A 72,089-nucleotide genomic window follows, 5' to 3' on the forward strand; every position below is an offset into this window, starting at 1 on the left:
GTGTACGAAGCAGAGCCACGTGTGTACGAGGTGTACGGAGCAGAGCCGCATGTATATGAGGTGGACGGAAAGGAGCCATGTGTGCGAAGTGTACGGAGCAGAGCCTCATGTGTACGAGGTGTGCGGAGAGGAGCCCTGTGTGTACAAAGTGTCCGGAGAGGAGCCGCGTGTGTACGAGGTGTACGGAGCGGATCCGCGCGTGTACGAGGTGTATGGAGTAAGCCGCACGTGTACGAGGTGTACAGAGCGGAGCCACGCGTGTACGAGGTGTAAGGACCGGAGCCGCGTGTGTACAAAGTGTACAGAGCAGATCTGTGTGTGTTCAAGGTGTACGGAGCGGAGCCGCACGTGTACGAGGTGTGCGGACCAGAGCCGTGCGTGTACGAGGTGTGCGGAGATGTACATGTATTTTTGCATGGGGGGGCCCATTTGAAAGTTCGCACCGGGGCCCATAGCTTTGCAGTTACGCCACTGCAAGTGATATTGTATTGGGCTAGTCACATCCGTCTTTCTTTGCAGGCACATCCTACTCCGGTCCATTTTGTGCTCAGATCTATTTCAAGTTAATGGATTCAGGGGAAAACACGCAGAACACACGAATAATGGAATAAATCCATGTGCTGTCCGATTTTAACTGACCCGTGGAAACCTCCATCTGATTTTCTCTTTCAGTATGAAAAAATGGATGATGCAAGAATGGTAAAAACAGAAGCAAACACCTGAAAATGAAATAGTAATTGAAAAACGTTTTTTTTGCAGAAGCAAAATGAATACTAATGTGTGAATAAGGTCTTATTCAAGTTTATTTATTTTTCAGTTAAATTTGCTGTATGTACTAAAATATTACGGAGATTGGTGTTGTTCCCTCCATTGCTTCAATCCATGTCTGTTCTAGTACTTACATCTGCCAATAATGGGATGAATCTCCATAAATTCAGATATGTAAACTGTAGCTTATTGCACAACACTTACCTTTACTATTTTATGTCATGCTGGCCACATCTCATATTGGTGTATGTAACATCATTAAAATATAGAATTGTATTTTAATTAATTTGAATATAGAAATCTTATGGAGAGTATAATTTTACCAATGCTAACTTCTCTACCAATTAATACTTCGTTATATATTGCCTTAGTCTGATAACACAAATTGAGATCATGCTGAGCCTGAAAACAGTAGTGTTAATATCCTTCTCATTTCAGTACAACGCTATGTGCATTTGTATGACATTTCATCCTGCCTTACCAATGCTGCCACCTACAGGCCAAATATTGGATATGTACACACATTTTAATGGAATTTATGCAAAAGACAAAGGACCATTGTCAATTTAATAAATATGTGATATATGACTCACAAGGTTTATGTATGGAAAATGCTAAATGCAATGCTGAGAATACAAATACATTTCTTGCTGCATTATCCTGGAGTGATTTTATACTTCATTCCATGATAATTAGGTTTAAAATCTCAATCGCTGTTTTGACAAGGCCAGGGCTTTTATAAACAGGAGCAGATTACTCACTATTGCAACCTTGCTGTAATTTTTCATAACACATAGTTTTAACAGGGTAATTTAAGTTTTTACATAAACAACAGGTAGAAATGATAGGAAGGTCACTAACATCCATGTGTCGGCTCAGTAAGTATCCAGTGTTCCCCTAATTTTTGCCAGAGCTGTATATATATATATATATATATATATACTGCTCAAAAAAATTAAGAGACCACTGCAACATTTTCAGTTTGTCTGATTGTTCTCCTTATAGCTATATTTTTTAACTACTGAGAACATGTCTTTGAATTTCCAAGCACTAAATTTTGTATTTATTTTCAAAAAATGAGAAATGGTCAAAATAACAAAAAATGCAGTGCTTGTTTGGCGCCCCCAGGAGTATGGTTGCCATGGTGGCATTACCTTCCTCCTAGGGAGTGTGATGTCATGCTTGGAAGCAACAAAGGGTTTCTCTATCAGTTAAATACAACACATAGCACAGTTCCCACTCCAGGTCAGCAGAGGGAGCTTTGAACCAAACAGGGGGAGGAGCTACTCTCTGAGGCCGGGAAGGGGAAGTTAAGTCAGTTCTGTGAGAAGGGCAAAGTGTGTGGATGTGGAAAAGAGGAGCTGGAGGATTGAGGGGAATTCAGGCCCACTTCTGGCTTCAAGCGCATGGTTTGGAGTCCGGTATCCGAAGTTGTATGGATGCTGATGGTCCTGCAGCAGGAACCGGAGGAACAGAAGGCTGTAAATGCTCTGTTCCCAACTAAGACTCAGAGGCACAGCAGTAACATGTGTTAGCCAGAAGAGATAGAAGGCTACGGCTGCCTGCCACATGAGGGGCGTTCTAAAGAGAGCAAGCAAGGGGGACTTCAGTGTAACTCAGTACTGCAAGTACCTCAAATAAGCGCTAGGAAGGAGACTACACAACCCATCTGCATAGAGAGATTTCTAAGTTGCTTCCAGGCTAACCAACTCCTGTTCCATCTGTGATCTGGATCCTGGACTGCACTGACAAAGCACAGTAAAGGTAAAGGAAACTGCACCCTGTTGTGTCATTGCCTTCTTCCTGCATCCCCTTCAGCACTGCTACATCTCTGTGCCTAACATTGCACCCTCTCCCTCAACACCTATTACTACTGCCCTGGGACTACAGCTCCACCTGTGGGGAGCTCCAAAATCATTGCTGCACCACACCATCGGTCCTAGAGAAGCTACCCTGCAGCGCTGGTCAAAGTGACCAGAAACCTCAGGTGGCGTGACAAATCATCTCAATAACTTTATCCCCATCACTCTACCCCTTTTACATTGACTGCCTGAGGCCATGGACCGGGTCCACTGCCACTGTGACATCTCCCATTGAAATCAACGGGCCTGGCACTGAGTACCCTACTGCCTCCGGGGCGGGTCAACTTTAGCGTCACGAACAGGATTTACGAAGCCCGGTGCCACCGGGTCCTGTGTGCCAGAGACTGTGTTGTGTGCTGTGGACTTATTGTGCATTTGCCGTCCATTACCCCGCCACTTGGCGCTCGCGGGAAGCCGAAGGGGCATGCCGTCGTGGGTGGAGCCTGCCAGAGAGCGCGAAAAGTGAGGTGCTGCATGGGAAGAGACCAGCGGGCGGGAAGTGAGGAGCGGAGGCCTGCAGTCCCTGCATCCCTCAGATCATCCAGCCTGTGGAGCGACGACCGGTAAGCCAGTGAGACACAGAGCCTGGCCAACGTTAACTAGGGGGGAAGAGAATGTCTGAGGCAAGAGAAGATGCAGCAGTGAACGCCACCGCACCCCCCACAGTGCCACAAGATGCAGGGGCAAGAGCAGCTGCGGCTCCAATGGCACCGCAAGAACCAGTGCCCACTGCAGCAGTCACCATAATGCCACTGTCCATGCCCTATATACCGGGAGCGGCCTGGTTACCGAGTTCTTAGGGGAGTCACATACCCTGAGTGAATTCAAAGAGAGACTGTGCAGTTTGTTTGAAATATATCCTCTGTCTGAAAGCCAAAAAGTGAACATCCTTATTGGGCAGTGTGATAAAACACTCCGGGATCGCCTTTGCTGGGGTCAAAGGCCTCGTGTGTTCAGCATGAAACTCTGGCGCACAGCCGGGTTCCGGGTATAACTGACACTGGGTCAGGTTTATTAAAGGTGAAAGCAATGCATAAAGAAAAAAAGCATAAAACAAATCCTCGCCTGTCCGGCACTAGCTAAACAAAGTACAACCTAACTACCAACTGGCGGGCTTCTCCCGTCCAGCCAAACCACTGTTGCAGTGGGCGCTGCTTTCACTCACGTGTGTCTCTCACACAGACAGGCTCTCTGTGTTCCCAGGCTGAGACACTCACACAACCACCTGGCATCCTTTTATATCTGCCTCCCATTATTCATTAGTAACCAGGTGAGCTACTGACCAGACTAGGCCACATAGGAAAAGTATCTGGGCGAGATATACCTGCCCTCATCCACTATTCCCACATGATTCTCACATATCCCCCCCCTCTGCTCAGACCACTCCGGTCGAGCAATGACACCCGTCAAACAGTGCACTCGGGACAGGGCATCTGCATTCCCCATCTGTACCCCGGGGCGGTGCTCCACCGTAAAAGTGTAGGCCTGCAGGGCAAGGAACCACCGGGTCACTCGGCTATTCCGTTCCTTGTGCAAGTGCATCCACTTGAGAGGGGCATGGTCAGTTATCAGCCTGAATTTTCGGCCCACCAGATAATATTTGAGGGCCTCTAGAGCCCACTTAATGGCTAGGCACTCTTTTTCCACGACTGCATACTTTTGCTCATGTTTATTTAGCTTCCTGCTGAGATAGAGGACTGGGTATTCCACTCCGTCCCTCACTTGTGACAGTACGGCCCCGATACCGGTATCAGAGGCATCCATTTGTACCACAAACTCGCTGCAGAAGTCCGGAGTTACCAGTATGGGTTGAGAGCAAAGTGCCCGTTTTAGGTTATGGAAGGCTTCTTCAGCCGCTAAACTCCATTTAATCATGACGGAGTCTTTCCCTTTTGTAAGATCCGTCAGGGGGTATTGATGGCTGCAAAATTAGGTATGAACCGGCGATAATAGCTGGCGATCCCCAGGAAGGCTTGCACCTGCTTCTTGTTCACAGGTTGCGGCCAGTCCTGAACCGCCTGAATCTTATACCCCAAATACCGGGCTTCTTCTAGCCCGATATGACATTTCTTGGGGTTCGCGGTTAGACCTGCCTCCCACAGGTCGTCAATCACAGCTTGTACTTTCTGGAGATGAGTCTCCCAGTCCAAGCTGTAAATGACAGGGGAACCAGGGGAAGAGTCTTGAGGAGATCATTTGCATATTCCCAGTGCCTTCTGGGATAAGTGAAGAGTCTCCGCGAGCTCAACGATCACTGGGTTTTGGCCGTTGCAGCTGAAAAGAGGAAATCGGAAAACCAGGGGAAGAGTCTTGAGGAGATCATTTGCATATTCCCAGTGCCTTCTGGGATAAGTGAAGAGTCTCCGCGAGCTCAACGATCACTGGGTTTTGGCCGTTGCAGCTGAAAAGAGGAAATCGGAAAACCAGGGGAAGAGTCTTGAGGAGATCATTTGCATATTCCCAGTGCCTTCTGGGATAAGTGAAGAGTCTCCGCGAGCTCAACGATCACTGGGTTTTGGCCGTTGCAGCTGAAAAGATGAAATCGGAAAACCAGGGGAAGAGTCTTGAGGAGATCATTTGCATATTCCCAGTGCCTTCTGGGATAAGTGAAGAGTCTCCGCGAGCTCAACGATCACTGGGTTTTGGCCGTTGCAGCTGAAAAGAGGAAATCGGAAAACCAGGGGTAGAGTCTTGAGGAGATCATTTGCATATTCCCAGTGCCTTCTGGGATAAGTGAAGAGTCTCCGCGAGCTCAACGATCACTGGGTTTTGGCCATTGCAGCTGAAAAGAGGAAATCGGAAAAATTTTGGCTCATCTTTCATCGTTTTTAAGAAATCTCAAGATGGAAGAGGCCAGGAGCCATTTGGTGAGCTGCATTTCTTGCTACATGTTCACAGATTTACCAGTGGAAAAGCCAAACTTCACATGCCACAAATGCAAGCTTGTGACCCTGTTGGAGGAAAAGTTGCAAAATCTCGAAGAGAGGTTAGCTACATTGAAGATCATTAAGGAAGGTGAAGAGTTCTTGGACAGAGCAGAATTATCTCTTCATGTTACAGAAAGAGAAGAAATTCGAAGTGCACCTGAAGAAACAGAGGAATGGAGACATGTGACCCAGAGAAGCAGGAGGATCAGGAGGCAGTCAGCACCCATACTGCTCAGAAACCAGTACCAGGCTCTCACGCAGGAAAACGATGAAGAAATACATCAGGATAAGACTTTGCCAACAAACAGCAACCTTGTACGCCTTCAGAGTCCTCCTGGATGGAGAAAGAAAAATGTTGTGAAGAAGAAACGGAGAGTGGTGGTCATGGGGGATTCCCTGTTGAGAGGAACAGAGGCCGCTATCTGCAGACCGGATATAACTTCAAGATAAATGTGCGGTCTTCCAGGTGCAAAAATTAAAGATGTGTCTGACAGGATATCAGGACTCTTCAGACCTACAGATGACTACCCATTCCTGCTACTACATGTGGGGACAAATGACACCGCAAGAAACGACCTGGAAACCATCTGCAGAGACTGTGAAGACTTAGGCAAGAAAGTGAAAGAACTGGGAGCGCAGGTGGTCTTCTCTTCCATCCTCCCAGTGGATGGCCATGGAACAAGGAGGTGGAATAAGATTCTGCAGGTGAACAACTGGCTACGTCGATGGTGCCGTCAGCAACGATTTGGATTTCTGGATCACGGAGTGAACTACTTATACGATGGACTACTTGCTAGAGATGGGGTGCACCTTACGAAGACTGGAAAGCAGGTATTTGGAAGTCGCCTTGCTACACTTGTAAGGAGAGCTTTAAACTAGAACAACATGGGAAGGGAAGCAAAAGACCAGAAAAAGCCATACACCTGACAAATGCTATTGAGAACTCTGCTATTAGAAGTGGAAAGGAAGAACAAAGATGAAAGAATCTAATTAATAAAAATATTGGAGAAAGAGAAACCAATCACAAACTAAAATGTTTCTATACTAATGCACAAAGCATGGGCAACAAACAAGGAGAATTGGAACTACTAACACAGGAAAAGAAATATGATGTCATTGGAATCACGGAAACTTGGTGGGACAATACACATGATTGGAATACAAGACTAGAAGGATACAACTTATTTGCAAGAAACAGACTTGATAAACGAGGAGGGGGTGTCGCATTGTATGTTAGAAATGCGTATATCTGCACAGAGATTGAAGCTTTAGTGACTGGGAGTTCTGTGGAAACTGTTTGGGTAAGAATACAAGGACAGAACAATGGAAAGTACACCATTGTAGGCATTTACTACAGGCCGCCTGTGCAAGCTGAAGATATGGATGAACTCTTTATGCATCAAATGGCCAAGTTCTCCAAAAAATATGACATAGTTGTCATGGGAGATTTCAACTATCCAGACATTTGTTGGGAATCTCTCTCAGGCAAAACTAACAGGTCAAGGAAATTCTTATCTTCTCTTGCTGACAACTTTATCTTCCAAAAGGTAAAGGAGAAAACAAGGGGAACTGCTACCTTGGATCTAATCCTTATAAACAGGGAGGAAATGGTTGAGGAGGTAAAAGTGGCTGGGACCCTAGGAGGTAGCGACCATGCTATTTTAGAATTTTGGATAACTAGAGGCGGAAGACCTGTGAAGACTCAGACGTCAAGGTTAGATTTCAGAAAGGCAGATTTTAAGGGATTCATAAAGAGAACTGGAGGGATCCAATGGCTGGATATCCTTAAAGACAAAAATGTCCAGGAAGGATGGGAAATCTTGAAAAATGAAATTCTCAAAGCACAGTTGTTAACAATTCTGAAAAGAGGGAAGAATAGGAAGCATTTAAGGAAACCAGGATGGATGAACACAGAACTTAAGCACATGCTAAAAAGGAAGAAAAAAATGTTTATAAAATGGAAAGAGGGAGGCATATCTAAAGAAGAATATAATGCTGTCTGCAGAACCTGCAGGGCACAAATCAGATTATCTAAAGCTGAAAATGAATTGAGGCTTGCAAGAGATGTCAAAAGCAATAATAAAGGATTTTGGGGATATGTCTAAAGTAAAAGAAAAGTCAAAGATGCTATAGGATTTTTACAGGATGAAAATGATGAAATGGTAAGACAGGATATTGAGAAGGCTGAACTTTTAAATTCCTATTTTGCATCTGTTTTCTCTCAGAAAGGAAATGTAACATCAACTGTTATTCACTGTCCTATTAAGGGAATAGAAGAATCCAGGATATCTATAAACAGAAAGATAGTGAGGAAACACTTAGCTAACCTAAATTAATTCAAGTCTCCAGGTCCAGATGAATTACACCCCAGAGTACTGAAGGAGATAGCAGAAGAAATTTTTGAAACCCTCTCCATAATCTTTGAAAATTCTTGGAGAACAGGAGAAGTGCCAGAAGACTGGAGAAGAGCAAATGTTGTTCCTATCTTCAAAAAGGGGAAGAAGGTGGACCCAGGCAACTATAGGCCGGTGAGTCTGACTTCTATACCAGGAAAGATCTTTGAACAAATTATTAAACAACATGTATGTCAATACCTGGATATGAATGAAGTGATTAAACAGAGTCAGCATGGGTTTGTAACTAATAAGTCATGTCAGACTAATTTAATTTCCTTCTATGACGGTATTACTGATTGGGTGGATCAAGGAAATGCTGTAGATATAGTATATCTTGACTTCAGCAAAGCATTTGACAAAGTCTCTCATACAATCCTTATTGAAAAAATGACTAAGTATGGAATGGACAAGGCAACTGTTAGGTGGATTCATAACTGGCTTAGTGATCGGACCCAAAGAGTGGTCGTAAATGGCTGCACATCCAGTTGGAAGAATGTCTCAAGTGGGGTACCACAGGGCTCTGTCCTGGGCCCTGTATTGTTCAACATCTTTATCAACGATTTAGATGAAGGAATTGAGGGTAAACTGATTAAATTTGCTGATGACACAAAGCTAGGAGGGATAGCTAATACTAGAGAAGAGAGAGAGAGGATTCAAAAAGATTTAAATAAACGGGAGAAGTGGGCAGCAACTAACAGAATGGTTTTTAACAGGGAGAAATGCAAAGTACTACATCTGGGCAATAAAAATGAAAAAAGCATCTATAGAATGGGAGGAATAGGGCTAAGTGACAGCACATGTGAAAAAGACTTGGGTATACTAATAGATCACAGACTGAATATGAGTCAACAGTGTGATGCAGCAGCAAAAAAGGCAAATGTAATTCTAGGATGTATTAACAGAAGCATACAGTCTAGATCACGTGAAGTAATTATTTCCCTCTATTCCTCTTTGGTCAGACCTCATCTGGAATATTGTGTCCAGTTTTGGGCACCACATTTTAAAAAAGACATCAACAAACTGGAGCAAGTTCAGAAAAGAGCGACCAGAATGGTGACCGGTCTGCAAACCCTGTCTTATGAGGAAAGGTTGCAGGATTTGGGAATGTTTAGTTTGCAAAAGAGAAGACTGAGAGGAGACTTAATAGCTGTCTACAAATATCTAAAGGGCTGTCACATTGTAGAAGGATCAACTTTATTCTCATTTGCACAAGGAAAGACTAGAAGCAATGGGATGAAGCTGAATGGGAGGAGACACAGATTAGATATTAGAAAAAACTTTTTGACAGTTAGAGTGATCAATGAGTGGAACAGGCTGCCACGAGAAGTGGTGAGTTCTCCTTCAATGGAAGTCTTCAAACAGTGGCTGGACAGACATCTGACTGGGATGATTTAGCGAATCCTGCTTTGAGCAGGGGGTTGGACCAGATGGCCCAGGAGGTCCCTTCCAACTCTACGATTCTATGATTCTATGACAATGTCATCCAAATAGGCCGAAGCGTACTGCCTATGAGGCCTCAGGACTCGATCCATCAGTCTCTGGAAGGTCGCCGGTGCCCCGTGCAGTCCAAACGGCATGTACACATACTGAAATAAACCTTCCGGCGTAGCAAATGCCGTCTTTTCTCTGGCAGCCTCCGCCAGAGGGATCTGCCAATACCCCTTTGTTAGATCTAGGGTCGTAATATACAGGGCTTTTCCTAACCGATCTATTAACTCGTCGACCCGGGGCATAGGGTAGGCATCAAATTTTGAGACCGCATTCAGTTTCCTGAAGTCATTGCAGAACCGGATGGTGCCGTCCGGTTTAGGAATTAACACAATCGGGCTGGACCAAGCACTGTGCGATTCCTCAATGACACCTAACTCTAACATTGCCTTCACTTCTCGGGAAACGGCTGCACGGCGCGCTTCCGGAATTCTGTAGGGTTTCACGTGAACTGTGACACCAGGTTCCGTTACGATATCATGTTTCATTAGTGTAGTCTGCCCGGGTTTTTCTGTGAAAAACTTTTGGTTGTGAAGTAGAAACTGCCTGACCTCAGTGTTTTGCCGCTCCTAGAGAGTCTCTGCAACCCGTACCTCCGGTATGGTATGCAAGCAGACGGGACCGGCCAGCTCCGCTGACAAGGCAGACCGATCTTTCCAGGGTTTTATCAGATTTACATGATAAACCTGTTCAGGTTTCCATTTACCTGCCTGGTATACTTTGTAATTTACTTCACCAAATCTTTCCTTAATCTCAAAGGGGCCCTGCCACTTTGCTAGGAGCTTACTGTCCACCGTGGGGACCAGGATCAACACCCTATCTCCGGGTGCAAACGTACGGATCTTGGCGCCCCTATCGTAGATTCTTTTTTGGGCTCCTTGAGCCTGCATCATGTGTTCTTTGACGATAGGCATAACAGCTGCAATACAGTCCTGCATTTGGGATACGTGATCTATCACCGTTTTAAACGGAGTGACCTGAGCCTCCCAGGATTCTTTGGCAATGTCTAACAGTCCGCGAGGACGTCGGGCGTACAATAACTCGAAAGGCGAGAACCCCATGGAAGACTGGGTCACTTCCCTGATGGCAAAAAGCAAATACGGAAGTAAATAGTCCCAGTTCTTCCCATCCTTGTCTATCACCTTTCTCAGCATCTGCTTCAGAGTTTTATTGAACCGTTCGACCAACCCGTCTGTTTGAGGGTGATACACGGATGTGCGTAACGGTTCGATTTGTAACAACCGGCAGAGCTCCTTCATTACCCTGGACATAAAGGGGGTCCCCTGGTCGGTGAGTATCTGTTTTGGTATACCAACCCGACTAAACACATGCACTAGTTCCTTGGCAATCGTCTTGGTAGCCGTGTTACGCAAAGGGATGGCCTCCGGTTAACGAGTGGCATAATCCAAGATGACTAGGATATGTTGATGTCCACGTGCAGACCGTGGAAGGGGCCCAACTAAATCCATCCCAATCCTCTCAAACGGGACTTCAATAATAGGTAGGGGTACCAAAGGGCTACAGAACCGGGGCTTAGGTGCAGAGGCTTGGCAGTCAGGACAAGACTCACAATATACACGAATATCGTGATGCATGCCTGGCCAAACAAAACAGTGTAATATCCTTTCGGTGGTTTTCTGGACTCCCAGGTGTCCTCCCATCACATGTCCGTGGGCCAGGTCAAGCACTTGCCGCCGGTAGAGTTTTGGCACGACTAACAGTTGCACCATGTCTTCCCCCTTTTTCTCTATCTGATATAGCAAATCATTCTCCAGGACCATGTAAGGATATTCCAGCCTAGAGCCATGTTCTACAGGTACCCCATTTATCACTTTTACATTTGTCCTAGCCTGAGAAAGGGTAGGATCCTTTATTTGCTCGCTTTGGAAGTCATCTTTCTGGACTTCCAAATCCGGCAAACGGGGAGGTGGACGGCTGTCGGCCTCCTCCTCTTCCCTGGTCTCCTCCGTATCACCTGCCAAGACTGAAAACGGGAACTGCAGGTCATTTCCAGCAGACTCTTCCCCCTAGTCTTCCTGGGGGACCTCTTCCGGGGTTTCGGGACGCACAGGCGCCCTGGGAGAAGAATCATGTACACTATTACCCGGGGGCACCAACTGATTCTCCCACGATTGCCAGAAGTGGGGAAAATCCCGGCCCAAGATAACATCGTACAATAACGCAGGGACGAGTCCCACTTTATGTTGCACAGACCCATAGGAAGTAGTAATGCATATGACTGTGGTGAGGTACGAACAGGTGTCTCCATGCACACACGTTACAGAAAATTTGTCTGATGGTCCAGTCGGGGCTGACACCAGACTGGCCTTCACCAGAGTCACCACACTTCCCGAGTCTAACAATGCCACCACATTTTTGCCATCAACAGTTAAATCACACAAGTGTTTTTCCACATCCTTTTGACCGGCATTCACACTCACTACCCGTGCAACCATAGACATGCGGTTTTTAGAGTCTGTGATGTCGCACTGCATGGGTTCAGTAGTGACCGGACAGTTCGCAGCAACGTGTCCCATCTCTTGGCAGCGAAAACACCTAACGGGCCCCTTGCTTAGACCATAGTTCGTTACTCTCGGCCTCGCAGTGCGGGCAGCCCCGTTTTCCTCCCCCACTGTCTTAGGGATTTTTCCTTCTCCCCTACTTCCTGGAACAGTCTTACCGGTTCCACGTGGAGATGATGAAGAACGAGGTGGGGTTGTGTCATCTCGGAGTCCTTCCGCCATGGAGTAACGTTCAACCAAATCCACCAGTTGATCTGCCGTCGTAGGATTTCCATGGCTTACCCACTTCCTCAGGGCTGGCGGTAGAGCTCTCAGGTACTTGTCCATGACGACTCTCTGGATTAACTCTGGCGCTGTCAACACCTCGGGTTGTAGCCACTTCTTTGTCACGTGGATCAGGTCGAACATCTGTGACCGTGGAGGTTTATCCAGCTGATAAGTCCATTGATGCACTCTCTGTGCACGGACAGCGGTCGTCACTCCCAGCCGGGCCAAGATCTCGGCTTTCAGTTTGTCAAAGTCCTGTGCGGCTTCAGGTTCTAAGTCATAATAAGCCTTTTGGGCCTCACCGGAAAGAAATGGGGCAATCAGGCCGGCCCATCGTGCCTTCCGCCAATTTTCTCGCACCGCCGTCCGTTCAAACGTGGTCATGTATGCATCTTCGGTCATCATCTTCTGCCAGTACCGACTCACGTGAATCACTCTCGACTCGGCTTCCAGGTTAACCTCAGGTAAGCTTGCCAGGCGCTGCGCCACCTGCTGGAGAAGCGAACGATTGGTAGCTGTCATGTCCACCAACTCCTTCAGCTGGGCCATCATCACCCTATTAGCTTCTTGCTGGACGGCGGTGGACTGTACCAGCGCTTTCACCACGTCCTCCATGCTCATGCTTCCAACGTGATGCCCGCGTTCTCCACCACAATGTGATAAAACACTCCGGGATCGCCTTTACTGGGATCAAAGGCCACGTGCGTTCAGCATGAAACTCAGGCGCACAGTCGGGGTCCGGGTATAACTGACACTGGGTCAGGTTTATTAAAGGTGAAAGCAATGCATAAAGAAAAAAAAACATAAAACAAATCCTCGCCTGTCCGGCACTAACTAAACAATGTACAACCTAACTACCAACTGGCTGGCTTCTCCCGTCCAGCCAAACCACAGTTGCAGTGGGCACTGCTTTCACTCACGTGTGTCTCTCACACAGACAGGCTCTCTGTGTTCCCAGGCTGAGACACTCACAGAACCACCTGGCATCCTTTTATATCCGCCTCCCATTATTCATTAGTAACCAGGTGAGCTACTGACCAGACTAGGCCACATAGGAAAGGTATCTGGGCGAGATATACCTGCCCTCATCTACTATTCCCACATGATTCTCACAGCAGCTAACTGGTGCAGCACAAAGAGAAGTAAAGTCCTGGCAGGACACTGATAAAGAGACTGTTAAAAAGATTCTGGCTAAGCTAAAAAGCACCTTTGACACCCGCCTGCAGCTGAAATAAAAATGAGATTCTTTGGGTTTAAGCAAAGAGTACAGGACAGTATAAGGGACTATGCTCTTAACCTGCAGGAGGCGCTGCGAGCCATAAAGCAGATTGACCCAGACAGTGTGAAAGATGGAGACAGACTGTTAAAGGAGCAATTTATTGAGGGACTCCTATCCAGTACCCACAGAGCACAGCTGCGCATCATAGCCCTACAGAACCCTGATCTAGACTTTGCAGACTTTAAAGACAGGGCTATCCGGGTGCTGCATGAACCAAATGTCAGCCGTCCAGCGCCCCCTAGGCATCCAGCGATCACATACCACCAAGAAGCAGCATCTTTCCCCCCAAGCCCTGTGGGGGCTGATGCACAGATTCTGGACAATGATCCATCAACAGAATTTCGTCTTCAGGTCCAAGAGCTGACTAAAAATATGGCTGCACTTGCCAAAACTGTGCAGTCCATGCAGGTGTCCTCAAAGTAGAAGATCCAGCTCGCCTCCAGTCCAGAGGATGTCCCGTGGCTGCGGAAGAAGAGGATCCACCACTCCGAGGGAGAGACAACGATCGCTATGACCAGGATGGACGTCCTATCTGTCGTCACTGCCGCAAGGCAGGCCGCACTGCAAGATTCTGTTATTTAAACGAGCAATCCCTGGGGCAGAGGGCCAACCCCCAGGAGTAGGAGCACAAGGCCCATAGAACTGGCGAGCCAAGTATGTTGGAGGGTGACCGGTCCTCCCAGTGGTGATTGACGGCATCCCCATGAATGCTTTGCTGGACACTGACTCTCAGGTGACAACTATGCCATATAACCTTTACAAGCGGTATTGGGCTGACTCTGAACTTACTCGCGACCCAAGTGATGAGCTGACAGTAGTTGCCAGCAATGGTCAGTCTTTGCCGCAAGTAGGATGTAAAGAGATTACCATTAAAGTGGGGCGAGTAGAGTTAAAATCTCAAGGTCTGATAGTTGTAGACATTGATCAACGAGAATGTAACCCAATGATGACCTTAGGTACTAATGTGATTGAAAATTGTCTTGCCGAGGTTATTGTTTTGTTGCAACAGGTAGCCGAGACTGCTGGTTCCAGTGAACAACAAGTCCTGCAGAAGGAGATCAAGGCCCTGATGCAAAGACAGCAGGTAGAACTGTCTGGCGGAGAAATTGGCCGCATCAGAGTGAGTGATTCTTTCCCCATTGCAATACCCCCCAGATGTGAAATGTTAATTTGGTGTCGGGCAGCCATAGGCCTCAGAGGAAAAGATTACCAAGCATTGGTAGAGCCAGTGTACTCTGATAGCCGGCCCACTGTCCTGACAGCCAGAGGGGTTGTTGATGTCCGCAAAGGGAGAGTACCTGTACGCCTCTTGAATTATGGGAAGGAGGAGGTCACAATACCTCGGTATGCCACAGTTGTTAAGCTGTTTACTGTCAGCAACAATGCCATACAGGCAGCAGAGCCTTTGGTCTCATCCGACCAGGTGGAGGACAATGGCTCTGTACAGCAGCTGGAGGAGTGATGTCAGCAGCTGCATGTGGGAACTGACTCCACCCCTTCATTCCAAAAGAATGGGGTTTACCGAGTGGCTCAGGAGTATGAGCGGGTATTCAGCAAACACCCTCTAGACTTTGGGAAGGCAAAAGGGGTTCAACACCATATCCCCACTTGAGATCATCCACCCATTAAAGAAAGGTACTGGCCTATACCCCCAACACAATATCAATGTGCCAAAAGTTTGCTGCGGGAAATGAAGGAAGCTGGGGTGATCAGAGACAGTTGTAGCCCCTGGGCAGCCCCAATAGTCTTTGTGAAAAAGAAAGATGGTACCATGAGAATGTATGTTGATTACAGAAAAATTAACAGCATTACACATAAGGATGCCTACCCATTACCCAGAATAGAACAGTCATTAGCTGCACTTAAAACTGCTAACTATTTTTCCATCTTAGATCTCACTAGTGGGTATTGGCAGGTTCCTGTGGCAGAGGCAGACAAGGAGAAAACAGCGTTTACCTCACCAATGGGTCTCTGTGAGTTCAACTACATGCCGTTCGGGCTCTGCACCACCCCAGGGACATTTCAACGGCTAATGGAGTGCTGTCTTGGACACAAGAACTTCGAGACAGTTCTGTTGTACCTTGATGATGTCATTGTTTTCTCCAAGACTTATGAAGACCATCTGGAGCACCTGGCTGAGGTGTTTGAAGCCCTGTCCTACTTTGGCCTGAAAGTGAAGCCATCCAAATGCCACCTCCTGAAGCCAAAGGTGCAGTACCTCGGTCATGTAGTGAGTGCAGAAGGTGTGGCACCAGATCCTGACAAAGTCACTGTCATCCGGGACTGGCAGAAACCCAGCAACCTCCATGAGGTACGTCAATTCCTCGGGTTGGTAGGCTACTACCGAAGGTTCATCAAAGGCTTCATTGAGATAGCCATGCCTATGCAAAATCTTCTGGTGGGCCAGCCCAAGAAAGCCAGGAAGAGACAGTGTATATTGTGAGACAGTGACCGGCATTGTTGTGAATGGCCAGTATGTGTCACAGAGGAGGAGGTCCTCTGCGCTGTAAGCCTGAAATGTTGCTCTGGGACCTGTAGTTCCTTGAGCTCTGTTTAGCTTATATGGGGCTGAGCTTACAGGGTTGGCCGGAGAGCTGGGCGGGACTGGCCAACCACACACCTCCCATCAAGGGGAATGTCTCATGCGATATAATGAGACTGTGGTATGGTCATATGGTTTGTGTTGTAAGGTCTCAAGGCTAACTGTGTTGGGGCCAGGACTGACGAGGACTCAGCGTGTGGAACGGAGCTCCAAGAAGGTAACTTTAGACGAGGGGGTTGTAACAAGGGCAGATAAGTATCTGTTATTGGAACAGGCTGGTGGACATAATATGTTCAGTGGATGGACTGTACATTGTGAGGTTTATGAAGTGTAAATAAACTGAACGGACTAACTTTGTGAGAAACATGGTGCTAGACTGCGGGCAATGGTCTAGAACAGGGGTCCCCAACTCCAGTCCTCAAGGCTCACCAACAGATCATGTTTCCAGGATTTCCTTAGTATTGATCAGGTGATAATTGCTTCACCTGTGCAATACAAAGGAAATCCTGAAAACATGATCTGTTGGTGGGCCTTGAGGACTGGAGTTGGGGAACCCTGGTCTAGAAAGCACATGTCATGGTTATGACATGGTTAATGTCCTGTTCTCACAGGGTTAACTTTTGCCGGCCTCTCTTTGGATCTGGGAGGGGTATTTATACTCACTCCAGACTAGCATTCTCTGTCAGCTATACTGTTATTCTGGCTGTGTGTCTGACCGACCCCCCTGGTGTGCGTGTACTGTATTGCTTGTTTGATTTGCGTGTATGACCCGGCCTGTTCCCTCACTCTGAACTCCATCTCACGTTTTAGGTACTATTGTCTTCTCTGGTTCTGACCACCTGGCTTAGCTATTGTTACTCCGCTACCGTTTGCCCCTATTGTACTGTCTATCGCCCATTCTGGTTTTCTGATCTATTGCTACGTCCTGACTATCTGCTCTGTCTAACCCTTTGGTACTGTCCTGCTATCTCATGCCTTGACCCCGGCTTGATCTGGTTTCGCCCCTGTCTAATTCCCCTTGGTAACTTGTCCCGTAGTTACCTTTCTAGGAGTTTCCCTGCAGCTCCTAGCTCTGTGGAGCTTAGGCCACGCCCCCAGCAGTCACATGCTTCAGGTCCTGAAAGTTTGAAGCACGCATTGTCACCGCTGCTGCCCTGCTCCACAGATATCTTTGAGCATGTTTTTTTGCACTCAGGACATGCGCACTGGCTCAGTGTGCGAGTGTAGTGCGGTTTTCCTGACAGCACATGTGGAGGTGATTGCTGTGGATTGATAGGTCCAGGAAAAAAATTTTCAAGACAGCTTGCTGTGGCTCGGCATATGAAAGATTAAAAGCATCAGGTGGTAATTCGGGGTTACGAAGATGTGCTATGGATCGGTGGTCTACAAAGTCTGCAGAGCGGAGTCATCCGGAGGTCCGCAGAGCCGTTTGGAGGTCCGCAGAGCCATCGGGAGGTCTGCAGAACCATCGGAAGGTCCGCAGAGCTGTCTGCAGCCATGCAGAGCTTGGCAGAGTGGTACGGAGCTAAGCAGAGAGGTGCAGAACCTTGCGGAGCCGTGCAAAGCCTGACAGAGCGGTGCAGAGCTTTGCTGTACAGAGCTGTGCAGAGCCTTGCAGAGCTGGACAGAGCCTGACAGAGCGGTGTGGAGCTTCGTGGAGTGGCTGCAGGAGCGGCAGAAGCAGCATGTGTTCGGCAACCGGAGGTGCCAGGAAAGCCAGTGGCTGCAGCAGGAGCAGTGGCAGTGCCAGCATAAGTTGGTGAGGTGCCGTAAAAGGGCATCAGTGGTCCATGTTGTACAAACTCTTAAAGGGCCAGTTCAAGCCCAGAGAGATAACGGTGTACTGTGCGAACTGGGGCCTGAGAGGGCTGTAGGGAGTCAATGGGGTGTTACTAAAAGGGCTGGAGTCTCAAAAGGGGGTAGTGACCCAAACAGGGATGTGGACCAAAAAGGGTGAAGTCCCTAAAGGGGATAACGGCCCAAAAGGGGTGGAGTCCCGGAAAGTTGTAGTTACCCAAAAGAGGATGAAGCATCCCAAAGTCAAAGGGGTGGCACAGACAGACTGTTGCCAGGGACAGTGGTGTTATGTGTGTCCAGTCTGCCATATGAACTACCCTCCCAGCAAAAGGCTAAGTGGGTGTGCCCTGCAGATAAACGCAGAGGATGTATTCTGTCTAGTCAATTCTGGAAGCTTGGTGACCCTAGTGAGGGCTGTGCCCGATAAATATGTAATAACCAAAAGGAAGATGAGGTCACCTGCATCCATGGGGGCACTAAGGACTATTCCTTGAGATGGTCAGGGACATTGCAAGCCATGAGGTCTCCATAGTCCCTAACAGCCTGTCCGATGATAGTAAGCCATGACTCTAGGCTGTTCTCATACTTGTGGGGGGAGGGAGTTCCTCTACAGCAGGAGGATGGAGGGCTCGCTACTGTTGGAGTGGAGTACATTAAGGCAGTACCACCTGCCAAAATGGACGGAGCAGACGGAGGAAAGACCGGAAGAAAGTGTGGGTCTGACCAACTCTGGGACTTAGCTTAGGTGACCAACAGTGTGACTGTTGAAAACAGGGTAATTCCAGGAAAGGGGTCCGACACCTGTTTAAGTGGGGACTTGTTGTGCCAGGGTGACAGGGTGAGTAGTTGTGACCCCCATTCAGACTGTGACTCTAACGCAAGGGAAAGGGAGTACAGTAAGGTTGACCCGAGTACAAGTGGCAAGTCTTCTTCCTGGCGTAAAGGGCACAAAGAGGCTGAACAAGTTGCACCTTTGAGGATATCAATAAAGGTAAAGAACTGACATGTGCTTTTATTCAAGATGTGAGTACTCTTCCAAACACTGAAGAGATCAGGAAGGAAGGTGACATGTCATTGCCAGTAGCAACCGCTAGAGCTGAGTATGGTAAGGGCACCAGAGAACCTGATGCTGAAGAGCTGGAGAGTATGGAGTTCTCTGAAGTTCCAGAGAGTAGAGAGGTACCTAAGGGTGACCGGGTAGAGCCTCAAGAGAGGTTGAAGGTGTCGAGTATGGAAGTCGCCAACTCCGCGCAGCTGGATCAGGTGCATCTCCTGGAGTCCGAGTTCTCGGCAGTCAAGGCTCAGCTCAGTGAGAAGCAGGGGCAAGAACAGAAGTCTGAAGAAATCACGGCTTTGGAGTCTGAGAGCAAGAACAGTGATTCTTCAGATAGCCCAGTGGAGACCTTAGAGGCAGTCGAAGGTGATGAAGGGAAGACCCAAAAGAAAGCTGAACCTGTTGATCAAGGAACAGTTAGAACTCTGAAGTGGCAGAGTGTGGGTGTGCAAGCTGCCCCATCTGAAAATATAACTAAAGAAGTTATGGTGCAACACGTGCTCTCCAAAAGGGAACAGGATCATGAAATAGAGATGCTTAAAGAGACAGTAAAAGAGCATGTCGAGCGAGAAAAGGTCCTGAGACAAGCTGCTGAGCACAGAGTGTATGAGCTGGATAAGGAAGTCTCCAAACTCAGAGGTCACCTGGCAGAAAGCCAGTCAATGAATGACGAAGCCTGGGAGAAGATGCAGCAACAGGTGTCTATCCAGGCCAAACATGTGGAAGCAGGTGACATTCAGAGGAAGATGGCTCTGAGAGCTGAACAAGATGGTTGTCTAATGACAGCAGGAAAAAATAGACTTTTCTGTTTAAATGCTTGCTAGAAGTTCCTGAAGACCTGAGCGAGGCATGTGCCAGGGAGTCTCTGCATGAAGAATTCAAGAAGGCTGTGGGGGTGTGTAAGGTGTGTTGGACCTTGGAAACTAAGCAGTTAGTGGTACTGTACACAAATGATGTCACAGCGAGGAGAGTAGCTATCCTGAGCGACATGCACTGGAGATGTGTGCGTACGAAGTGGATGATCCGATTGAAGAATGAAGGCGCTGCTAGATGGCTGGAGCAGATTAGGAAAGCTCAGAGTCTTCTAGAAGATGTGATACAGGTGCCTATTGTTATTGTGGGAAAAGTCATTGGAAGAAATGGTCGAGCCGTGCAAGAGATGGTGGCTTGAAAGACTGCACCTTGCAGGACTGCTTTGCCAATTCAATAGTGTCAAAACTAAAGGAACACAAAGAGCGCAATAGGGTCTTATCCGGGTTAATGCTGGAAAAGTAATTTAGATTATACTCACCCTTTTTAGGAGAGGTTCAAGCATGTAGGATCAGTAATCTGCTTGCTGCACGTCCAAAGGTCAGCTCTGTGACCGCTTACACATCAGATTTTGGCTGTAATCATGCTGAAAAAACGCCGCTTTTTGAAATCATGCTGTATATAACCTGTGACAGTTCTGTTTGATCATATATTGTCATCCCCTGATGAAGAAATGGTATACATTTCGAAACGCGTTGGGAAATAAATGAATTAATCTTTCTCCTAAATATTGGATTGGTGAATTTATCTGGCAGCGCACAAAAGTCCGAGAATTTATTCCAAAATCTGATTGCCAATTCAATGGAAGATGGTAGCTGCTTTCAATCCAAGGAAAAAGGAACAGAAGAAGCCCTTCAAATAATGGAATTGCTGACAGTCAAAGACATTTAGCAAGAAGAGGCCTTGGTAGTTCAGCAAGACAAGGATGCCAAGAATCTGAAAGTGGCAGATCTACTCTCAGTACAAAGCTGAGGGACTTAGACAGTAGCCCCTGTAGCGTACCAGATGGGTCAAATTCAGACCAGACAGTAAGCTCGACTGTGAGTCTCATGGCCGCACCAACCATTGGAGGAGGTCATGGATAGAGAGGTCTAGTACAGAAGTATACTTGAGACATGTGGTGACTAATAAGGGTCTGGTGATACGGACAGACTATGACTCAAGGGCAGAATTCCTAAGCCAGACAGTAGTAAGAGGTGCAAGGGAATTGTATCTGCTTACTGACCGCTGGGGTGGGGAAGGCCTAACAAAGTTATGACTCAGAAACGTGAGGTGGCAGTGCCTTTTTCACAGACTGGAGTATAGTAACAGTGATGGACTATGTTTTGGGGACTGATGCTCAAAACCATCTGGAAAGGCCCTCTCAACTGGTAGGTCAAGGTGACATGGGTGCAACCCCGCAAGTTTGAACAGAGGGAGGGGATTTGTGAGACAGTGACCGGCGTTTTTGTGAATGGCCGGTATGTGTCACAGAGGAGGAGGTCCTCTGCGCTGTAAGCCTGAAATGTTGCTCTGGGACCTGTAATTCCACGAGCTTTGTTTATCTTATAAGGGGCTGACCTTACAGGGTTGTCCGGAGAGCTGGGCAGGACTGGCAAACCACACACCTCCCATCAAGGGGGAGTGTCTCATGCGATAAAATGAGACTGTGGTATGGTCACATGGTCTGTGTTGCAAAGTTCCGAAAAGAGGACAGGTCTCTGTGTGTTGGAAGGTCATGCGAGTGGACCAGAGTTCTGAAGAGCACAGAGTTAGACCATGTACCTACAGAGCCTGTGATGGCTAACTGTTGTGTGGCCAGGACTGACGAGGAGTCAGCGTGTGGAGCGGAGCTCCAAGAAGGTAACGTCAGACCAGGGGGTTGTAACAAGGGCAGACAAGTATCTGCTATTGGAACAAGCAGGTGGACATAATATGTTCCGCGGATGGACTGTACGTTGTGAGTTTTATGAAGTGTAAATAAACAGAACGGACTGTTTTTGTGAGAAATCGCTACGATGTGCATCCTGTGGCCCAGCGAGTGTCGCCCAACACACACAGTGAGCGCTATCTCAAAATACATATACAGTTCTGGCAAAAATTAAGAGACCACTGCACAGTTTTATAAAAATCAGCTTCTCTAACTGACAGCCATTCCATTCCAGTGTCAGTTGAATTCCAACCAGAGGACACCTCATTCTACTTAATATGCTTCTGATTAGTTGATCACCTGAACCAAATATTATTTAACGAAGGAAAGTATAAAAAACCCTGCTGTGGTGTTCACAATCCTCTTGCAATAGGACAAGCTGGATGGCAAAACAAGTGCTAATAACTGTTTATGTATGTATTTTGCAGATGGGATGTGTGTGTGTTTTGCAGAGGGGCTGTGTTTGTGTATTTTGCAGAGGAGCTGTATGTGTTTGTTTTGGTATTTTGCAGAGGGGCAGTGTGTTTGTGCTTGTGTGTATGTTGCAGAGGGGCAGTGTTTTTGTATGTATTTTGCAGACGACTGTGTATTTTGTAGAGGGGCTGTGTGTGTATGTATTTTGCATAGGGCAGTGTGTTTGTATGTATTTTGCAGAGGGGCAGTATGTTTGTAAGTATTTTGCAGAAGGGCAATGTGTATGTATTTTACAGAAGGGCAGTGTGTGTGTGTGTATTTTGCAGAGGGGTTGTGTGTGTTTATTTAGGTATTTTGCAGAGGGGCAGTGTGTGTGCTTGTGTGTATTTTGCAGAGGGGCAGTGTGTTTGTGCTTGTGTGTATTTTGCAGAGGGGCAGTGTTTTTGTATGTATTTTGCAGACGACTGTGTATTTTGCAGAGGGGCTGTGTCTGTATGTATTTTGCATAGGGGCAGTGTGTTTGTATGTATTTTGCAGAGGGGCAGCATGTTTGTATGTATTTTGCAGAAGGGCAGTGTGTGTGTGTATTTTGCAGATGGGCAGTGTGTGTGTATTTTGCAGAGGGGCTGTGTGTGTTCATTTTGGTATTTTGCAGAGGGGCAGTGTGTTTGTGCTTGTGTGTATTTTGCAGAGGGACAGTGTGTTTGTGTGTGTATTTTGCAGAGGGGCAGTGTGTTTGTGTATTTTGCAGAGGGGCTGTGTTTGTATGTATTTTGCAGAGAGGCAGTGTGTGTCTTTGTGTGTATTTTGCAGAGGGACAGTGTGTGTTTGTGTGTATTTTGCAGAGGGGTAGTGTGTTTGTATGTTTTTTGCAGAGGGCAGTGTTTTTGTATGTATTTTGCAGACAGGCTGTGTGTGTGTTTTTCAGAGGGGTTGTGTGTGGTTTTTTTTTCAAGGGGCTGTGTGTGTTTATTTTGGTATTTTGCAGAGGGGCAATGTGTGTGTTTGTGTGTATTTTGCAGAGAGACAGTGTGTGTTTGTGTGTATTTTGCAGAGGGGCAGTGTTTTTGTATGTATTTTGCAGAGGGGCAGTGTTTTTGTATGTATTTTGCAGAGGACTCTGTATTTTGTAGAGGGTCTGTGTGTATGTTTTTTGCATAGGGGCAGTGTGTTTGTATGTATTTTGCAGAGGGGCAATGTATTTGCATGTGTGTATGTATTTTGCAGAGTGGCAGTGTGTGTGTGTATGTGTATTTTGCAAGTCTTCTGTGATGTCTGCTTCAGCCCCTGATCAAATTGCCATGTTGGCACTTTGTGATAAATAAGTGAGTTTTAGGATGCTGCTTGGGTACTCTGTCTCTAAAAGGTTCACCATCTCTGTCCTAGGGTGTACACAAGGAGGTAAAAATGAAACCTTTGGACTTACTGACTGTTATGTGTGCTCTGATGAAAAACTGACCTAAACAACTGGCTCTTGCTTAACCTCTTTCCAACATGTGGCGTAATAGTATGCACATGTCGGACTCCCACTGTTTGTTGCGGGCTCCAGCACTGAGCTTGCATCTTTCCGAGCACATGACAGTTGATCTATAAAGCTGACATGTGTCCGCAACAGCCGCGGGTGGAATTGCGATCCACCGATGGGTCACCTATGGGTTGGCATGACAACCAGAGGTCTCCAGCAGACCTCTATGGTTGTAATTGCCAGATTGCTATAAGCATCACTCTGTGTTTGGTGCTCATAGCAAGTGAGAATATTTGCTACACACAGGCGATCTGATCATCACTTTTGTGTAGCAGAGACGATCAGAGTTCTGCAGCTTTTAGTCTCCCATGGAGACTATTGAATCATGCAAAAAGTAAATATATATACAGTTGTGGCCAAAAGTATTGACACCCCTGCAATTTTGTCAGATAATACTCAGTTTCTTCCTGAAAATGATTGCAAACACAAATTCTTTGGTATTATTATCTTCATTTAATTTGTCTTAAATGAAAAAACACAAAAAGAATTGTCCTAAAGCCAAACTGGATATAATTCCACACCAAACATAAAAAAGAGGGTGGACGAAAGTATTGGCACTGTTCGAAAAATCATGTGATGCTTCTCTAATTTGTATAATTAACAGCACCTGTAACTTACCTGTGGCACCTAACAGATGTTGGCAATAACTAAATCACACTTGCAGCCAGTTGACATGGATTAAAGTTGACTCAACCTCTGTCCTGTGTCCTTGTGTGTACCACATTGAGCATGGAGAAAAAAAAGAAGACCAAAGAACTGTCTGAGGACTTGAGAAACCAAATTATGAGGAAGCATGAGCAATCTCAAGGCTACAAGTCCATCTCCAAAGACCTGAATGTTCCTGTGTCTACCGTGCGTTGTGTCATCAAGAAGTTTAAAGCCCATGGCACTGTGGCTGACCTCCCTAGATGTGGACGGAAAAGAAAAATTAACAAGAGATTTCAATGCAAGATTGTGTGGATGTTGGATAAAGGACCTCGACTAACATCCAAACAAGTTCAAGCTGCCCTGCAGTCTGAGGGTACAACAGTGTCAACCCGTACTATCCGTCAGCATCTGAATGAAAAGGGACTGTATGGTAGGAGACCCAGGAAGACCCCACTTCTTACCCTGAGATATAAAAAAGCCAGGCTGGAGTTTTCCAAAATTAACCTGAAAAAGCCTAAAACGTTTTGGAAGAATGTTCTCAGGTCAGATGAGACAAAAGTAGATCTTTTTGGGCAAAGGCATCAACATAGAGTTTACAGGAGAAAAAAAGAGGCATTCAAAGAAAAAAACACGATCCCTACAGTCAAACATGGCGGAGGTTCCCTGATGTTTTGGGGTTGCTTTGCTGCCTCTGGCACTGGACTGCTTGACCGTGTGCATGGCATTATGAAGTCTGAAGACTACCAACAAATTTTGCAGCATAATGTAGGGCCCAGTGTGAGAAAGCTGGGTCTCCCTCAGAGGTCATGGGTCTTCCAGCAGGACAATGACCCAAAACACACTTCAAAAAGCACTAGAAAATGGTTTGATAGAAAGCACTGGAGACTTCTAAGGTGGCCAGCAATGAGTCCAGACCTGAATCCCATAGAACACCTGTGGAGAGATCTAAAAATGGCAGTTTGGAGAAGGCACCCTTCAAATATCAGGGACCTGGAGCATTTTGCCAAAGAAGAATGGTCTAAAATTCCAGCAGAGCATTGTAAGAAACTCATTGATGGTTACCGGAAGCGGTTGGTCGCAGTTATTTTGGCTAAAAGTTGTGCAACCAAGTATTAGGCTGAGGGTGCCAATACTTTTGTCTGGCCCATTTTTGGAGTTTTGTGTGAAATGATCAATGTTTTGCTTTTTGCTTCATTCTCTTTTGTGTTTTTTCATTTAAGACAAAGTAAATGAAGATAATAATACCAAAGAATTTGTGTTTGCAATCATTTTCAGGAAGAAACCTAGTATTATCTGACAAAATTGCAGGGGTGTCAATACTTTTGGCCACAACTGTATATATATATATATATATATATATATATATACATAAAAAATATACAATTTAAGAAAAAGAAAAAAAATTCAAAATGCCAGAATTATGTTTCTTTGGTCACCACTACATTGCAATAAAATGCAATGGGAGATCAAAAGATTGTATCTACATCAAAATGGTATCAGTAAAAATGAAATGTTAGCTTGACACGCAAAAAATAAGCCCTCACCCAGCCCCAGATCACGAAAAATGGAAACACTACAGGTTTCGGAAAATTGTGCCATTTTTTTAACAAATTTTGGAATTTTTTTTTACCACCTAAATAAAAAATAAATTATACATGTTTGGTGTCTGTGAAATTGTAATGATCTGGAGAATCATAATTGCAGGTCAGTTTTAGCTGCCATGGGTTCTTCTAAGAAGTTGCTAGCATTCTGAAAATGAAAAGGTGGAGGCTCACAAAGCAGGAGAGGGCTGTAAGAAGATAGCAAAGCGTTTTCAATTTGCCCAGTTCAAAATGTAATTAAGAAATGACAGTTAACAGGAAAAGTGGTAAAGCAAAATTTCAGTGCTGCTCGTAAGTTTCAGTGCTGCTTGTAGGATTGCTAGAGAAGCAAATCAGAACCCCGCTTAACATCAAAAAACCTTCAGAAAGATTTAGCAGACTTTGCAGTTGTGGTACATTGTTCTACTGTTCAGAGACACCTTATCAAATATGGCCTTCATGGAAGAGTTATTAGATGAAACGCTCTCCTGCATCCTCGCCATAAAATTCAGTGTCAGAAGCATGCAAAAGACCATCTAAACAAGCCAGATGCATTTTGGAAACAAGTCCTGTGAACTGATGAGGTTAAAATAGAACTCTAGCCACAATGAACAAAGGTATATATGGAGAAAAAAGGGCATTTCTGTAAAAGAACATATCAACAACCATTAGGCATGGGGGTGGATCAATCATGCTTTGGGGTTGTGTTGCAGCTAGTGGCACGGGGAACATTTTATTGGTAGAGGGAAGAATGGATTCAATGACATTTCAACAAATTCTTGATATAAACATAACACCATCTGTAAAAACATTGAAGTTTGCTCCTACAAATCATAGAATCATAGAACCATAGAATCGTAGAGTTGGAAGGGACCTCCTGGGCCATCTGGTCCAACCCCCTGCTCAAAGCAGGATTCGCTAAATCATCCCAGTCAGATGTCTGTCCAGCCTCTGTTTGAAGACTTCCATTGAAGGAGAACTCACCACTTCTCGTGGCAGCTTGTTCCACTCATTGATCACTCTAACTGTCAAAAAGTTTTTTCTGATATCTAATCTGTGTCTCCTCCCATTCAGTTTCATCCCATTGCTTCTAGTCTTTCCTTGTGCAAATGAGAATAAAGTTGATCCTTCTACAATGTGACAGCCCTTTAGATATTTGTAGACAGCTATTAAGTCTCCTCTCAGTCTTCGCTTTTGCAAACTAAACAATCCCAAATCCTGCCACCTTTCCTCATAAGACAGGGTTTGCAGACCGGTCACCATTCTGGTCGCTCTTTTCTGAACTTGCTCCAGTTTGTTGATGTCTTTTTTAAAATGTGGTGCCCAAAACTGGACACAATATTCCAGATGAGGTCTGACCAAAGAGGAGTAGAGGGAAATAATGACTTCACGTGATCTAGACTGTATGCTTCTGTTAATACATCCTAGAATTGCATTTGCCTTTTTTGCTGCTGCATCACACTGTTGACTCATATTCAGTCTGTGATCTATTAGTATACCCAAGTCTTTTTCACATGTGCTGTCACTTAGCCCTATTCCTCCCATTCTGTATATACTTTTTTCATTTTTATTGCCCAGATGTAGTACTTTGCATTTTTCCCTGTTAAAAACCATTCTGTTAGTTGCTGCCCACTTCTCCAGTTCATTTATATCTTTTTGAATCCTCTCTCTCTTCTCTACTATTAGCTATCCCTCCTAGCTTTCTGTCATCAGCAAATTTAATCAGTTTACCCTCAATTCCTTCATCTAAATCGTTGATAAAGATGTTGAACAACACAGGGCCCAGGACAGAGCCCTGTGGAACCCTACTTGAGACATTCTTCCAACTGGATGTGCAGTCATTTACGACCACTCTTTGGGTCCGATCACTAAGCCAGTTATGAATCCACCTAACAGTTGCCTTGTCCATTCCATACTTAGTCATTTTTTCAATAAGGATTGTATGAGATACTTTGTCAAATGCTTTGCTGAAGTCAAGATATACTATATCTACAGCATTTCCTTGATCCACCCATTCAGTGATTCCATCATAGAAGGAAATTAAGTTAGTCTGACATGACTTATTAGTTACAAACCCATTCTGACTCTGTTTAATCACTTCATTCTTATCCGGGTACTGATATACATGTTGTTTAATAATTTGTTCAAAGATCTTTCCTGGTATAGAAGTGAGACTCACCGGCCTATAGTTGCCTAGGTCCACCTTCTTCCCCTTTTTGAAGATAGGAACAACATTTGCTCTTCTCCAGTCTTCTGGGACTTCTCCTGTTCTCCAGGAATTTTCAAAGATTATGGAGAGGGGTTCAAAAATTTCTTCTGCTATCTCCTTCAGTACTCTGGGGTGTAATTCATCTGGACCTGGAGACGTGAATTCATTTAGGTTAGCTAAGTGTTTCCTCACTATCTTTCTGTTTATAGATATCGTGGATTCTTCTATTCCCTTAATAGGACAGTGAAGAACAGTTGATGTTACATTTCCTTTCTGAGAGAAAACAGATGCAAAATAGGAATTTAAAAGTTCGGCCTTCTCAACATCCTGTCTTACCATTTCATCATTTTCATCCTGTAAAAATCCTATAGCATCTTTGACTTTTCTTTTACTTTTGACATATCCCCAAAATCCTTTATTATTGCTTTTGACATCTCTTGCAAGCCTCAATTCATTGTCAGCTTTAGTAATCTGATTTGTGCCCTGCAGGTTCTGCAGACAGCATTATATTCTTCTTTAGATATGCCTCCCTCTTTCCATTTTATAAACATTTTTTTCTACCTTTTTACCATGTGCTTAAGTTCTGTGTTCATCCATCCTGGCTTCCTTAAATGCTTCCTATTCTTCCCTCTTTTCGAAATTGTTAACAATTGTGCTTTGAGAATTTCATTTTTCAAGATTTCCCATCCTTCCTGGACATTTTTGTCTTTAAGGATATCCAGCCATTGGATCCCTCCAATTCTCTTTATGAATCCCTTAAAATCTGCCTTTCTGAAATCTAACCTTGACGTCTGAGTCTTCACAGGTCTTCCTCCTCTAGTTATCCAAAATTCTAAAAAAGCATGGTCGCTACCTCCTAGGGTCCCAGCCACTTTTACCTCCTCAACCATTTCCTCCTTGTTTATAAGGATTAGATCCAAGGTAGCAGTTCCCCTTGTTTTCTCCCCTACCTTTTGGAAGATAAAGTTGTCAGCAAGAGAGGATAAGAATTTCCTTGACCTGTTAGTTTTGCCTGAGAGAGATTCCCAACAAATGTCTGGATAGTTGAAATCTCCCATGACAACTATGTCATATTTTTTGGAGAACTTGGCCATTTGATGCATAAAGAGTTCATCCATATCTTCAGCTTGCACAGGCGGCCTGTAGTAAATGCCTACAATGGTGTCCTTTCCATTGTTCTGTCCTTGTATTCTTACCCAGTTTCCACAGAACTCCCAGTCTCTGAAGCTTCAATCTCTGTACATCTCTGGATAATGCAGACGTCAAAATCCAAAATAGAATACCTCAAGAGGCACAAGTTGAAGATTTTACAATGGCCCTCACAGTCCCTTGATCTGATCATCATTGAAAATCTGTGGCTAGACTTCAAAATAGCAGTGCATGCAAGATGGCCCAGAAATCTCACAGAACTGGAAGAATTACGAAAATACCTCAAACAAGAATTGAAAGACTCTTGATTGGCTACAAAAAGCATCTACAAGCTGTGATACTTTCACAAGGGAGTGCTACTAGGTGCTAACCATTCAGGGTGCCCAAACTTTTGCATCTCATTTTCCTTTTTGTAATTTTTAAAATGTAAAATATGAATATATATAGATAGATTTTTTTACTAAAATGCAAAGAAAAAGTGTCATCTTTAACGTTAGGCCTTTTAGAGATCATTTCATCTTCAACTTGCTTAACTGTTCACAATAGCAGTAATTTTGACCAGGGGCAGCCCAAAGGTTTGCATGTCACTGTATATAAGTATTGTGAGGGAGTGAGGGGAAACAGATGCAAGGGCCATTATGTGTCCCCTAACATGTGTATTCAACCAACTGGAGAGTGTTGTAATTCCAGCCATGCCTGTGGTTACAATCTTATATATAAAAATGAGTGTATGTGTGTGTGTATGTGTGTGTATCAAGCTCTGCCCCGCATTATGATGTCATAATGGTTCCCATGGCGACGCTGATGTCAAAATAGGTTGCAATGGTGAAGATGATGTTATAATGGGAATATGGGCATGGGACTATGGGATGGAGGATGTGTGATGAGTATATGGGCACTGGACTATGGGATGGAGGATATGTATGATGTGTATATGGGACCGGGCCTATGGGATGGCGGATATGTATGATGGGTATATGGGCACGGGACTAAGGGATAGAGGATGCATGATGGGTATATGGGCACTGGACTATGGATGGAGGATATGTATGATGGGTATACAGGCATGGGACTATGGAAGGAGGATATGTATGTTGGTTATATGGGCACTGGACTATGGGATGGAGGATAATCATTATAATTTGTTATAACTAACCACAGTTAGTTACTATGCCCAGGCAATGCCAGGCTCTTCAGCTAGTGCAAAATGAAAGAGAGAGTGGATTTGGTCTAACTATTTGACCACCTCAGATTTTAGGAAAACTCAACATGGGTTATTGTTTTTGAAGAGATCTGTAGGATTGATTGTTATAAATGAGTCACCGAAGGAGGAAAAAACAAAAATACAACTTAAGTCCAGAAAACCGGAGAGGTTGGCAGCTATCGGATTGCAGACCCCTGATCCTATCCACAACAACTAACAGTAGCCGTGGGGGGTTCCTACGTTGCCCAAGACCCATCGATCACAGCCGGAGAACTAAATAGGCCTAAAGAAAGAAAGGGGAAATCTAAACTGCCCCAGAGCAGACCCCAAAGCAATAGGCAGCCCCCAACATATAATGACAGAGAAGCAAGATGAAAAAACTAACACAGATAGAAAGATAGGTTGAGCAAACGATGGGGCCCAAGCTAACTAAAAAGGACAGGATAGAAAAGCCACTGTCTGCAATCCGTAAAAAACCCTACCAAAAAATGTCCCAACCGTCTGATAGAAAAAACAGGCCCTGAAGTCGCTAGAACTTCAAAAAGACTATATCAGCACTCAGGTAAATTCTGAATACAGAGCAAAGAGACAAACTGATCAGAGACAAAAATGGAACTCAGTACACCCCCGACCGGGGAGGGCTGAACTCCAAAAAACAAGGTAAACAAAACAAAACTAATAAGTTCAAAAGCAGAGCAAACACTTATCTTTGGGAAGCAGGAATCAGACTGGTCTCCAAGAATCCAGCAGAGAAATCACCAGCGACTCAGAAGGGCATCGGCTGCCTTATATCCAGTCAGAATTTCCTGTTACCCAGTCATCATCTACCAGATCAGGTGTTTGGTAATCAGCCTCACTACCTTCCTTCACCAGAAGAGGGAGTTCATCAGACATCGACGGTGAAGGGGAAAATGAACTCACAACAGTACCTCCCCCTTGAGGTGGGGTCACCGAACACTCATCCACGCCACCAGGGCGATCAGGATGGGCCCGATGAAAGGCACAAACCAATCTTTCGGCATGAATATTGGATGCAGGGACCCAAGAATTATCCTTCTGGCCATAACCCTTCCATTTAACCAAATACTGGATGTCAGAGACACCGCACTACACTTGCTCATAGAGCCAGTGCACGTGTCCTGAGTACAGAAGCAGTGCTAAGAGTTACCTGGGGAGCAGGGCAGCAGAGGTGACAAAGCGTGCTACAAGCTAATAGGGTCAGAGTCCAGTCAGCGCTGGAAAGTAAAGAGGCACGGGAACTGCGGACACTGAAAATGAGCAAGCTTGCACAGGACCTATGGTCATGTGACTGCAAGGGGGTGGGGCTTAGCATCAGAGAAGCCAGAGAACTCAGATTATGGCAAAGCAGAAAGTCATGCACAGTACAGACCAGCGAGGTACAGGAGGGATAAACAGACGGGAGGTCAGACAAAGCAAAAGGTCATACACAAGATATCAGTACAGTACCAGGGAGGAGACAGAGCGGATAATCAGGGCCAAGCAGAGATCAAAACCAAACAGACATAGGAGGTACCAGGCAGAATCCAAAGCGATATCCAGGGAACAGACCGAGTCATACACAGAGAATCAAGTAACCAGAACACAGCACTAACACACTCAGGGGTCACCACACAATGCCAAGGGCGAAAGTGTAACTGACAGGGATGGGAGCGTCCTGAGGCTATAAGAAGCCTCCCCTAGAACCAGGGAGAGGCCACAATCATAGCCCCAGGTGTGCAGGTAAGCCTGCACCGGAATCACAACCTTTAACCCCAGAAATGCCAGTCATTAGCACTGGTTCCAGACATTAACCCCACGTGTGCGAGTCAAACCTGCACTGAGATCATGACACTGGAGTCTCCGTCTAGCCAGGTGAGAATCCAGTATCTTCTCAACCTCATATTCCACATTACCTTCAACCAATACCAGGTCAGGAGGTGCCACCACAGGAACTACTGGCTCAACAAACCTTTTTAACAGAGACTTATGAAGCACGTTATGGATCTTAAATGTAACAGGAAGAGCCAATCGAAAAGAGACTGGATTAAGAAACTCCAAAATCTTGTAAGGTCCAATAAATCTAGGTTTAAACTTTGGAGAAGCCACCTTCATAGAGATATTCTTTGATGACAACCAAACCATATCACCCACCTTAAACTGGGGACCAATGGTCCTATGCCGGTTGGAAAACCGCTGGGCCTTTTCCTGGGAGAGAGACAACTTATCCACCACTTGGTCCCAGATCTGGTGCATTCTCTCCACCACAGTGTCAACACCTGGGCAGGCAGAAGGCTCCACCTGCCCTGAAGAGAATCGAAGATGAAACCCAAAGTTACAAAAAAAAGGTGACATCAAAGTGGCAGAACTAGCTCTATTATTTAAAGCAAATTTGGCCAAGGGCAAAAATGAAACCCAATCATCCTGATCAGCAGAAATAAAACATCTCAAATACGACTCCAAAGTCTGGTTTGTTCTCTCCGTCTGCCCATTGGTCTGAGGGTGAAACGCAGAGGAGAAGGACAACTGAATTCCCAGCTTGGAACAGAAAGTCCTCCAAAATCTAGACACAAACTGAACTCATCTGTCAGATACAATGTTCTCAGGAATCCCGTGCAAGTGAACCACCTGTTGCAAAAACAAGGGCACCAACTCTGAGGAAGATGGCAACTTAGGGAGTGGTACAAGATGGACCATCTTAGAGAATCTATCACAAATCACCCAAATAACAGTCATTCTCTGAGAGACAGGTATATCAGAGATAAAATCCATTGAAATATGGGTCCATGGCCTCCTGGGCACCGGCAAAGGCATCAACAACCCACTAGAGCGAGAACAAGGTTTAGACTGAGAGCAAGTCCCACAGGACTGCACAACATTCCTGACATCACGAGACAAGGCGGACCACCAAAAAGACAGACTCACCAAATCTCTAGTACCAAAAATACCTGGATGACCAGCCAATGCAGAGCAATGAATTTCAGACATCACTCTCTTCCTCCACTGGTCAGGAACATACAATTTTCCAATGGGACAACGCTCAGGTTTATCCTCCTGAAACTCTTCCAGAGCACGTCTCAAATCGGGCGAGATGGGAGAAAAAACAACCCCCTCACCTAAGATGGTAGAAGGCTTGGTCACAACAGGAGAATCAGCAAAGAAACTCCTAGAGAGGGCGTCTGCCTTGACATTCTTAGTGCCCGGAAGAAAAGAGACCACAAAATCAAAACGTGTGAAAAACAAGGCCCACCTAGCCTGTCTAGGATTCAAGCGTTTGGCCGACTCCAGGTAAATCAAATTCTTGTGGTCAGTAAGGACCACGACTTGATGCTTAGCTCCCTCCAACCAATGTCTCCACTCCTCAAATGCCCACTTCATGGCTAACAGTTCCCGATTCCCCACATCATAGTTTCGTTCGGATGGGGAGAACATTCGGGAAAAGAAAGCACAGGGATTCATTTTAGATGTTACAGGATCTTTTGGGGACAAAACAGCTCCTGCACCAATCTCAGAAGCGTCCACCTCTACCTGAAACGGGAGTGAGACATCAGGTTGCCGCAAAACCGGAGCAGAAGTGAACCTTCGCTTCAGCTCCTAAAAGGAAGAAACAGCCTCCGGAGACCAATTCAGCACATCAGCACCCTTAGTCAAATCAGTCAATGGTTTGGCAATACCAGAAAATTTAGCTATAAATTTACGATAAAAATTAGCAAAACCCAAAAATTTCTGGAGGGCCTTCAAAGAAGTGGGCTGAACCGAATCATAAATGGCCTGTACCTTGGCCGGGTCCATTTCAATAGTTGACGGAGACAAAATAAATCCCAAAAATGAAATCCTCTGTATACCAAAAAGACATTTCGATCCTTGACATACAGGGAATTCTCCCTCAAAATCCGGAACACAGTCCGAACATGTTCCACATGAGAGTCCCAATCCTTGGGAAAGATCAAAATATCATCCAGATAGATGATCAAAAATGTATCCACCAAGTCTCGGAAAATATCATTCATGAAGCAATGGAAGACAGAAGGGGCATTAGTGAGCCCAAAAGGCATCACCAGGTACTCAAAATGTCCCTCCGGAGTATTAAACGCCATCTTCCATTCATCCCCATGCTTAATGTGAATAAGATTATACGCCCCCCTGAGGTCAAGCTTTGTAAACCAGCAAGCACCTTTAACTCTGGAGAATAGATCAGAAATCAGGGATAATGGATACTGATATTTTGTTGAGGGACGGATTCAGGCAGGGGAAGCGCTGTGGCAGTGGGCCTAATGGCAGCCACAGTGAAAGAACCGTGAGTGTCGTCACTGTAAGAGGAGAGCGAAGAAAAGTGAAAGGTACCCGGGCCTGTGCGTGGAAGGTGTCATGCAGCTGCTGTGTGGTGCTGCGGTCGTCGAGAGGATGGCCAATAAAGAGGACCTGTTGAACGCACATCAGTCTCTGTCTCAAGTCTGTTCGCGGCGGCGAAAAAGGGACCACCCCCCGGTCGGCACACTTACCTACCTTCTAATGCAGCAGTTTTCACATAGTGCAGTAAATAGGCAGTGATTCAGGTTAGTCCAACTCAAAAGTCTTTATATTGACAACTTACAACAAAAAAAAGCAAATGTTATCCTCCGGATCGCAGCTTGATCGTCCGTCCCAGTCTATAATACTCCGTGGGCGACTTCACCATTGTATCATGCATAGGTGTGTCAGCAGCTTTGCCTTCTCTGGCCTGAGTTCAGATTTACACAGAACTGTGTTGAATAAAGCCTCCATCTCTGCTGCTTGCAAGCAAAACACTGACATGCTCAAACCTTGAATGAAAGTTTAAATGGGTTTTGTGGATATGCATACCTCCCAACTTTTGAAGAAGGGAAAGAGGGAAGAAGTTTGTGATTACTTGCAGCGCTCCACAGCAAGTTTTACGCCATGTCATGACCACACCCATTTCACAACTAGTCACACCCATATCCACACCCCAACCACACCCATTTAGCACTGCTGATCACACTGTTTCATAAACAATTATAAACAGAAAAAAATACATTTATTTACAAGTAATAAATTAAAGTATTAATGCAAATATGGTAATAATATTTCTTTTAAACTAGAATGTAAAAGCTGCACAATACATAACAGATCCACTCTATTAGATAAAATATCTTTAACAATATTGTGATTTTGGTTAATGGGAGGAATTAGAGAATAGTTGACTTATTGTTCTGCACCAGCAGGGCAAGGGCAGCGCACCAGCAGGGCGAGCGGCCGTGCACCAGCAGGGCGAGTGGCCCAGTGCCTCACAGCGCCAATGCTGCAAGGTTGAGTCCCCATGACTCCAGGCCACACTGCCCCACCAGCACAAAACTACAGCAAAAATGGCTGCCACACAGCACCACCACCAGGTGACTAGATGAAAAATCTCACCTTCCATGAGTGCGCTCTCAGACTGTGAACTGAGAGTAAAAATAGGCAGAATTTTTTTTTGCAATATCCTGCTAATTAATCATGCAGGAGACTCACTACAAGCTGTGCCTGACTCCCAGGGATGACACCAGTAATTTAAGAACCCTATATTGTCAAAATATTCAGGCCCCATTGAGACTCCTCCCAGGATCCATTTCCACCCATCGAACCTTCCACGGTCCCATGGCTCACTCTTGGAAAAACTCCACTTCTGCACCACGTCCTCACCAATCACATTAACAGTTCCCATGGAGCACAATATCACATACATAGCCATCAGCTTGTGTTTTGGACAACAAAGAGACCCCCAGCACGCAGCCCCAAGAGAGTAACATAACCCCCTTCCCCATGCAATCCCATGCAAGCAACATAATTCCCTTTCCCAGGCAGACCCCCAGCATGCAGTCCCATGCAAGCATCACCCCCTTCCCTAGGCAGACCCCAAAATACAGTCCCAGGCAAGCAACATCATTCCCTTTTGCAGGCAGACCTCCAGCATGCAGACCCATGCACGCATCACCACCTTCCCCAGGCAGACCCCAGCATGCTGTCCCATGCAAGAAACATCATTCCCTTTCCTAGGCAGACCCCCAGCATGCAGTCCCATGCAAGCAACATCATTCCATTTCCCAGGCAGACCCCCAGCATGCAGTCCCATGCAAGAATCACCCCTTCCCCAGGCAAACCCCAGCACACAGTCCCATGCAACCTGCACCCCCTTCCCCAGGTAGACCCCCAGCATGCAGTCCTATTCAAGCGATGTCATTCCCTTTCCCAGGCAGGCCTCCAGCATGCAGTCCCATGAAAGCATCACCCCCTTCCCCAGGCAGCCCCCCCAGCATGTGCATGAACATCCACTTACTTGAGGCACCACCTCTTCCTGTGACATCATTCACACAGATGGTCACATGGGCATGACATCAGCAGAGGCCCTTCTGGCCACTTGGATCTAGCCTCTACTATGTAAGTATGCAGAGTGTGTGTGGCCAGCATGAAGAGTGGGGCGTGGCTGCTGAGTCTCAGTGCAGTGCGGGAAACGTAAGATCCCGGCCAGGACAATGGGACAGTTGGGAGGTATGGACATGGCCCACTCCCAAAACCTAGAGTGGAGGGATAGATTCGCCCCACTATCAATTGTTGTGAGTTCATTTTCCCCTTCACCGTCGATGTCTGATGAACTCCCTCTTCTGGTGAAGGAAGGTAGTGAGGCTGATTACCAAACACCTGATCTGGTAGATGATGACTGGGTAACAGGAAATTCTGACTGGATATAAGGCAGCTGACGCCCTTCTGAGTCGCTGGTGATTTCTCTGCTGGATTCTTGGAGACCAGTCTGATTCCTGCTTCCCAAAGATAAGTGTTTGCTCTGCTTTTGAACTTATTAGTTTTGTTTTGTTTACCTTGTTTTTTGGAGTTCAGCCCTCCCCGGTCGGGGGTGTGCTGAGTTCCATTTATGTCTCTGATCAGTTTGTCTCTTTGCTCTGTCTTCAGAATTTACCTGAGTGCTGATATAGTCTTTTTGAAGTCCTAGCGACTTCAGGGCCTGTTTTTTCTATCAGACGTTGGGACTTTTTTGGTAGGGTTTTTTACGGATTGCAGACAGCAGCTTTTATATCCTGTCCTTTTTAGTTAGCTTGGGCCCCATTGTTTGCTCAACCTATCTTTCTATCTGTGTTAGTGTTTTCATCTTGCTTAACCATCATTATATGTTGGGGGCTGCCTATTGCTTTGGGGTCTGCTCTGGGGCAGTTTAGATTTCCCCTTTCTTTCTTTAGGCCTATTTAGTTCTACGGCTGTGATCGAGGGGTCTAGGGCATCGTAGGAACCCCCCACGGCTACTGTTAGTTGTTGTGGATAGGATCAGAGGTCTGCAATCCCATAGCTGCCAACCTCTCCGGTTTTCTGGACTTAACTTGTATTTTTGTTTTTTCCTCCTTCGGTGACTCATTCATAATAGAATCACCAGCCATACCGCAGATTCTAGGGTACTCAATAGCAGGAAAGAATTGTAAAAAAAAAAAGTGTCAGAATTTTTTTTTTTGTGTATATTTTTTCCTCTATTTCTCTGAGGCCGCAGGAGGAGTTTTTTCTCAATGGAGATTAAGCAATTGTCTGATGATGTGGAGCAGCTCACTGCTGAAGTGCGGGGAATTTACGCCTATCTTGCTCATTCACATGCTGCTGAACCAAAGATCCCTACTCCTGATGTGTTTTTTGGGGATCGGTCTAAATTTTTGAATTTTAAGAATAATTGTAAATAATTTTTTGCCTTGAAGCCTAACTCATCGGGGAGCTCCGCGCAGCAGGTTAAAATTGTCATCTCTTTGCTGCGCGGCGATCCCCAGGATTGGGCGTTTTCTTTGAAACCTGATGATCCTATTCTGACTGATGTGAATGCATTTTTTCAGGCCTTGGGGTTGTTGTATGATGAACCTAATGCTATTGATCAGGCTGAAAAGGTCCTGTTGGCATTGAGCCAGGGTCGGGATTCTGCAGAGTTGTACTGTCAAAAATTCCGAAGGTGGGCGGTCCTTACTACCTGGAATGATGGTGCCTTGGCAGCTCTCTTTCGGAAGGGTTTATCAGAAACCGTAAAAGATACTATGGTGGGATTTCCTGTTTCCTCTGGTCTTGACGATTCTATGTCATTAGCCATTCAGGTTGATTGGCATTTGCGTGAACGCAAAACCGCACGAGAGGTGTTGCCACCTGTTGAACAAATGTCTGAACCTATGCAATGTGATAGAGTTTTGTCTAGGGCGCAACGTCAGGAGTTCAGAAGGCGTAATAAGCTGTGTTTCTTCTGTGGTGATGCCTCGCATATTATTTCTGTCTGCCCTAAACGAGAGAAAAGTTTTGCACACACATTTGCTGTGGGTGGTGTTCAACCTACGTTTCTTCTGGCAATTACTCTGATCTGCTCCCTGTCCACATTTTCCGCTAAGGCTTTTGTGGATTCGGGAGCAGCTCTGAACCTGATGGACTTGGATTTTGCTAAACGTTGTGGGTTTCCTATAACACCTCTGCGGACGCCTATGCCTTTGAGGGGTATTGATGCTACTCCTTTGGCGAAGAATAAACCTCAGTTTTGGACCCAGGTGGTAATGCGGGTCACCCCGGACCATAAAGAAAATTGCAGATTTTTGGTGTTGCATTATTTGCATGATACCATTGTTCTGGGGTTTCCCTGGTTGCAAATCCATAATCCAGTTTTGGATTGGAAATCTGTGTCTGTGGTGAGTTGGGGTTGTCGGTGTGCCCTTAGTGATGCTCCTGTTTTCTCCACCTCTCCCCAGTCGCATGATGTTCCTGACTATTTGGCTGATTATTATGATGTATTTAGTGAGAATGAGTCTGCGTCTTTGCCTCCTCATAGGAGTTATGACTGTGCAATTGTGCTGAGCCCTGGGTGTAAATTTCCCAAGGGTCGACTTTTCAATTTATCTGTACCCGAACACGAGGCTATGCGATCCTATATTAAGGAGTCGTTGGAGAAGGGTCATATTAGACCATCCTCTTCACCCTTAGGTGCTGGGTTTTTTTTCGTGGCTAAGAAAGATGGGTCATTAAGGCCTTGTATTGACTCAGTCCCTTCCGGAGCTTCCTCTTCTGTACATCTCTCCCTTCTGTCTCCTCTTCTCCTGAGCTCCTCCTCCTGGACTGGCAACCTTCTGGAACTCTCTCTACCTTCTTATATTCACCTCCCTGGGAATTCCCCTCTAGAGCTCCTGTAACTCCACCCCCCATGACTCTGCAGTTTCGTAGCCTTAAGCTGTTGTTAAGCCCTTTCCTCACTGCTCCCTGCTTCCATCTTGTGGCCAAACTTCAGTACTGCACCGTCTCCTTCTCCTGCTGTTCTTGGTCTCCCCCTAGTGGCCAAACCCAGTATTTTACCATCTTCTACTGTCTCTAGCTGACTCTCCACACACATATACAGCAGTCCTCGTCAAGCACTTTCCCGGCACATTTTACATTTACCTTCCTGCTGCAAACAGGTCCATAGGTCAGTCCACTTACCTACAAGAATACATATATAAGGCTACTTTCACACATCAGGTTTTCGGCGTCAGGCGCGATCCGGCGTCGTGCCGGAATGCCGGATCCGGCAAATGTTTTGTAAAACCTGAAGTGCCGGATCCGGTTTTCTGCCGGATCCGTCTTGTTCTTGACAGACAAAACCGGATCCGTCTCATCCGGTTCATCCGTTTTTCTATTTTTTTAAAATTGACCCTTGTGGCCTTCCGAACGGGATTGGCTACTGGAAAACTAGATATAGCATGTTCCTACAGCCCTTCTTTGACAGGTTGTAGAGAAGAAAGTGCAGGTTGGAGAGAAGAGCAAGTTACTGGCGAAGATGGATGTTGTCATTGGAAATATTACCACTAGAAGTTCTGTGACGGTTTCAGGGACAATTTTCCACTATACTTTATGTCACCTCAAGGCAGAGTACACTGGGATGACAGAGTGTGAGCGATTTGTGCCCTAAACTTGTGTACCTTCTGGACCAACAGTATATACCTTTGCCAACCAAAGTTGGCTATCTTGTCATGGTCTTACTATTTTTACCTTTAGGCCACAGGTGTGTACCTGGTTGTGTTTTATGCAAAGTATTTCACCTTTTAACAAAAGTTGTGTACATTGGTAGGAAATCACCAACAATAAACACAACTTTTTCGGTGAAATACTTTGCTTCAAACACAACCAGGAACACAATTGTGGCAAAAAGCTAAAATTTACCCACAGTTATACCTGGTTTTGAATACCTTTTTACCTTTGAAATACCCTGTATTTAACCTTTTTTTAAAACATAGTTCGCCGCAGAAAGAAATGACAGACAACCATTGTGAAACGATAATTTAACTTTTATTTAATTTTTTTTTTTTTTGTAAAATGTTTTTAAAGTGCAAAAAACTTTTTTAATAAAGGTTTTAAACCCAATGGGCATTTTTATTACAAAAAACACACATTACAATTCTGTGTACTGTGGGGTGGAAATACTGCTGGAGGGGCTGCGGGACACTTCAACACTGGGTGTGTGGAGAGAGGACTGGGATCGTGGTGGGGAAGGAACAGTTAGAGGTGAAGGTGTGGAAAAAACTACAGAATGGGTGGACATGTGGGAAGCAGAAGAGGTGGTGGGTGGTGGAGTGGAGGGTTGGGCAGGGACTGTAGGAGCAGATGATGTTGATGGAAAGTTGTATGGGGAAGGAGTTTGGTACGGGGAAGGAGTTTGGTACGGGGAAGGAGTTTGGTACGGGGCAGGTTGCTGGAAGTGGGGAGATGACTGGTACTGGGGAGGTTGCTGGTACTGGGCAGGTTGCTGGTATGTAGTAGGAGGGGGAGGATGGAAAGTGGCTGGAGGGGGTGCAGATGTAATAGGAGGGGGAGGATGGAAAGTGGCTGGAGGGGGTGCAGGTGGAGGAACTACAGTGGTGGGAGGTGGAGGTTGGGAGGTAACCTGCTGTAGAGCACCGTGGCACGAATGCATTACATGCATCTGCTGGGTAGGAGATAGTGTTGCCATGCGCTCCACAACAGACCTGAAAAAGGTGTGGTTTGGCGAAGATCTTGCTTCTGAATGCATGGTTTGCAGAAGTGTCTTCACCTCCAGAATGCTGGAGTTGATCTGCTGAAAGCCTGCGGAGATTTGCTCTGACAAGACTTTGAGACAGTTCTGGAAAGATGCATTCAGATGCAATAACTCTTGCGCATAACTCTTTTCCTGACCCCTCTGCCGCTGCCGCCCAGTACCCGCAGGTGTACTAGAGGCGGCAGGGGCAGAAGGGTGGGGTAAAGGGAAAGCGATCTCCTCACCAGCAGCTTCATGTAATGTAGGCGGCCACGATGCTCCTGTGCTGGTGGATGGGACAGATGGGTCGAATGTGTGGGAAGGCTGGGAAGGTGCAGATGTACCGGGGCGGTCGAAGTGTCCCTCGGTGCCGGTCTCATCAGGGATCGCCTCAGAAGGGTCCAATCGTGCAGGCTCCCGAGTGCTGCTCATCGTGCTGTGGAATAAAGAGAAAAAAAAACAATTAAAATACTGACATGGTATGGCCCTGGCTGAAAAAAAAAAGTTACATCTAACATTTTTTTTCACATGTGGTGTGTAATATTTACCTTCTGGTGAGCATTGTTTCCCGGAGGAACGACAGGGCTTGTGCGTACTTGTACTTGCTCCTGCGTCCTCCAGATCCACTCGGGGCCCGCATCTCTTTATTGAACTCCTTCTTGAAACGATCCCTCACAGACCGCCACCGATTCACAATTCTGTTCCCTGAAACGAGAAAGGAGTGGTTAGTATACAACATCAGTGTTTCACAAACTCCAGTCCTCATGGTCCCCAGGGGTCATGTTTTCAGGATTTCCATAGTAAATAGAAATCCTGAACACATGATCCGTGGGGACCACGAGGACTGGAGTTCGGGAAACACTGGTTTACATCAAGCAACCGTTACTGTATATACTTACGCTCTTTAATCTGGGCCCGAGCTTCGAGGTCCTCCCAGCGGCCCACAAGGAGAGAACAGATTTCCTCCCAGAGTTGTCGGGTAATGATCAGGTCAGCGTGGCGGCGGTCAGCCATATTCCAGAGCGTCTCCCTTTCTCTGACGAGATCGATGAGGCGGTCCACATCAATCCCTCCATCCTCACCGTCAGAGTCGGGAGCACGCTGTGAAGGCTGTTAAAGAAAAAGACAAAAATAACATAATTAGCCTCCACAAAAGAAATGAAATAAAAAGTGCAAAAAAACAAAGCAAAAATATTTATACTTACACGCTGGTGACCGCCGCGTTGCTGTCGCCGACGACCCTGGGAGGCACTGCGAGGACCTCTTGGCCGAGCACCAGATTGGGAAGACTAGAGAAGAAAACAAAAAATGTTATGTCTTTGGATGTAGGCATTTGTTTGCTGTGTGTGGTCTGCAGAACATTGTTTTCTATGTGTTGTGTGTAGTGTGATGTTGTGTTTCTGCGTTTGATGCAAAAAACTTACGAATTGTGAGCCCACTCCAGGTCTCTGTCCACCCCTTCCTTCTTCTTCTGGGAGCTCCTCTTCATCTTGTGATTCCTGTTTTGAAATAAAAGGCAATGAATAGACATATATTACAGAGATGATGGATTTTGGAAATAAAAACTAACCGTCAAACGCTGAAGATGCGAGGGAGGGCTCCCAGAAGAAGATGTGCTGTCCTGTTGATGGCCAGACTCCATGGCTGTGGGTATTGCTGCTGCCAGTGATGCCATTTCTGCTGCTGCTGCTGCTGCTGCTGCATCTCTTTGGCGGCTGTTGAATAAAGAGAAACAAAGGGCCAATGAATATCTTGATATTCCATGGCCCTAGTTTGGAGGAATGGGGGATTTGATAATTACCATCTCTCATCTGCTTCTGGACTCCCCTCCCGTTCAGCATGCTGCTCCATTTGGGGTGGTGCTGATGGTGCTGCTGCTGCAGATGTCTGCTGCCTTCTCCTGCTCCTGGTTCTTGGCTTGGGTGGCATGTTGGGTGTGGCTGAGGGTCCCATTGTCTTGCTTTTATATATCTCCTGTGGGCAGAGCTACTGAGCATGCTCAGACCAAAAAAAACCGGATCCGGCGCATTGCGGCGCTCATAGGCTTTCATTGTGTGAAAAAGCCGGACGCGCCGGATCCGGCGGGTACAGCTTTTTCGCCGGAGACAAAAAACGTTACAGTAGACGTTTTTTCCAGACGCCGGATCGCGACACATTGCGACACATTGCCGGATCCGGCGAAAACCGGATGAAACGCATGGCCATCCTGCGCAATCCGGCGCAAATGCAAGTCAATGGGGGGGAAACCGGATCCGGCATTGCATTTCGCCGGATCCGGTTTCTGTCAAAAGCGCCGGATCACGCCTGACTGCGAAAACCTGATGTGTGAAAGAGGCCTAACACAGTACCTACAGTTTAATAAAATGCTTATAGTTTAATAAAATGCTGTTAAAACTAATTTAAGCATTAATTTATAATAACTTAGTTAACATAGAAGCAATGACGAATGGGACCATAAAGAATAGGGGTAAAACAATCATGGCTGCAGTAAGGAACATTGAACAGACAAGACTGAATAGAATAGTTAGTTAGAGCTTGTTCACACCCTCCATTTTTGTTCTGTTTTTCTTTTCAAGCGTTTTTCAAGGGTATAGAACACTGCACTTTATAGTACTAGCAAAGTAAATGAGATTCATGTAATCTCATGCACATGCTATATTTTGTTTTGCGGAATAGAAACTTCAAAGCAATTTTATAAATCTGTAGCATGGTAATTCTTTTAGTATTTTTGTAGTTTTTTACCCAATCAAATGAATGGAAAAAAGCAGCAAAAACAGATGAAAAACACATTAAAAAAGCATGTAGTTTACACAGCATTTTTTCTGCTACTTTGGCTATTGCTGCAAATATTCAACATGTGCACATTCTCTATATTTTTTTTAATTTTTTGCTGTCAATGAATACAGTATGTGATGCTCCACTGATGATGCCGTGCATGCGGTGAAATATGTTTGGGGGACTTGTTGTTTTCATTCAAATATCCCTTTCTGCCCATTAGTGGCGGCACCTGGGGGTGCCATTATTTGATAATCAGAAGCAATAGCTAACTTAATATGTGCAATATTAGCAGATTAGGGGAAAATTCTTTTTAACCATTCACTATCAGTAACACTTTTTATTCAGGACCAAAATAAATGAAGGTAAGTTTCATGGCCTGTTAGTGAGGGTTAGTCAATGGGGTTTTCCCCGTCTGTTTTCTATTATTAATATATCCCTCCCAGGTCATTTGTACCCCATTGGATTTCTAGTCATGAAAAGTGGGTTAAGAGAGAGGGAGTTGTTCCTTCCCGGGCAAAGACCTGGCTGGTCATTACTTGCGTTGAGAAACACGTGATGGTGTCTCCGCGGCTTCCGTTTTGCATATTTTACATATTTCCCATAAGGGATGGGGGCAGTGCTCTAGAATCACTGCGTTGAGAAACATGTGATGGTGTCTCCGCAGTGTCGGATGTTGATCTCCAAGAGTTCATTCATCCTCCTTTTCATAGTCTTTTTACTAGGCATTGCTCCTACCAGCCAGTTTCCTTCTCCACACTGATGAGGGGCAATACCCCGAAACAGCTGTATGTGGACGGATACCATGTTTTGGCATAGGTGGTTTCCTTCATTGGAGACTGCCCTTCCCGTGGTTGTTCCTTCCCGGGCAAAGACCTGGCTGGTCATTGCTTGCGTTGAGAAACACGTGATGGTGTCTCCGCGGCTTCTGTTTTGCATGTTTTACATATTTCCCATAAGGGATGGGGGCAGTGCACTAGAATCACTGCGTTGAGAAACACGTGATGGTGTCTCCGCAGTGTCGGATGTTGATCTCCATGAGTTCATTCATCCTCCTTTTCATAGTCTTTTTACTAGGCATTGCTCCTACCAGCCAGTCTCCTACTCCACACTGATGAGGGGCAATACCCCGAAACAGCTGTATGTGGATGGATACCATGTTTTGGCATAGGTGGTTTCCTTCATTGGAGACTGCCCTTCCCGTGGTTGTTCCTTCCCGGGCAAAGACCTGGCTGGTCATTGCTTGCGTTGAGAAACACGTGATGATGTCTCCGCGGCTTCTGTTTTGCATGTTTTACATATTTCCCATAAGGGATGGGGGCAGTGCTCTAGAATCACTGCGTTGAGAAACACGTGATGGTGTCTCCGCAGTGTCGGATGTTGATCCCCATGAGTTCATTCATCCTCCTTTTCATAGTCTTTTTACTAGGCATTGCTCCTACCAGCCAGTTTCCTACTCCACACTGATGAGGGGCAATACCCCGAAACAGCTGTATGTGGACGGATACCATGTTTTGGCATAGGTGGTTTCCTTCATCGGAGACTGCCCTTCCCGTGGTTGTTCCTTCCCGGGCAAAGACCTGGCTGGTCATTGCTTGCGTTGAGAAACACGTGATGGTGTCTCCGCGGCTTCTGTTTTGCTTGTTTTAGATATTTCCCATAAGGGATGTGGGCAGTGCTCTAGAATCACTGTGTTGAGAAACACGTGATGGTGTCTCCGCAGTGTCGGATGTTGATCTCCATGAGTTCATTCATCCTCCTTTTCATAGTCTTTTTACTAGGCATTGCTCCTACCAGCCAGTTTCCTACTCCACACTGATGAGGGGCAATACCCCGAAACAGCTGTATGTGGATGGATACCATGTTTTGGCATAGGTGGTTTCCTTCATTGGAGACTGCCCTTCCCGTGTTTGTTCCTTCCCGGGCAAAGACCTGGCTGGTCATTGCTTGCGTTGAGAAACACGTGATGGTGTCTCCGCGGCTTCTGTTTTGCATGTTTTACATATTTCCCATAAGGGATGGGGGCAGTGCTCTAGAATCAATGCGTTGAGAAACACGTGATGGTGTCTCCGCAGTGTCGGATGTTGATCTCCATGAGTTCATTCATCCTCCTTTTCATAGTCTTTTTACTAGGCATTGCTCCTACCAGCCAGTTTCATACTCCACACTGATGAGGGGCAATACCCCGAAACAGCTGTATGTGGATGGATACCATGTTTTGGCATAGGTGGTTTCCTTCATTGGAGACTGCCCTTCCCGTGGTTGTTCCTTCCCGGGCAAAGACCTGGCTGTTCATTGCTTGCGTTGAGAAACACGTGATGGTGTCTCCGTGGCTTCTGTTTTGCATGTTTTACATATTTCCCATAAGGGATGGGGGCAGTGCTCTAGAATCACTGCGTTGAGACACACGTGATGGTGTCTCCGCAGTGTCGGATGTTGATCTCCATGAGTTCATTCATCCTCCTTTTCATAGTCTTTTTACTAGGCATTGCTCCTACCAGCCAGTTTCCTACTCCACACTGATGAGGGGCAATACCCCGAAACAGCTGTATGTGGATGGATACCATGTTTTGGCATAGGTGGTTTCCTTCATTGGAGACTGCCCTTCCCGTGGTTGTTCCTTCCCGGGCAAAGACCTGGCTGGTCATTGCTTGCGTTGAGAAACACGTGATGGTGTCTCCGCGGCTTCTGTTTAGCATGTTTTACATATTTCCCATAAGGGATGGGGGCAGTGCTCTAGAATCACTGCGTTGAGAAACACGTGATGGTGTCTCCACAGTGTCGGATGTTGATCTCTATGAGTTCATTCATCCTCCTTTCATAGTCTTTTTACTAGGCATTGCTACTACCAGCCAGTTTCCTACTCCACACTGATGAGGGGCAATACTCCGAAACAGCTGTATGTGGATGGATACCATGTTTTGGCATAGGTGGTTTCCTTCATTGGAGACTGCCCTTCCCGTGGTTGTTCCTTCCCGGGCAAAGACCTGGCTGGTCATTGCTTGCGTTGAGAAACACGTGATGGTGTCTCCGCGGCTTCTGTTTTGCATGTTTTACATATTTCCCATAAGGGATGGGGGCAGTGCTCTAGAATCACTGCGTTGAGAAACACGTGATGGTGTCTCCGCAGTGTCGGATGTTGATCTCCATGAGTTCATTCATCCTCCTTTTCATAGTCTTTTTACTAGGCATTGCTCCTACCAGCCAGTTTCCTACTCCACACTGATGAGGGGCAATACCCCGAAACAGCTGTATGTGGATGGATACCATGTTTTGGCATAGGTGGTTTCCTTCATTGGAGACTGCCCTTCCTGTGGTTGTTCCTTCCCGGGCAAAGATCTGGCTGGTCATTGCTTGCGTTGAGAAACACGTGATGGTGTCTCCGCGGCTTCTGTTTTGCATGTTTTACATATTTCCCATAAGGGATGGGGGCAGTGCTCTAGAATCACTGCGTTGAGAAACACATGATGGTGTCTCCGCACTATTGGATGTTGATCTCCATGAGTTCATTCATCCTCCTTTTCATAGTCTTTTTACTAGGCATTGCTCCTACCAGCCAGTTTCATACTCCACACTGATGAGGGGCAATACCCCGAAACAGCTGTATGTGGACGGATACCATGTTTTGGCATAGGTGGTTTCCTTCATTGGAGACTGCCCTTCCCGTGGTTGTTCCTTCCCGGGCAAAGACCTGGCTGGTCATTGCTTGCGTTGAGAAACACGTGATGGTGTCTCCGCGGCTTCTGTTTTGCTTGTTTTAGATATTTCCCATAAGGGATGGGGGCAGTGCTCTAGAATCACTGCGTTGAGAAACACGTGATGGTGTCTCCGCAGTGTCGGATGTTGATCTCCATGAGTTCATTCATCCTCCTTTTATAGTCTTTTTACTAGGCATTGCTCCTACCAGCCAGTTTCCTACTCCACACTGATGAGGGGCAATACCCCGAAACAGCTGTATGTGGATGGATACCATGTTTTGGCATAGGTGGTTTCCTTCATTGGAGACTGCCCTTCCCGTGGTTGTTCCTTCCCGGGCAAAGACCTGGCTGGTCATTGCTTGCGTTGAGAAACACGTGATGGTGTCTCCGCGGCTTCTGTTTAGCATGTTTTACATATTTCCCATAAGGGATGGGGGCAGTGCTCTAGAATCACTGCGTTGAGAAACACGTGATGGTGTCTCCGCAGTGTCGGATGTTGATCTCTATGAGTTCAATCATCCTCCTTTTCATAGTCTTTTTACTAGGCATTGCTACTACCAGCCAGTTTCCTACTCCACACTGATGAGGGGCAATACTCCGAAACAGCTGTATGTGGATGGATACCATGTTTTGGCATAGGTGGTTTCCTTCATTGGAGACTGCCCTTCCCGTGGTTGTTCCTTACCGGGAAAAGACCTGGCTGGTCATTGCTTGCGTTGAGAAACACGTGATGGTGTCTCTGCGGCTTCTGTTTTGCATGTTTTACATATTTCCCATAAGGGATGGGGGCAGTGCTCTAGAATCACTGCGTTGAGAAACACGTGATGGTGTCTCCGCAGTGTCGGATGTTGATCTCCATGAGTTCATTCATCCTCCTTTTCATAGTCTTTTTACTAGGCATTGCTCCTACCAGCCAGTTTCCTACTCCACACTGATGAGGGGCAATACCCCGAAACAGCTGTATGTGGATGGATACCATGTTTTGGCATAGGTGGTTTCCTTCATTGGAGACTGCCCTTCCCGTGGTTGTTCCTTCCCGGGCAAAGACCTGGCTGGTCATTGCTTGCGTTGAGAAACACGTGATGGTGTCTCCGCGGCTTCTGTTTTGCTTGTTTTAGATATTTCCCATAAGGGATGGGGGCAGTGCTCTAGAATCACTGCGTTGAGAAACACGTGATGGTGTCTCCGCAGTGTCGGATGTTGATCTCCATGAGTTCATTCATCCTCCTTTTATAGTCTTTTTACTAGGCATTGCTCCTACCAGCCAGTTTCCTACTCCACACTGATGAGGGGCAATACCCCGAAACAGCTGTATGTGGATGGATACCATGTTTTGGCATAGGTGGTTTCCTTCATTGGAGACTGCCCTTCCCGTGGTTGTTCCTTCCCGGGCAAAGACCTGGCTGGTCATTGCTTGCGTTGAGAAACACGTGATGGTGTCTCCGCGGCTTCTGTTTAGCATGTTTTACATATTTCCCATAAGGGATGGGGGCAGTGCTCTAGAATCACTGCGTTGAGAAACACGTGATGGTGTCTCCGCAGTGTCGGATGTTGATCTCTATGAGTTCAATCATCCTCCTTTTCATAGTCTTTTTACTAGGCATTGCTACTACCAGCCAGTTTCCTACTCCACACTGATGAGGGGCAATACTCCGAAACAGCTGTATGTGGATGGATACCATGTTTTGGCATAGGTGGTTTCCTTCATTGGAGACTGCCCTTCCCGTGGTTGTTCCTTACCGGGAAAAGACCTGGCTGGTCATTGCTTGCGTTGAGAAACACGTGATGGTGTCTCTGCGGCTTCTGTTTTGCATGTTTTACATATTTCCCATAAGGGATGGGGGCAGTGCTCTAGAATCACTGCGTTGAGAAACACGTGATGGTGTCTCCGCAGTGTCGGATGTTGATCTCCATGAGTTCATTCATCCTCCTTTTCATAGTCTTTTTACTAGGCATTGCTCCTACCAGCCAGTTTCCTACTCCACACTGATGAGGGGCAATACCCCGAAACAGCTGTATGTGGATGGATACCATGTTTTGGCATAGGTGGTTTCCTTCATTGGAGACTGCCCTTCCCGTGGTTGTTCCTTCCCGGGCAAAGGCCTGGCTGGTCATTGCTTGCGTTGAGAAACACGTGATGGTGTCTCCGCGGCTTCTGTTTTGCATGTTTTACATATTTCCCATAAGGGATGGGGGCAGTGCTCTAGAATCACTGCGTTGAGAAACACATGATGGTGTCTCCGCACTATTGGATGTTGATCTCCATGAGTTCATTCATCCTCCTTTTCATAGTCTTTTTACTAGGCATTGCTCCTACCAGCCAGTTTCCTACTCCACACTGATGAGGGGCAATACCCCGAAACAGCTGTATGTGGATGGATACCATGTTTTGGCATAGGTGGTTTCCTTCATTGGAGACTGCCCTTCCCGTGGTTGTTCCTTCCCGGGCAAAGACCTGGCAGGTCATTGCTTGCGTTGAGAAACACGTGATGGTGTCTCCGCAGCTTCTGTTTTGCATGTTTTACATATTTCCCATAAGGGATGGGGGCAGTACTCTAGAATCACTGCGTTGAGAAACACGTGATGGTGTCTCTGCAGTGTCGGATGTTGATCCCCATGAGTTCATTCATCCTCCTTTTCATAGTCTTTTTACTAGGCATTGCTCCTACCAGCCAGTTTCCTACTCCACACTGATGAGGGGCAATACCCCGAAACAGCTGTATGTGGACCGATACCATGTTTTGGCATAGGTGGTTTCCTTCATTGGAGACTGCCCTTCCCGTGGTTGTTCCTTCCCGGGCAAAGACCTGACTGGTCATTGTTTGCGTTGAGAAACACGTGATGGTGTCTCCGCGGCTTCTGTTTTGCTTGTTTTAGATATTTCCCATAAGGGATGGGGGCAGTGCTCTAGAATCACTGCGTTGAGAAACACGTGATGGTGTCTCCGCAGTGTCGGATGTTGATCTCCATGAGTTCATTCATCCTCCTTTTCATAGTCTTTTTACTAGGCATTGCTCCTACCAGCCAGTTTCCTACTCCACACTGATGAGGGGCAATACCCCGAAACAGCTGTATGTGGATGGATACCATGTTTTGGCATAGGTGGTTTCCTTCATTGGAGACTGCCCTTCCCGTGGTTGTTCTTTCCCGGGCAAAGACCTGGCTGGTCATTGCTTGCGTTGAGAAACACGTGATGGTGTCTCCGCGGCTTCTGTTTTGCATGTTTTACATATTTCCCATAAGGGATGGGGGCAGTGCTCTAGAATCACTGCGTTGAGAAACACATGATGGTGTCTCCGCACTATTGGATGTTGATCTCCATGAGTTCATTCATCCTCCTTTTCATAGTCTTTTTACTAGGCATTGCTCCTACCAGCCAGTTTCCTACTCCACACTGATGAGGGGCAATACCCCGAAACAGCTGTATGTGGATGGATACCATGTTTTGGCATAGGTGGTTTCCTTCATTGGAGACTGCCCTTCCCGTGGTTGTTCCTTCCCGGGCAAAGACCTGGCAGGTCATTGCTTGCGTTGAGAAACACGTGATGGTGTCTCCGCAGCTTCTGTTTTGCATGTTTTACATATTTCCCATAAGGGATGGGGGCAGTACTCTAGAATCACTGCGTTGAGAAACACGTGATGGTGTCTCCGCAGTGTCGGATGTTGATCCCCATGAGTTCATTCATCCTCCTTTTCATAGTCTTTTTACTAGGCATTGCTCCTACCAGCCAGTTTCCTACTCCACACTGATGAGGGGCAATACCCCGAAACAGCTGTATGTGGACGGATACCATGTTTTGGCATAGGTGGTTTCCTTCATTGGAGACTGCCCTTCCCGTGGTTGTTCCTTCCCGGGCAAAGACCTGACTGGTCATTGTTTGCGTTGAGAAACACGTGATGGTGTCTCCGCGGCTTCTGTTTTGCTTGTTTTAGATATTTCCCATAAGGGATGGGGGCAGTGCTCTAGAATCACTGCGTTGAGAAACACGTGATGGTGTCTCCGCAGTGTCGGATGTTGATCTCCATGAGTTCATTCATCCTCCTTTTCGTAGTCTTTTTACTAGGCATTGCTCCTACCAACCAGTTTCCTACTCCACACTGATGAGGGGCAATACCCCGAAACAGCTGTATGTGGATGGATACCATGTTTTGGCATAGGTGGTTTCCTTCATTGGAGACTGCCCTTCCCGTGGTTGTTCTTTCCCGGGCAAAGACCTGGCTGGTCATTGCTTGCGTTGAGAAACACGTGATGGTGTCTCCGCGGCTTCTGTTTTGCATGTTTTACATATTTCCCATAAGGGATGGAGGCAGTGCTCTAGATTCACTGTGTTGAGAAACACATGATGGTGTCTCCGCAGTGTCGGATGTTGATCTCCATGAGTTCATTCATCCTCCTTTTCATAGTCTTTTTACTAGGCATTGCTCCTACCAGCCAGTTTCCTACTCCACACTGATGAGGGGCAATACCCCGAAACAGCTGTATGTGGATGGATACCATGTTTTGGCATAGGTGGTTTCCTTCATTGTAGACTGCCCTTCCCGTGGTTGTTCCTTCCCGGGCAAAGACCTGGCTGGTCATTGCTTGCGTTGAGAAACACGTGATGGTGTCTCTGCAGCTTCTGTTTTGCATGTTTTACATATTTCCCATAAGGGATGGGGGCAGTGCTCTAGAATCACTGCGTTGAGAAACACGTGATGGTGTCTCCGCAGTGTCGGATGTTGATCTCCTTGAGTTCATTCATCCTCCTTTTCATAGTCTTTTTACTAGGCATTGCTCCTACCAGCCAGTTTCCTACTCCACACTGATGAGGGGCAATACCCCGAAACAGCTGTATGTGGATGGATACCATGTTTTGGCATAGGTGGTTTCCTTCATTGGAGACTGCCCTTCCCGTGGTTGTTCCTTCCCAGGCAAAGACCTGGCTGGTCATTGCTTGCGTTGAGAAACACGTGATGGTGTCTCTGCGGCTTCTGTTTTGCATGTTTTACATATTTCCCATAAGGGATGGGGGCAGTGCTCTAGAATCACTGCGTTGAGAAACACGTGATGGTGTCTCCGCAGTGTCGGATGTTGATCTCCTTGAGTTCATTCATCCTCCTGTTCATAGTCTTTTTACTAGGCATTGCTCCTACCAGCCAGTTTCCTACTCCACACTGATGAGGGGCAATACCCCGAAACAGCTGTATGTGGATGGATACCATGTTTTGGCATAGGTGGTTTCCTTCATTGGAGACTGCCCTTCCCGTGGTTGTTCCTTCCCAGGCAAAGACCTGGCTGGTCATTGCTTGCGTTGAGAAACACGTGATGGTGTCTCTGCGGCTTCTGTTTTGCATATTTTACATATTTCCCATAAGGGATGGGGGCAGTGCTCTAGAATCACTGCGTTGAGAAACACGTGATGGTGTCTCCACAGTGTCGGATGTTGATCTCCATGAGTTCATTCATCCTCCTTTTCATAGTCTTTTTACTAGGCATTGCTCCTACCAGCCAGTTTCCTACTCCACACTGATGAGGGGCAATACCCCGAAACAGCTGTATGTGGATGGATACCATGTTTTGGCATAGGTGGTTTCCTTCATTGGAGACTGCCCTTCCCGTGGTTGTTCCTTCCCGGGCAAAGACCTGGCTGGTCATTGCTTGCGTTGAGAAACACGTGATGGTGTCTCCGCGGCTTCTGTTTTGCATGTTTTACATATTTCCCATAAGGGATGGGGGCAGTGCTCTAGAATCACTGCTTTGAGAAACACGTGATGGTGTCTCCGCAGTGTTGGATGTTGATCTCCATGAGTTCATTCATCCTCCTTTTCAAGAGAGAGGGAGTGACTTGTAGACGGGCAAGGGAAGTCAGGCATTCTCAATTCATGATTTTTCCTGTGTGCACTCAAACAGGCATCCTCCGTCAATCATGTAGCCTTTTGTGTTGTCAGGGCCTCTTCTGTTCCTCTTTCAATCTGAGATGCAGCTCCGCTTTACTTGCCATCTCATATTCAGGTCCCACTGCCCTCAGAGAGTTCCTACCTGGCTCCTCCTGTCATGCTACTGCAGTGCAGTATAGCGCAACCTCCATCAGGGTGTGCTGGTGAGGGAAGAGAGGTTGCGCATACAGCTTAGCAACATTGAGCAGCAGCACAAGCACCACCAGGTGGTGAAAGCGTGGTCAGACAAGCCGAGTCAGAAACAGTAAGGAGCAGAAGTACCAGAGGTCACAACAGTACACATGGTCAGAAACAAGCCAGGGGATCAGCAACGGTCAGAAGCGGATAAGACAAAGACAAAAGACAGAAGCAAGTCCCAATGCAAGCCAAGTCAAAACCAGGGAGTCAGCACACTTACAGGGAAACACTGAGTCAGGGCAGACAGAGCGAATAAACAGGCACGGGGCAAGTCAGAGATCACAGCAGGACAAATCAGGATATACCAGAGTCAGATACACACGCGGAAGGCAGAACTATAGCTAACACCGCCTGCAGGATGCAGCAGAGCTAAATAGAAAACCTGAAACCAGACTGAGGCTGCAAAAAGTTAACCCCTGAAATGACCAGACTAGGAACATGGAAAGAGAATAAACTGTAGCACTACTGTGAAGGTGCTCAAGTAGGTTCCCAAGCCAGTAAGATAGAAGTAAGAAACTTGGCACTCAACTTATGATAAGGAAATCCAGATTTTTTATTTAGGCAGACACAAAAACAGAGGACATTTCGGTCCCAGTTGGACCTTCATCAGCCCGACTGCTGTAGGAATGAGTAAGTATAGATTCAGGGCTATATGTGCCTGTAGGTGAAGATGGCGCAGCAGCAACCGTAATTAGAGTTTAGTCCTGCAATTATGAGAAGGGGTGTATAGGTCAAAGCTGACCAAAAGCAGGGATTTGAAAAGCTGCAATTATGAGAAGGGGTGCATAGGTCAAAGTCGACCAAAAGCAGGGAATTGAAAAGCAGGCGCTGTGCTTAGCCTCTCCTACACTGACCCGGAATCCACCATTCCTCAGCTCTCCCTACTTTGCTGACGCTTCTATACGGCACGTGCCCAGACCGGACCATCTTAGACAGCTTCCCAGCTTCTTCCTGGCCTAACCTCGCCATGATGACAATTCCTTCTGCCTGTTTCGCCCCAGACTTGAAATCATCTGCCACCTGGTTTGGTTGCCTCTGGAAAAGCATCCGACCCATCTGTACCACTCCGTGTGAAGCTACAGCATCCTTCTGTTCCTCACTCCATCCGACTCCTGCCCTAAGAGCGTCCGCCCAGGCTACGAGTTGCCACATCTTCTCTACTGCTTTGGACCACTTTACTGATGTCCAGTGGACATGGATAAATTGGACTGTCACAGCTTAACATTGCATGGCTGCCGAGCCATCTTGGGCCTATAGCCCATGTGGACCTTTGGGTACCCTGGCCCTGTCTGAACTAACTTCCTACTCACCTAACCTGAATTCCTGGCAGCCCCTCCTACACTGAACCCTATCCTACTAAGAGCTCTATATACTAGAGTACCCCCTCTAATGTCTAAAGGGAACACTATGCTTTCCCTATGCTATAAATGGAAAATCTTGCAATGTACTAAATATTACCACAACTGTGCACCAATAAAAGCAACAATAACAATAAAACATAAATACAAACAATGGTAATACCCAGAAAGGTGTAGCAGTACCATTCCATATGTGTGGTAATACATGTGAACATGTAGCAGTACCATTTAGCAATGAATAATAAATACAACGTTGAACATCTTACTTAACCCCTTTACACAGCAACCAGACATATTATTTTCTAAGAAGTGTCAGTATAGTGGTAAAGGGACACATTAAAAAAAAAAATTCATTGCCAGGCCCAGCTCACCGTTTTGCGTCTCCACACAGCCTCAGCTCCTCACGCTCTGCCTCCAACAGCTGGTAGCCGCCCTCACATGTGCAACTACTTCCAGCCGGGCCCAGCATACACTACTCTCTCTGGCTGGAAAACTATGTCAGCCAGGAGGCATGATGTCCTTATGCAAATCCAGCCAGAGAGTTCAGCCAGGAGCAGTGCAGGACTAGAAAGGAGGAGTTAGGAGGAGCCAGGTACAGAGTGACAGCAGCGTGCACATTTAATTGAAGGCACACGGCACAGCACAGCCATTGTGGTCCAACTCCAGTGGGCCCCGTCACCCCTTGGTGCCCTATAGCAGCCACGTGGCCTGCCGCCATTGGTGGCACGCCACTGTATGGTTATATTAACTGTATTAGGAAATGAACAATGTATAATCCCTACAAAAGCAAGTCATTCAAATTCACTGATTCCATCTCCATACACAGTAATGGTGTAAAATATAATTTATTTGCTATTGTCTGCACATTTTGTTTATAGCCAGTGGATTCATATTTGTGCTTTTTATTATTGAACTACTGTCATCTCAAAATTGAGAATCTTATATGGGGAGATTCAGAAGGGTACAAAATCCTTATTATTTTTATCAGTTAAGCTGCTGCAATTTCCAGTTCTACCTGGCGGGAATCAGACTACTGCTGCTAAGCTGCAAACACTTCACATAATTACAAATACAGCACAGTAGTAGCTCTCCGAGCACATCAACCACACGAATGCTGAAGGCGTAGGACTGAAACAACTAGAATCTCAGTTTTAGAATCCCTAAATATATTATTTACTGTTCCTCATGCTTGATATTTGTCCCTTTTGGAAGCCATTGCCTGCATGAAAGAAAATAGCACTGTCCTTACTGATGTAGTTGGTATGTTCTTGTCACTACTGATCTTGGTTTCAAACGTCTATGTAGTCTTTTACGGAATGGAACTGTCAGACATTGGCATTTGAAGACCCTGGTGTTTCTTGAAATGAATTGAAAAGAAGTTATGCAAGTATTTACTCAATAGTATAGATGCTAATTCAGTGGAAGTATCATTCGGAGAGCTTATTTTATTTTTATTTTACAAATTATTGCTACATAACATCATAACACTGGGAAAAAAAAAAGCCAAAGTAGCAATACTGAGTAAACTACTACATAGGTAAACACGGATAAATATAGGAAACACTGCTGATAAGCAAAATGGCAAGCATCAATGTAATGAATACAACCAATGTAGAAAAGATGTACAGTTCAGCTCCTCGTTATTGGCACCCATGAAGTTTAAGTGCATCATGTGGAATATCTCCTGAAAGAAATGAATCAAGTGAAGTGAAACAGTTTTTGTGTATAGAGCACTCATGCTAAACACAAAATGGCAAATGATAAGCAATAATGTACAGCAAAAAACAATTTGAGGGAAAAATAGAAAAACCTAAAGCTTGCTGTGACGCTGGTATTGGCACCCTTTACATTAAATTAGTATGGAAACAAATTTTGACTCGCTTTTGGTAAATCACAAATGAGAATCACCTGTGATTAATTGTTGGAGGCAATGTGACATGAATTGGCCAATGAATGATGACATCAGTATTTTAAAAAGCCACATGGTAGGTCATGATCCTTTGGCAACAATAGTGAAAACAAAGAGCTGTCTGAGGACATCAGAACTGATATTATTAGCAAACACAAGACTTCCAAAGGATATAAGGCCATCTCCAAAGACCTTGGTATCCCAGTAATAATCACATAGGTTACAGGAGTTCACTGAGAGACACTGAGCAGCGGTAGTTTGAACCTACAGCTCACGGGGAAGTCTGGTCTGGTCCTGGGAGTTCACAGCCAATGAACATTTCTAACAGTGCTCACAACTGACATCAGTTAAGTGAAGTGAGTTCATTGGCTGTGAACTCCCAGGACCTTTCTGATGGCACCATGAGCATGAGAACTTCCTCATGCTTAGGATGACATCACACAGGTTACAGAAGTTCACCATGAGACACTGAGTGCTAGGTGTCAGATTCCTGGCACTGCACAGCAGGAATCCAGAGCCAGACATCCTGCGGTCTCCCATTCTCCTCCAACCGCTCAGACGCCTGCTCAGCATTCTCGGTGAACCAGGAATTTCCCTCAGACTTGTTATGTGAGCCTGGATGTTGCTGCCACCTCTGGTGCAGCAATGGTGGCGCAACCTGCTTTGCAGGGAACTGCTCCGGAGGCTAAGTCCTCGTGCCGTGCTACTGGGCATGCCCGCAACTTGTCTTCTCAGTGGAGAGCAGGGGTCACATGTGCAGGTCCTATGTCGGATCTGATTGGTCCTTCCTATAGTACTGGAAGGTCCCGGAAGCGCATGGCGATAAAAGCCCGCATGGCGGCTCGGCCATGCGCTAGTGTAGCATATTATGCTGTGTGTGTATGGTGATGGATGCATGGACTGGTGGCTGACTTATTTGAAACCCCTTCCCTCGGTTATTACGAATGGTGACAGATTGTTGGGTAGTCAGCTCCAGATTGTGGCAAGCTACACGCCACTGTGCCTCCTGCACTGCACTCTAGCGTCCGACGGTGCTCGGTCATTCCGGCGCCGTCGTTCAGCGGCCATAGTAATTGCCACGCTGCAGTAGCAGCGTCCTTGGCGTCTGCGTTTGCAACGTCACTCGCTGGTTAGCCTGTGAAGTGAACAGGGCCAGCGTCCTCATAAGTCTTTTGTGTTAGCGACTCTGTGTGTGAACAGAGCCGCTCTTAGCGTTCGGGTGACGTTAACCCAAGCGCAGTACTTCACCTTTTGGTGCATTCGCCATTACTCAGCAGCGGTCTTGTCACCTACCGCATGGTGGACCCCGGGCGGCGAACGCACCCCCTATTATTTATATCTGGTGCGTTCCGCCGACCCTAACATTACACTAGCACCAGGGTCTGGCTAGTAATGGCGGATGAACAGCGACTGCTGCAGTACATCCGGCAGCTGCAGGGCAGGTTGGCGGCTCTCGAGCGTTCAGCCTCAGCTGCGGATGTTACTGCAGTCGCTGTTCAGGCAGCCACAGAGGCTGCCTCCCGTGTGACCACAGCCATCCCTGTTCCGACTTTGTCCCACCTCCCGCTGCCCGAAAAGTTCTCGGGTGATAGTGCTGCTTGTAGGGGTTTCGTAAGCCAGTGCTCTATACAGTTGGAGCTGCTGGCCGCCCGATTCCCCTCTGAGCGGGCTAAAGTGGGATTTATCATTTCCCTTCTGTTGGGCAGGGCTTTGGAGTGGGCCACACCGCTGTGGGAGCGTGGTGATCATGTGGTGCAGTGTGTCTCGCGGTTCTTAGACACGCTGAAACAGGTCTTCCTGGGACCACGAGTCACCCATGACACCGCGCTCCGGCTGCTGGCATTATCACAGGGCTCGTCCATAGTCAGTCACTTCGCCATCCAGTTCCGGACGCTGGCCTCAGAATTAGAGTGGCCAGATAAGGTCCTCATTCCGGCATTCTGGAGAGGTTTGGCTGGCCATGTGAAGGACGCTCTGGCCAACAGGGAGATTCCCGCTACACTGGAGGAGCTTATCACTGTCTCCACCCGAATAGATCTTCGCTTTACCGAGCGAGGGTTGGAGCGGGACCAGTGTAGGCAGAGGTTTAGGTTGGCACCTTGTTTTTCTAAACCTCTGGAATCTTCCGGTCGGACGTCCGAGCGTCAGGGGGCTTCCCGTGAGGGATCTAGGCTCCGGTCCGCTCGAGCTCCTGTGAGCAGTCATATTTGTCGGCAGTCCGGTCACCGTGCCAACCGGTGCCCACAGCAGCAGGGAGAACGCTCTCGCCTAGTGGCCGTAGGAGGCGGCGCACTAGAGTCAGCGACGTTTTCCTCCAAGCTGTCCTTTAAGGGGACTCTTGGGTTTGATTCTTCCACTCTGGCGGTGGAGGTTTGCGTGGATTCCGGGGCAGAGGGCAATTTTATGTCGTCAGCCTTCGCCCAATGGCACGCTATACCCCTGGTTATGATGTCTACACCAGTCACCGTCAGAGTGGTGAACGGCACTACCCTACCCTCACAGATCTTTTGCAAACTAAACATTCCCAAATCCTGCAACCTGTCTTATGAGGAAAGGTTGCAGGATTTGGGAATGTTTAGTTTGCAAAAGAGAAGACTGAGAGGAGACTTAATTGCTGTCTACAAATATCTAAAGGGCTGTCACATTGTAGAAGGATCAACTTTATTCTCATTTGCACAAGGAAAGACTAGAAGCAATGGGATGAAACTGAATGGGAGGAGACACAGATTAGATATTAGAAAAAACTTTTTGACAGTTAGAGTGATCAATGAGTGGAACAGGCTGCCACGAGAAGTGGTGAGTTCTCCTTCAATGGAAGTCTTCAAACAGAGGCTGGACAGACATCTGACTGGGATGATTTAGCGAATCCTGCTTTGAGCAGGGGGTTGGACCAGATGGCCCAGGAGGTCCCTTCCAACTCTACGATTCTATGATTCTATGATTCTATGATTCTATAACTCAGACCGTTCCCTTAGTACTCTCAGTGGCCCCGTCTCATCAGGAGACGATATCCCTCCTCGTCATGCCCGAGGGTATTGACCAAGTACTTCTAGGGGTTCCCTGGCTGCGGTATCACTCCCCCCATATAGAGTGGTCCTCAGGGAGGATTATTGGGTGGAGTAAATCATGTGAGGCTAGATGTCTGAGGGAGTGCATTCAGGTTGCCTCCTCCGAGGTTCCCGCTGATCTCTCCTCGCTCCCCAAACACTATCGACAGTATGCAGACATGTTCTCCAAAAAGGCGGCGGAGACCCTTCCACCGCATCGCCCCTATGACTGTCCTATTGACCTCTTGCCTGGGGCTGAGCCACCCCAGGGTCGAGTCTATCCCCTATCTCTCCCAGAGACTGAGGTCATGTCTCAATATATCAGGGAGAATCTGGCAAGAGGATTCATTAGGAAGTCAGTGTCACCAGCGGGGGCGGGATTCTTCTTCGTCCAGAAGAAGAGTGGGGAACTACGTCCTTGCATTGATTACAGGGGTCTTAACGCCATCACCGTTAAGAATAAGTATCCACTGCCCCTGATATCAGAACTGTTTGATAGGCTACGAGGAGCGAGGGTATTTACCAAACTTGATCTGCGGGGGGCTTACAACCTGATTCGCATCCGTGATGGGGATGAATGGAAGACGGCATTTAACACCAGAGACGGGCACTATGAATACCTGGTGATGCCCTTCGGCCTCTGCAATGCCCCGGCCGTCTTCCAAGACTTTGTAAACGATATCTTCCGGGATATGCTTACCACCTCGGTTGTAGTCTATCTGGATGATATTCTCATCTACTCTCCAGATATTGACTCCCACCGGAGAGAGGTTTGCAAAGTCTTTGATCGCCTGCGGGCGAACTCCCTCTATGCCAAGTTGGAGAAGTGTGTGTTTGAGCAGGAGTCCTTGCCTTTCCTGGGCTATATCATCTCCGCCCAGGGATTGGCCATGGATCCTGCCAAGCTACAGGCGGTGATGGATTGGCAGGAACCTCATTCTCTCAAAGCGGTGCAGCGCTTTATGGGGTTCATAAACTATTATCGCCAATTCATTCCCCACTTCTCGACTTTGGTAGCACCCTTGGTAGCCCTCACCAAGAAGGGTGCAAATCCCAAGTTGTGGTCGGAACCGGTCTCCAAGGCCTTCTCCACCATTAAGTCCCATTTCGCTAGTGCTCCCATTCTACATCGCCCCGATGTAGACAAGCCCTTCATTCTGGAAGTGGATGCCTCTTCCGTCAGTGCTGGAGCGGTCCTGTTCCAGAAGGACACGCAAGGTCGGAAGCATCCATGCTTCTTTTTCTCCAAGACCTTCACACCGGCGGAGAGGAATTATGCCATCGGGGACAGGGAGTTGCTAGCGATGAAGTTGGCCTTCTCGGAGTGGAGACACCTCCTGGAGGGGGCTCGCCACCCTTTCCAGGTGTTCACCGACCACAAAAACTTGGTATATTTACAAACAGCCCAGTGGCTAAACTCTCGCCAGGCCAGGTGGTCTTTGTTCTTTTCCCGGTTCCATTTCACCCTCCACTTTCTCTCCGGGGAGAAGAACGTCCGGGCCGATGCTCTCTCCCGCTCTGTGGTTTCATCGGAGGAAGAGGAGGAGGTGCCTCGGCTGATCGTCCCATCTGAGAGCCTGAGGACTGTGGCTCCGGTTGTCCTTGAGTCAGTACCTCCGGGCAAGACATTTGTCCCTGCCCGTCTGCGACCGGAGGTCCTCTCTTGGGCCCATTCGTCCAGAGTGGGTGGACATTTTGGGACAAAACGGACCTCTGAGCTTTTGGCGAGGACGTACTGGTGGCCACATATGGCCCGTGACGTCAAGGACTATATTGAGGCGTGCGTCTCTTGCGCCCGGAATAGGTCCTCTCGACAGCGGCCCGCTGGGCTTCTTTTTCCTCTGCCGATAGCAGACAGGCCCTGGGAGATGGTCGGTATGGACTTTGTGGTGGGGCTACCCAAGTCCAGCGGCAGCACGGTCATTTGGGTTGTCACCGACCATTTCTCTAAGATGGTGCACTTGGTACCTCTCTCCCGGTTACTTTCAGCGTGGGGCCTGGCAGTCTTGTTCATCAAGCATGTTTTCCGCCTGCACGGCATGCCGGACAAGATTGTCAGTGACCGTGGCCCTCAGTTTGCGTCCCGTTTTTGGAGAGAGCTCTGTTCTCTACTCAGCATTGAGCTGAATCTCTCCTCGGCCTATCATCCCGAGACGAATGGGTTGGTAGAGAGAGCCAATCAGACCCTGATAACTTATCTTCGACATTTTGTCTCAGCCAGACAGGACGACTGGGCATCCTTGCTGCCGTGGGCAGAGTTCGCGTTGAACAATGCTGTGGCCGACTCCACCGGTCAAACCCCAATTCCTCCTAAATTACGGTCAGCATCCGCGTGTCCCTGTGCCCATGCCCGTGTCTTCCACCGACTCCAGGGTGGCAGACTGGGCGGTGGAAGCACGTGACATTTGGGATCGCACCCAGGATGCTATCCGAGCTTCCAAGGAGAGAATGAGGATCCCCGCTGACGCACACCGGCGTCCGGCTCCAAGCTTCTCCCCTGGCGACATGGTATGGCTCTCCACCCAAAACATTAAACTGCGGGTTGAGTCGCCCAAGTCCGCGCCACGATACATTGGACCATTCAAGGTCCTTGAGTGACTTAGCTCGGTGGTCTACCGCCTGGCTCTTCCTCCACATTTGGCCATCTCGGACGTGTTCCATGTGTCCCTCCTCAAACCAGTTCACATGGCCCGGTTTTCCGAGCCATCTGCCGGATCATCAGACTTATCGTCTGACGAGTTTGAGGTTAACGCCATCGTGGGGCGCAGGTTTGTCCGTGGCAAAAAATTTTATTTGGTGGACTGGAAGGGTCATGGTCCCGAGGCTTGGACCTGGGAGCCGGTGGAAAACATTCACACACTGCTCCTGATCGCGGTGGTGCTCAGAGGGGAGGGGGCCATGTTGGGCGTCGGATTCCTGGCACTGAACAGCGGGAATCCAGAGCCAGACATCCTGCGGTCTCCCATTTTCCTCCGACCGCTCAGACTCATGCTCAGCATTCTCGGCGAACCAGGCATTTCCCTCAGACTTGTTATGTGAGCTTGGATGTTGCTGCCACCTCTGGTGCAGCAATGGTGGCGCAACCTGCTTTGCAGGGAACTGCTCCGGAGGCTAAGTCCTCGTGCCGTGCTACTGGGCATGCCCGCAACTTGTCTTCTCAGTGGAGAGCAGGGGTCACATGTGCAGGTCCTATGTCAGATCTGATTGGTCCTTCCTATAGTACTGGAAGGTCCCGGAAGCGCATGGCTATAAAAAGCCCGCATGGCGGCTCGGCCATGCGCTAGTGTAGCATATTATGCTGTGTGTGTATGGTGATGGATGCATGGACTGGTGGCTGCCTTATTTGAAACCCCTTCCCTCGGTTATTACGAATGGTGACAGATTGTTGGGTAGTCAGCTCCAGATTGTGGCAAGCTACACGCCACTGTGCCTCCTGCACTGCACTCTAGCGTCCGACGGTGCTCGGTCATTCCGGCGCCATCGTTCAGCGGCCATAGTAATTGCCGCGCTGCAGTAGCAGCGTCCTTGGCATCTGCGTTTGCAACGTCACTCGCTGGTTAGCCTGTGAAGTGAACAGGGCCAGCGTCCTCATAAGTCTTTTGTGTTAGCGACTCTGTGTGTGAACAGAGCCGCTCTTAGCGTTCGGGTGACGTTAACCCAAGCGCAGTACTTCACCTTTTGGTGCATTCGCCATTACTCAGCAGCGGTCTTGTCACCTACCGCACGGTGGACCCCGGGCGGCGAACGCACCCCCTATTATTTATATCTGGTGCGTTCCGCCGACCCTAACACTGTGCAGCGGTAGCAGACACTGCTCAGTGTCTCTGCTGGATGTTAGGCTGCATGGTCGCATCATGCAACCATGCAGCCTGCCATCTAGATGTAGTAGAGTTAGACCCGTCATGGGACAAATGCATTATCATCTCCTCAATGGACAGGTGAGAAATATTGTTTGTTATTTTAATTCTGTTTTCACCATATTTTCTTTGTATTCCAAAATAAATATTTCTATGAATTGTATTATTGGACATTTTCTTCAGTTTTTTTCGTTATTAGTTGCTCTATATTTCCGATTTGTCCTTTAACCTGTCCATTTGATGCACATATGGTGGTGATGGTATTTCCAAGGGACAATGTCATCACTGGAATGGGCGATGCAGTAAGTGTGGTTTAATTAAGAATTAAAGGACTTTATTCAGGGTATGTGTGCTTTTATATAATGACTATGGGGTTAGTTATGAGGGTATCTTACTGATGCCTCTCCATTATTAACCTCTAGGCTTGATGACACCTGACTGCAGTTTGTCACTTCCCAGCACCAGGTAATATGAATCATATGTTCTTGAGCTCTGCCACATTAAAGGAATCTGTCACCCCATTTTCGGCCTATAAGCTGCGGCCACCGCCATCAGGGGCTTTTCTACAGCATTCTGTAATGCTGTAGATAAGCTCCCGATGTAACCTGAAAGAGAAGAAAAACGAGTTAGATTACACTCACCGGGGGCGGTGGGTGTCGCGGTCTGGTCCGGCGCCTCCCATCTTCTAGAGATGACGTCCTCCTTACTACTGCTACGGCTCCTGCACAGGTGTATTGTTGAGGGCAGAGTAAAGTACTGCAATGCACAGGTGTCGGGAAAAGTCAAAGAGGTCCGGCTCCTGCGCACTGCAGTACTTTACTCTGCACTCAACAGGGCAGAGGAAGTACGCCTGCGCAGGGGCCGTGGCAGAAGTGAGAAGGAGGACGTCATCATATGAAGATGGGAGGCGCTGGACCGGACCGCGACACCAATGGGACCGGACCGGTTCCCCGGGTGAGTATAATCTAACTCGTTTTTCTTATCTTTCAGGTTACATTGGGGGCTTATCTACAGCATTACAGCATGGTGGCCGCATCTTATAGGCCAAAAATTGGGTGACAGATTCCTTTTAAGGGACCTCTCTGTGCATGTTAATAGAAGCTGATGTAGGTGGGTTTAACTATGTATATGGAACCTATATAGTGAAGGCTGTGGCCTGGATTCGGGCCTTGGTGGTTCCAGGAAAGCAGATGGTTCCCGGCTACAGGCTCCTGACACCTCTGCTGTCACGCCAGCTAGGTCTGGCTCCAATATTCCTATGGTTGCTTCATCGGTAGTCTGCACATTGCACTGTATGGATTACTAATTCAGTCCAGAAAATAATAGCTTTTTTGGGGGAGCGCTAAATACCACCAAAATGTAATACAAAGCACGTAATAATCTATGAATGGCAATAAAGTAAATTTTTTCATCTCAAAAAGAAATTGTTCACAGGCTAAATGCAGAATGTACAGGGTGGGCCATTTATATGGATACACCTGGGTGGGCCATTTATAAAGTTGGATCCAAAATGGCTAACTTCAAAATGGCCTCCATGGTCACCACCCATCTTGAAAAGTTTTCCCCCTCCCATATACTGATGTGCCACAACCAGAAAGTTGACCAACCATTCCCATTTTATTTAGGTGTATCCATATACATGGCCCACCTAGGTGTATCCATATAAATGGCCCACCCTGTATCTGATACAAACATCAAAACATAAGATTAGCCCCTAGAAGCACTGTTAGTACGATGTTTCAGCATCAGCACCAAAATCAACACTAGAGGACTCTGATTAGTTAATCTGTGCACACACAAACCTGGATAATTGCTCTCTCTCGAATCATAAATGTCCTTGAGCTGTGCAATGGTGTCAGTGAGTCAAGGATGGCTACAGCATTACAGTCACTGGCAAGCAATTCCTGCATGCTTATTGGCAATGTAATAGGTGCAAAACATGCGGGCGGGGATTCGAGCTTCAAATCCAAGTACCACTCGAGCTTGTCGAGTACCGAGCACATCTGAGCACTTAGATACTCAAGTGATATCTGAGTATCACATTGCACGCTTGCTCATCCCTATTAGACAGGATTTACCTCTCAGAAATCCATACTGAATGTCAGTTATTATATTCTGTGCAATATATTTTTACAGGTTGTGAAGGATGATACCAGAGATACAGTGGGGAGAAAAAGTATTTAGTCAGCCACCTATTGTGCAAGTTCTCCCACTCAAAAAGAAGATGATAGAGGCCTGTAATTGACATCTTAGGTAGATCACAACTATGAGAGTCAAAATGAGAGAACAAATTCAGAAAATCACCTTGTCTGATTTGGCAAGATTTATTTTGAAAATTATGGTGGAAAATAAGTATTTGGTGATTAACAAATGTTCATCTCAATATTTTGTTATATATCCTTTGTTGGCAATGACAGAAGTCAAACGTTTTCTGTAAGTCTTCACAAGGTTGGCACACACTGTAGGTGGTATGTTGGCCCATTCCTCCATGCAGACCTCTGGTAGAGCAGTGATGTTTTGGGCCTGTCGCTGGGCAACACGGATTTTCAAATCCCTCCAAAGGTTTTCTATGGGATTGAGATCTGGAGACTGTCTAGGCCATTCCAGGACCTTCATATGCTTCTTACAAAGCCACTCCTTTGTTGCCTTTGCTTTGAGCTTGGGATCATTATCATGCTGAAAGACCCATCCACATTTCATCTTCAATGCCCTTGCTGATGGAAGGAGGTTTGCACTTAAAATCTCACGATACATGGCCCCATTCATTCTTTCATGTACACGAATCAGTCGTTCTGATCCCTTTGCAGAGAAACAGCCCCAAAGCATGATTTTGTCACCCCCATGTAGGTATGGTGTTCTTTGGATGCAACTCAGCATTTTGTCTCCTCCAAAGACGACGAGTTTTGTTTCTACCAAACAGTAGACATATAGCTATGCTATGTTCGCTGGTTTGAGATTAGTGTTAGAGACTCGCAATTAATGGGGACCCTTGATGCTGGGTTGTGAGCTTATCTGTCTTGGCCAAAATAGTAACCAATTCCCCATTTAATGTATTTATTATATGCATTATTTTTTCATCTTTTGTTAACTTTTTATCATTTTTGCAGGATGCAGCTAGGCCTCTTTATGTTGGCTTGGTTTTTTGTGTGATGCATATATATAGTGCTGAACAGCCTACCTGCTATTACTATGGGTGTGATCAATAGGCTGTTCAGACACTTTGCATCACACTTATCTGTGTAACTTACGTTTTATGCAAGCCTTATTTTTGTGCATTTTTCTACTAGGCAGCCAGACCCTCCATTGTTTGGTTGAGTGGCTGGTTGTTTTCATCAGTGGAATGCACCTGTGCTGCCCCAGCCCTTATCAATGGGGGCCTGCTGCATCCTGCTAGTGCATTAGTCAAGGTTTTGGTGAGTCTACCTTTAATATTATGTGTTTTTTTATTTGCGATGTTCGCTGGTTTGAGATTAGTGTTAGGGACTCGAGATTAATGGGGACCCTTGACGTTGTGTTGCGGGCTTATCTGTCTTGGCCAAGATAGCAACTAATACCCCATGTAATGTATTTATTATATGCATTATTTTTTTTATTTTTTTTGCACTTTTTATCATTTTTTCAGGATGCAGCTAGACTCTTTATGTTGGCTTGGTTTTTTGTGTGATGCATATATATAGTGCTGAACAGCCCGCCTGCTATTACTATGGGCGTTATCAATAGGCTCTTCAGACACTTTCCATCACACTTATCTGTGTGACTTACATCTTATGCAAGCCTTATTTTTGTGCATTTTTCCCCTAGGCAGCCAGCCCCACCATTGTTTGGTTGGGTGGCTGGTTGTTTTCATCAGTGGAATGCACCTGTGCTGCCCCAGCCTGTATCAATGGGGGTCTGCTGCATCCTGCTAGTGCATTAGTCAAGGTTTTGGTGAGTCTACCTTTCATGTTATGTGTGGGTTTTTTTTATTTGCTATGTTTGCACGTTAGATATATAAGCCTGGTCCATTAACAGAAATATATTGGTGCCAGAAACCAGCCCTGGTAACATGGAAAGATCAGCCAAGAACACTGACTTGTGAATTCCTGCATAGAGATAAAAAGCAGCCCAGGGTTATATTATATGTTTAATCACTTTAAGGGCACACTAGGTAACAAACTATATATACAGTGGTTATACATATACAATGGTCAGAAATGCAAATACAAATAGTGGTAGTACAACTGTATACAGACTGTAAGTCAGTTACCAGTCAGATGAAAGGCCTGGCTTGTGGGGGAGGGGTTTCCATATTAGAGGCTCGTAGTCCCCTCTGTTCTTTGACAGATTCCCACATGATATGCCGTCTCAACCTCCCCAGAGACAGGAATAGCAATGGTTCATGCTTTACACAAGCATTTAACCACTTTGGGTCCATCCCCTCTTGTCTTCTGGGCTGGACGTAAATTCACTTCCCTTGTATCTAGCAGCTAAAAGCTCCAAATCCTAAGATGGGTTATAACATAACTCCTTAAAGGATGGTTCTAGGGAGGTGGTTTTGGTGCATCAGATATCCAGGGCCCTGCAATGCATTTGTGGTGCCCCTGAGGGTTCAGTCGCCACAGAGGTACTGCACCTCCTCCTGAGGTGTGGTACCCCACCATTCAGGTAAGGTGGAGATACCTGACCACACTCCAACACCTGCATCACAACACAGTAGTGTAGCAAAGCACCCTTTGGTGGCTCCCTACTTGGAACATGAAGCATGCAGAGAGGCGGGTGGAGTTTAGTTGGCACCAAAAGAGCGGGAAGAGTGGGATTTAGGCAGTCTGACAGAGCCAGTGGAAGAGTGAAGATCCCCTGAGTGGGATGGATGAAGGAAGTGCTGCAGCCGACCTCAGTGACCTGGGTCTGCTGGCACAGGAAAGAGACATTGATGGAAATCCTGACTATCTCCATAAGAAGGAAGGATTAGTATGGAACATAAGGAGAGGAGGACTAAGAATTTGGGTTAGAGCAGAACCCTTCTCAAGTTCACAGCACAAGGCCGGTGTCCGGTCCCCGAGGTTGTATGGATACTAATGGTCCTGCAGCAGACACCAGAGGAATAGAAGTTGTCACCACTTTTTCCCACACAAGACTTGGGGGCACCACAGCAATGAGAGTGAGCCGGACTTGGTAGCAAGGAGTCCCCGAAGCAGGCTACAGCTGTCTGCCGTACAAGTAGAGTTCATAGGAACATCTGACAGGAGGAACTCCAGTGTAACTCAGTACTGAGAGGACTTCACTATAGGCGCAAAAGGGAGACGTTCAGAAAAGGCACATATGTTGGCGGAGTGTTGGAAGGGGATACTTCATCTTGCCTGGAAGTTGGCTGAGCCCCTGACCTGGAGGACACGGCACCGAGGCGGGCACCTGTACGCTCAACAGACTGTGAGTAAAACTTTGGAACTACATTCCCTGGTGTCCTCCGCTTATTACTGCGCCAACCCACTCAGCACGCTACATCACGTTGCCAGACACTACACTCTCTCCCTTAACACCTATCTTCTTCATCTACTCTGCCCTGGGACTACAGCCCTACCTGTGGAGGGCTACACCATCATTCCAGCACCACACCATCTGTTCCAGAGGATCTGTCTGCAGCGTCGGCTTAACATCTTCATTGCCGAACACCACAGGTGGTGTCACGAATCACTCACTCATAAACTTTAATCATCATCCACACACTCAACATTCCCTTTTACAATGGACGCCCAGGGCCACGGACCAGGTCACAGCTACCGTGACATCTCCCATTGAAATACACCAGGCCCGGCTCCGAGTACCCCACGGCCCCCTGGGCGATCCACTTTGAGACCAAACATGGCTTTGCTACCTGGCTCCTACTAGCCATTCTACGTATCTCTCATCTTGGGGTGCTAAAATAGATCCAGTCACTGGAAGGCATTCTCTCTGTTTTGGGGATCTTGGAAATATAGGGCAGCACTGTGGCTCAGTGGTTAGCGCTGCAGCCTTGCAGCGCTGGAGTCCTGGGTTTGAATCCCACCAAGGACAACATCTGCAAGGAGTTTGTATGTTCTCCCCGTGTTTGCGTGGGTTTTCTCCGGGCACTCCGGTTTCCTCCCCAGATTGTGAGCCCCATCAGGGACAGTGATGATAATATGTTCAAACTGTAAAGCGCTGTGGATTATGTTAGCGCTATATAAAAATAAAGATTATTATTAAATATACATGATGTACAGTTACAGTATGACGTATAGTATCTCCCTAACTCCTTAAGGAAGTATGATTCTAGAATGTTCTATAAGCTCTCTTTGGTAGATGCAATTCAGCATGACTCTATATTGCAAGCAGCCTTTGTCCAGAGCTTAGCTGGCAAAATGTGTAAGATCTGTCCCTCACAGCCTTTTGAGATTTGACCACCAGCTGAGCTAGGTGTCAGCTTTCTTCTGAAGGCTTTGGGAATGCTGAATGACCTGCTGAGCCAGGTTTCCTGTCCCTTTTGCAGGGGGGTTTATAGTAACATGCCAAATAGGATAGGAATTATGAAATTAAATTATTTCTCCAATATTCTTCACACAGATCATCTCATATTTCCATCACACATTTTGCACACCACTGATATCAAACTTACCAGTCGATAACAGACTGAACCTACGTTTTCTTACCCTTCTTATATATTAGTACCACATCAGCCATTTTCCAACCTTGCATATGGGGGCATATCCTATGGGGCATCATATGGGGGCATATCTTATGGGGCAGCATATGAGGGCATATCCTATGGAGCAGCATATGGGGGCATATTCTATGGAGCAGTATATGGGGGCATATTCTATGGGGCAGCATATGGGGGCATAATCTATGGAGCATCTTATGGGGGCATAATCTATGGAGCATTTTAAGGGGGCATAATCTATGGAGCATCTTATTGGGGCATAATCTATGGAGCATCTTATGGGGGCATAATCTATGGAGCATCTTATGGGGTCATAAGCTATGGAGCATCTTATTGGGGCATAATCTATGGAGCATCTTATTGGGGCATAATCTATGGAGCATCTTATGGGGGCATAATCTATGGAGCATCGTATGGGGGCATAATCTATGGAGTATTTTATCGGGCATAATCTATGGAGCATCTTATGGGGCATAATCTATGGAGCATTTTATGGGGGAATAATCTATGGAGCATCTTATGGGGGCATAATCTATGGAGCATCTTATGGGGCGATAACCTTTATTGAGCATTATATGGGGCATAATATTCTATGGAGCATCTTATGGGGGCATTATTAACCTTTGTGCAGCATGATATGGGGTGTGTTTTGTATGGCGCATCTTATGGGCCCATCATGAACTGTATGGAGCATTATATGGGGCTCCTGATTCAATATGGATATTCAAAAACATTTAACCTACTGATGTCTCAATTAATTTTACTTTCAATGGTATCTATTTTTATTTTTGAAATTTACCAGTAGCTGCTGCATTTTCCACCCTAGGCTTATACACAAGTCAATAAGTTTTCCCAGTTTTTTGGGCAAAATTAGGGGGGTCGCTTATACACGGGTCGGCTTATACGCAAGTATATACAGTATGTTTTCTCGAACATTAGCAAAATGTGCAACGTTGTGTAGACCGCGAAAGCTTCTGGAAATGTGAGAACTGTCAATAAAGTAGTATAAATAAAGGATCCTTAATTTTCTATTTCTGTTTGTGTTACAGTTGGTACATACAGCAGCTACATTTAATTTAGATGGCATCAAGAGGTTGTAAGTATCCGGCGGATGCATTTTGCTACATTTGTGGCGAATTTATAAAAACACAAGCTAAAAGATACAACATGGTGACATCTTTTAAGATGTGTGAGACCTACAGAGCCTATTTCGGGGATCAAGACAAACCATGGGTGCCTCATTTCACATGTGAATACTGCAAGAGAACTCTGGAGGGTAAGGTGAACAATTGTTGATAACAAAGAT

This window comes from Dendrobates tinctorius, unplaced genomic scaffold, assembly GCF_039654945.1.
Source record: "Dendrobates tinctorius isolate UK_male_01 unplaced genomic scaffold, ASM3965494v1 ptg000022l, whole genome shotgun sequence".
Lineage (NCBI taxonomy): Eukaryota > Metazoa > Chordata > Amphibia > Anura > Dendrobatidae > Dendrobates > Dendrobates tinctorius.